Raw genomic sequence first — 59351 nt, 5'->3', positions numbered from 1 at the left:
CTCTAGCGGGCGGATATGTGACTTTGACAAGGTTAAGTGTATTGGACGAAATTTACATTTAAAATTCCGCGGAAAAAAGTTGTCGAGACGACATTCAGAACCCATACTTCTATAAGTAGTGATCTCTTGTCATTCATTTTCTTCACACCTTCCCTTCTTCATTCCTTCAAAAACCTCTCTAGTTTCATAACTTTCCTTTCAACATGTCTTCCTCCCAAGGTGATAAGAAAGATTCCGACGTCGAGATGGGTGAGGACACTTCTCCGGCTCCGATTCCAACTTCTCCGGCGGAAGTGCCGGCTTGTGTTGCCGGTCATCTTTCTTTCCGAGAGAAACTAGTTCGTCGCCAAGCCGAGAAAGAACTAGCTCAAACTGGCTCCGAGTTTCCGTCTTCCTCCGCGCAGATCGTTGCCCCGTGTGGGACCGACGTCGCGGCTCCTCTCCCGCAAGCCCTACCTGCGGGATCTTCCACGACTCCGATCCTCGTCGAGGACAAAGAGAAGGCCGCTGACTCTATGCCTCCTCCTCCAGCCAGAAAAGAAATCGTTCTGGCATTGCGTGCTCCTAGCGCTACCCTGGCTACTCAGCCTAAGAGTCGGAAGAGGAAACTTGCCAAGAGCGGTGACGGGGAAACTTCGCAGCGAGGTGGGTCGAGCCTAGCATCAGGACTTCGCGGAAAGGTTTGTTTCTTGTTTGAATTCTCGATCGTCTTTCGTGCATTCTTTTAGTCTTAAGAATTTTACCGTTTGCAGTTCATATCGTTGATTGATGGGATGATCAGCGAATGTGGTTCTGAGACCAGTCGCCTGTCCGGGGAGTTGGTGGAGCTTCAGGGCAGATGGTCCGAAACCGAGGCTATGTTGACGGCTGTCGAGGACTCTCACTCTGCGAAAGTGGCGAAGCTCGAGGTTGCGATAGGAGAGCTTGAGAGGGACCTTGGGAAGACAGCGAGTTCTTTGCTTAAGGAAAAGAAGGACAGGAAGGCCAAATCCTCGGAGGTGCGTCGACTCCAGCGTCGGATCGAGAGTGACGCGGGACTAGCGCGCCGCGGGATCCAAGAGGCTACGGATGCCCTTCGTGTGGAGTTTCAAACTCGCTTGGCGAAGATTTCTGCTTCCTTGGGTTCCCTCTAGTGTATCCGGAGCAGGGATTTCGCTTTGGCGACGATTGAAGGCGGGATGGCCGTGGTTCGGTCGTTCCAAAGTGAGACTCCCCCGACCTTGGAGGCCGAAGAGGCCCGACTGTCCGGCTGAAAGGGAGATATGGCGGCCGAGGATGGAGATTTCGATCTCATCCTGGCTGACCTGAAATCCGCTTGCTTCCTTCCGACGTGTTCAGAAGACCCAGAGGGGAAAGACCCGATGGTCGGAGAGAACGGAAGCGACGCGGCTCCAGGCTCGGACGAGGCAGCAGGCGAAGAGGGGGCGTAAGTTCTGAGGATGACTTGGGTTAGATCTCTTGCGAGAGATTTTTTTTATGTTTTCATGTTTCGGCCTTGAATGGCCTTGTTTGTATTTCGGGACTGGCCGTGTGTGGCTTTGAATCCCTGCCGCTCCGCGGCTTTCTTTTTATGGTACGATAATCGGATAACGTCTTTTTATGAATTTGTGAATAGCGGGGAAGAAGGTGATGAGTTGTCGTTTCATATCCTTCTTCGATTGTGAAATGTTTTATTCGAGATCTGTTTCGAGAGTTCTTCCGTGAGATGTGAACTCCGCGGGGGTGCTGAAGGTGTCGAACATAAACATAGAGGCATGGTTTAAGAATCTCCTATCTTTCGATATCATGCCTTTGAGATGTTAGAGACCAGTGCGCTGGGTTTAGGACAAGACCTAGGTTTACTTTCGGTTTAAGGATTGTGCGGTGACTAACCGGCTATCGTTTTTCCTGTCGCGATTTCTTCCTGATTCGTATCGATGTAAAGTCCGCGAAAAGTTCTCGGCTTATACGACTTGTTTGATACGAATCGAGCATCTCTCCGGAGACCGGAAGTGCTAGACCAAAATTTCGGATTTCTTTTATAGCGCTATTATCCTTGTGTCGGATGTAAGAGAGTCATCTCCGTGAGACGGCTATGTCTGTTTAGGACGTTTGTGAGTTCGATGTGATCAGCATCAGACTTGGTGGCGCGTGCCATTGTTTTGATTATTTTGCGCAAAATAAGTGTTAGTGTGTGCATATATATATGCCTTTTTTGTGACGGAGGTTTCGTTCGCTCGAAAGAAATAAACTTTGAGGCATCTTTTGCGAGGTCTCGCGATGCTAAAGGTTGCTTCTCCTAAGCGGCCGACTAATTTCCGAAGACCTCGTTCTGATTTTACGGGTGAGGATGTTTTGATAAGTCGAAAACACCAAAAGCGTGGTAAGAAGTTTTTCGATTTTTTGGGAGTATACGAGTATACGTACCCACTCCCCCCCTTTTTAATGAGGGGGGACAGCTGAATTTGCCTTTCGACAAACTGCCTACGTACTCCTTGCGGAGATCAAGCCGTCTCGTAGTTCAGTGATTGCGAGTTGGTTTGTTTAGTGATAGTATTTTTTGAGATGCATCGCATTCCAGGTTCTAGGGATTTTTATGCCCTGCATGTTAGCTATTTCGTAAGAACCTGGTCGGACGACTTTTTCGATTTTATAGGGACCTTCCCAGTTTGCTCCGAGTTTTCCCGCGTTTCGTTCAGCGGTGTTTTGGAAGACTTTGCGAAGGACCAGATCTCCCTGATTGAACCTACGATTATGTACGTTGGAATTATAGTATCTCGCAGCGGCGTGCTGGTAGTTTTGAATTCGGATGAGCGCTCGATCTCGGCGTTCGTTAATGAGGTCGAGATCGTCCAAGAGCATAGCATTGTTGAGTTCCTCTCGTTCAGGTAAGAACCTTCTTCGAACACCGGGAAATTCTACTTCTGCGGGAATCATGCATTCCGTGCCGTATACCAGGGCGAAGGGAGTTTCTCCCGTTGCTCACCTTGGGGTGGTACGGTGAGACCAGAGGACTCCCTCGAGTTCATCGGCCCATCTACCTTTTTTGGCCTCCAAGCGTTTCTTCAGTCCGTCGAGAATGGTCTTGTTGATTGTTTCAGCCTGTCCGTCGCACTGCGGATATCTGGGAGTTGACTTGTTGAGTCGTATCTTCCACTTTTCGCAGAATGCCTCGAATCGGGTGGAAATGAACTGAGACCCGTTATCGGTTACGATTTCGTAAGGAACTCCATGCCTACAGATGATGTTTTTCCATACGAAATTCTCGACTTGGACGTCTTTTATACTTGCGTACGAGTCCGCCTCTACCCATTTTGAGAAAAAAATCGGTAAGGACTAGAAGGAAACGCTTTTGCTTTGAATTATGCAGAGGTCCGACAATATCCATGGCCCAGCGCATAAAGGGATAAGGCGATGTGATGGAGGAAAGAACTTCGGCCGGTTGTCGGATAGTTGGCGCATGCCTTTGGCATTTTTCGCATTTCGTGCGAATTTCTCGCAATCTCCGATCATTGTTGGCCAATAGTATCCGTGGCGTTTGATTTTCACGGCTAGTGATCTTCCGCCGGAATGGTTGCCGCATGAGCCAGAATGTATTTCCTCCATTACTTTCCTCGCCTTTTCTCCTTCCAGGCACGTCAGGAGTGGTCCGGAGAATCTCCATTTGTAGATTTCGCCGTCCACTGTTACGTAGCGTGCGGCCTGTGTTCGGATCTTGCGAGCTGCCCATTTTTCGGCGGGCAGTTGCTCGTCGATAATGTAGTCTCGAATCGTCTGAAGCCATCGGGTATCACAACCGTAATCAGATTGCTCCGATGGTGGTGGTATCGTAATTTCTTCTTCCTCGTCGTCTTGACCCTCTATGAGATTGACAACGACTGGCGGTCCGATACTCGGATGTTCGATGAATTCGACCGGAATTACCCTTTTGAGTCCTGGATCGGAACTTGATGCTAAGGCCGCGAGGACGTCCGCCTGGACATTCTCGGAACGGGGGATCCGGGTAAGGGCGAAACAGTCAAAGTCTTGAGCTAGACCTTGGACCAGTTTGAGGTACGCGTCCATCCGTTTGTCTCTGGCTTCATATTCTCCGCTGAATTGACTGGCCACTAACTGGGAGTCGCAGTAAGCGTGGAGATTACGTATTTTTAAGCCGTGAGCCAAACGTAGACCTGCGATCAATGCTTCGTATTCGGCCTCGTTGTTTGAGGCATGGAATTCCAGCCTGAACGATTGTTCCAAGATCTCGCTCGTTGGAGATGTGAGACGGATCCCGATACCCGATCCTTGCTTGGATGAGGATCCGTCGACGTGGAGGAGCCAGGTGGAATTTGGTTCCTCGTTGGTTATTGCTCCCGTTGGAAGTTTGACCAAAAAGTCTGCGAGCACTTGTGATTTTGCGCTCGTCCTTGGTCGGTATTCGATGTCATACTCGCTCAACTCGACCGCCCACTTAGCCAATCGGCCTGATTGACTTGGGCTATGCAAAATTGTCCGTAAGGGAAAAGTCGTGAGGATGACAATCGTGTGGGACTGGAAATATGGTCTTAGTTTTCGGGCCGATGTTACGACCGCGCATGCCAATTTTTCCATCAACGGATACCTAGATTCGGCATCCAGCAAGGTTTTTCTTATGTAAAAAAAAGGTTTCTGCTCCCCGCGTTCTTCCCTGATCAGGACTCCGCTTACGGCTGTTGCCGATACCGCGATGTACAAGAATAAAGGCTCCCCTTCCACGGGTTTTGCGAGGACTGGAGGAGTAGCTATATAACGGTTCAGCTGTTGGAAGGCGTTTTCGCATTCTTCCATCCATTCGAATTTTTTATTTCCTCGCAGGACTTCGTAGAAGGGCAGGCACTTATCTGTTGATCGTGAAATAAATCGGTTAAGTGCTGCGATTCTGCCGGTCAGTCTTTGGACTTCCCGTTTATTCTTCGGTGAAGCCATCTCGATTAGAGCGTTGATCTGTTTTGGATTTGCTTCGATGCCGCAGTATGTGACCAAGTAGCCGAGGAATTCCCCTGATGCCACGGCGAATCTACATTTTGTCGGGTTGAGCTTCATGTTATGGGAGTTTAGTTGTGCAAAGCATTCTTCGAGATGTGACACGTGATCTCTTGCTTTGAGGGATTTGACGAGCATGTCGTCGATATAAACCTCCATCGTCTTTCCGAGTTGTTTGGAGAACATTCGGTTCACGAGTCGTTGGTAAGTCGCGCCAGCGTTTTTGAGGCCGAAGGGCATTACCTTGTAGCAATAAGTTCCGCGATCGGTAATGAACGCAGTCTTTTCACGATCGTCGGGATTCATCCTAATTTGATTATAACCTGAGAAGGCATCCATGAAGGATAAGAGTTCGTTGCCCGCTGTTGCTTCTACCAATCGATCGATATGTGGTAGAGGGAAGCTATCTTTTGGACACGCCTTGTTTAGGTCGGTAAAATCTACGCAAACTCGCCACTTCCCGTTTTTCTTTTTGACTACTACGGGGTTGGCGAGCCAGTCCGGGTATCTTACTTCCGTTATCGACCCAACTTTAAGTAATTTTTCGACCTCATCGTTTACTGCGGCAGCACGTTCGGGTCCTAGCTTCCGTCTTTTCTGTTTGACGGGTATGAATGTTGGGTCGATATTCAGCTCGTGACATGTTATGTTAATGTCGATTCCCGGCATATCTTCCGCAGCCCATGCGAAAGTATTAAGGTTCTTTTTAAGACAGGTTATGAGTTCTGTCCTTAAAGGCTCGTGGAGATTGACTCCAATCTCGACGCAGCATTCTGGGAAGGCTTCGTCGAGACAGATCGTTACCACGGGTTCACATGTTGGCTCACGTTTTTCATCTAGAACTGCGATGCTGCGAGACTGCCAGAAGAATTCCGCTGAATCCTGACTTCGCGTATCTTTGCTGGAGGTCTTTTTCTCCGCTTTCTTAGGAGTAATTTCGAGGATCGGTCTCTTTCGTTTTAGTTCCGCGGCGAAACAAACCTGTGAAACTCTTGGATTTCCCCAGATTACCTCGACTCCGTTAGGGGTCGGGAACTTGAGGCAAAGATGGTAGGTTGATGGGATTGCGCGCATGGTGTTCAGCCATGGCGTCCCCATGATAACGTTGTAAGATGCGGGGCTGTCAACGACTAGAAACTCTGTGATGTTTGTCACGGTTCCGGCTTTGACAGCGAGTCTAATCGATCCATAGGCCATGGTCGTTTCCCCCGAAACTCCTAGCAGTGGGCTTGGGCATTTTGCGATTTTGGATTGACTGATCCCCATCTTTTCAAGAGTGTCTTTGAAGATCATATCGGCCGAGCTTCCGGTATCGATTAGCACTCTAGCGACGTCGATATCTCGAATCGTCAACTCGATAACAAGGAGATCGTTTCGAGGTTTGGCTCGATCGATTGCTTCTCCCCCCCCCCCCCCCCCCCTTGAATGAGATGATGTTCGCGCACGTCGAATCTTGCATACCGTTCCTGATCGTTGAGTGGCTTTTGCGGGTTAGATTGATCCGTAAGTCCCCCTCCTTCTAGCGCCAAACTGTGGGAACCGAAATTCACACTGTCGATTTCCGTTTAAATAAGGAAACTAGGAAAACCCTAATTTCCCAGAGGACCCGGATATCTATTAATTACCACACGTCAAGCAATCAGAACACGAGAATAACAACGATAAAAATAAGAAATCGAAAAGAGAGCAAAGTAGATCTTTATTCCGAATCTGCGTATGAGCGTTACAACAAGGTATAAGCCTGGGCTCGAGAGCTGTCGGCGAGATTCCTAGTTCTAGCAACCCTAAGACGGCTAAACCTAATTGAGTCGCAGCTCGAAATAACAAAAACGGAAAATTGCCTAAATTGCTCTAACTGCTAACTTTGCTCTGAAAAAAGTTCTTTTACTGCTCCTCGCCTAGGACTCCTTATATACTAGCTCCAAGGTCGGTTTACGCTTTTACTCTTCTGCCCTTAAGCCGTCATAGCATAAAAATGGAGATATTCCATTTTTCCTGATCTTCACAATTATCTTCAAAACTTCCGTATTTATCCGCGGAAACTTGACATTTATCCTTCCTTGTGGGCCAAGCGTAAACCATGCTGTGGTTTACGGGCTTTTGGTTAGGAAAATCGTAGGATGGGCTTCGAGTCGTGTTTTAGATCCCTTTGGGCCGTTTTCCGACTCGACATGTTTACTACGAGTTTTCCGCGGTTTTTAATCCGCGAAGTTTGATCGATGAATTAGAAAGCCAGGAAACATGGACTGAGCTTACTACGGTCTTCGGGAGATAGCATTCGAAGTTTTGACGAGAATGCAAGGACTGGTGTCGTATCGATGTTATCGAGCGAGACAAGTGCTCGGTCGCTACGTAGCGACCGAGCGGGACGATCGCTCGGTCGCTACGTAGCGACCGAGCTTTGGCTCTAGCTCGGTCGCTACGTAGCGACCGAGCGGGACGATCGCTCGGTCGCTACGTAGCGACCGAGCTTTGGCTCGAGCTCGGTCGCTACGTAGCGACTGAGCGGGACGATCGCTCGGTCGCTACGTAGCGACCGAGCGGGATGATCACTCGGTCGCTACGTAGCGACCGAGCTTTTGCTCGAGCTCGGTCGCTACGTAGCGACCGAGCGGGACGATCGCTCGGTCGCTACGTAGCGACCGAGCGGGACGATCGCTCGGTCGCTACATAGCGACCGAGCTTGGCTGAGCTTGGTCACTTTGTAGCGACCGAGCGGTACGATCGCTTGGTCGCTACGTAGCGACCGAGCTTTGGCTCGAGCTCGGTCGCTACGTAGCGACCTGTTTCGAGCCTTCGTCGGACATCTCGACTCTTTCTTCCGTAAAGCTTTTTCGTAAGAAAGAGTCTATTTCGAAAAGTACTCTTTCGGAGAAAATCTTATTTTCTTCCTCGGATGTTTTGGATGTTAAATTTGTCGTAACCGTTTTTGACCCCAACAGAACATCTTCGAGAATTCCTTCGGGTACCCTAATAGATCTATCAGCTAAAACCAGGATGATCGGACTTGGCATAAACTCTCTGTATCCTAACGTCACAGCAACAGAGTAAGGCATAAGGTTCACGCTAGAACCGAGGTCACATAGTGATCTAGGGAAACGCGTGTTTTCTATCTTACAATCTAGGACGAAACTACCAGGATCAGATCTCTTCGTTGGAGTTTCTCCTTTAATCATAGCACTTACTTCTTCTGAAATCATCATCACACTGTGTTCTACGATTGGATAGTTTGGAGATGTCATATCTTTTATATACTTCTTAATTGAAGGTGCTATTTTTATAGCATCGCTAAGAGACATCTCGACAGAAATCCTATCTAAGGCTTTCTTGCAGATTGCGTTCTCTAATGATTTCTTAGTTTGCGTTTTAGGAGGAAAAGGGGGTAAACTTCTATAGACTCTTTCAATTATGGGTTCGGGTTGAGTAGACCGTCGATCGATGGGTTTCTCCGGTTGTTGATCGATGGTGGGTGTTTTGGGTCGATCGACGTCAGTTCCGTACTGTCGATCGATCTCATCATCAATCTCCGTATATTCTTCTAGTTCTAAGTCTATTGCCTTTTCCTTAGCCTTTTCAGTGGTGGTTTTCCGGTTGTCTTGAGATGGATTTGGGTCTAGTTCGTCAAGAAAAATAGGATGAGAGTTGCTTTTCCCGGTCTCATCGGCATCGTCAGGTTTTCCAACATCTGAATTATTCCTCGTGCCTGCTGCGAGGTTTTTCCCGCTGCGCAGCATTACGGCACTGACTTGACGTCTTGGGTTTAGATCAGTCCTTCCAGGAAGACATCCAGCATCTCTCTTTATTGCAGTTGCTATCTCAGCTACTTGACCTTCTAATTTTCGGATTAGTTCTCCTAAAGAATCTGCTTTTTCCATCAATTCTCCGTAAACCATATTTATCTTTCCGTAAAACTCCAATTTCGTCTTACGGTTGCCAGTAAGAGCTTGTCTGATATTGAACCTTTCTCTTCCGGTACGTGATTTTAAAGCAGTGTCATAAGCTTGGGTAAAGCTCTCGACATGAAAAATAGAGGAAGGATCAGAGCAGTTCGTTTCTTCATCCGAATAATCATTGGTGTCAGACAAAGTGTTTTCGTCGATCTGGGCTATATCAGATCGGTGTTTGTTTTGAAGAAAGGAATGAAGGGATTTAAGGGAATTCTTAATTTCTAATAAATCAGAATTGTCTTTTGGATTTGTAGTTTTTTCTATTTCTTCATCCATTTTTTCATAGGACCTTCCCGTTGTCATATTCTTGATAAGGCGTCTAGCTCCTTCGGGATTCCTAGTGATGAAATTTTCATCACTCGCTGTATCGAGTGTGGTTTTGTAGCTCAAATTAACACCTCCATAAAAGATGTTAAGAAGTTGTGGTTCTGAATAACCATGATGGGGACATTCAAATTCATAGCCTCTGAATCTTCCCCAAGCATTTTTAAATGATTCACGTGGACCTTGGCGAAATGTAGAAATTTGTTTTCTTACTTTCCAGTAGCGTTCATCAGTGAAAAATTCTCTAAGGAAAGCTCTTCTAATCTTTTCCCAACAAGTGAGTGATCCTGTTGCTAAACAGTTCAACCACCTGAGGGCTTCTCCTTCTAGGGAGAATGAGAATAGTTTGCAACGATCATATTCATCTGGTATTAATTCTTCCAAAGTCTCAATATGATCTTGTGGGTGTTCTGGGAAGGATCCACGGAATGGGTTTTGACGAACCATACGGTAGTAATCTGCGTTAAACTTATATTTCTTGGTAACGTCTCCTAGTATTTTAATAGCGGACCTATTGGAATAGGTCATACCAGGATCAAGGTAGTCTTGTATGGACAATTTTATATCTTCACCTTTAGTTAAGGTGGAATTTTCCTTAACAGGGATTTCAGTCCCCTGTTTAGTTTGGCTAGTTTCATTGCTCGTTTGACCATTTAGTTCAGTTTGGACTACTTTCTCATTAGCGGGCTTGGTAAGAGAATACTTACCTGCTTCCGGCTGGGCGGTATCGATCGATGTTGGTGACTCCGTATCGGTCGATTCCTCCGACTCATCGTCGCTCGATGGAAACGTATTTCCGTCGATCGATGGTTGGTCGCGCTCTATGTTCTCCATTCTTTGTGTCTGAATAACAGATTAAGAAAGAAAACTTTAGCAAGATTTTCGTAACAAGTCTATACTAAATTCTAAATTAAATCTAATGGTAATAAGAAAGAGTCCCCGGCAACGGCGCCAAATTTGATACCACTCAAATTACCCTAAGAGTGTTACTCTCATCAAAAGAGGTTCAGATGTAGTACTTAGGGATCGAATCCACAGAGACTCTAGGATTACTTAACAGACTTAAATAATTAGAAATGAATATAGACTAAAAGGTTTTAATAGTTTTAAAAGAAATAAATGATAAATCGAAAACAACAGTGATTCAATAGATTGAATTGAAGTGGTTTCAAGATTGGGAAAGTAGCTAGATCCAGGTAATTCTCAGGTATAAAATGTATGCACTTAGTTTAGACTAAAGGGTTCAATGGTTCTTGAACTAAACATTGATTTAACCGGATAGGTTATCTTCACTAGATCTCGGATCTCAACTGTCGTATTTTGATCTCGAGAAAGTGTTGATCGATGCGACTTTACGTACATCGACCGATACACCTTTGTAACGATCGACCGACATAACGATAGTTGCGTCGATCGACGGTTATTCTAGCGAGCTTTGCGAACGGGTTTAACTTGTTCTCTAACCTTCTCAGACCAACTGTCGTTGCGCCTGAGTCAGTTAGATCACGCAAATGGGTTCAGGTATTGAGGGGAAACGGTTAGTCGGACTCAATTAATCCTAGGATCTAAAATGAAGGTGATCAATCTCAATTTTAGCATTAATCAAAACACTTTTTTAACAGTCATATTAGCAGTACATAATTTCAACCATGGTGAGAAACCTAAATCTAACAATTGGTTTACTCAAACATATTCATGAGAGACAAAGTCATGATGGTGTGAAATAAACTCAAATGAAACATAGAACACAAATAGATAGAGTAATGGAAATAAAGGAGTTCAAGATCTTCTCTGTTTTGCAGTCTCAGATCTATCTCTCCAATCCTAAGTTCTCCTAATGGTAGCCAAAATGCTCCTTTTCCAAACTAGGTCTTTTGCAAGTGTCTGCCTAGAAATGATACAAAACCCTAGTACATATAGCCTAACAGGCGGCCAGGGACTTAAGTTGTAAATAATAGATTTTCTGGGAAATGAAATCTTTTAGTTTGCAATTTAATCTGTGTGACTGTGTATCGATGCACAAGAATGTATGTCGATCGATAATAAGTGATTAAGATCGACCGATGTTGCTCTTCAAGCGTCGATCGATTTTCCCTGCGTAAAAGCATTCCAAAATGTCCCAAAAGTATCATTTCCTTCCATCAGGTGAATAAACCTGTATTTGCTTTGAAAAGACTCTAAAACATGATTAATACATCTTAAAACCTTTATATACCATGTATAAAAGTGGGTGAAAATCATGGTATATCACAGTACAACATCTATTTGCATCATGGTTGGTGCCTCGTTCTTTGGGGAAGTGTACTCCATGGTTCCTGAATCTATTTCACATCCTCTTGGACAACACAAATGCATTAATCTTGTCATAGAGTTAATAAGAACATGCTGGTCCAAGTGAAACTTACCATAGGTTTTTGTATTTGAACGATTCATTGTTCAGTTTTTGGTTTCCACTTGTTGTGTGGCTCATGATTGAACTTGTGCCCTTGTTATTTCCTTGGGACTTTAGTAAGCATAGAACTCTCCTTGCTTTCTCCTGTACCATGAGAATACATGTTTGAACCAGTACCTAAACGTGGTGCTATACACTTACCTTGGTATGGTATTTGTATGACTGATTGTTGGTTCATTAAGCAGAATGGTTGGCATCATGTCTTGAGATATCTTCTTGTACATCACAAGGATTGCATCTGGTAGTTCCTCTCCTTTGGGTTTATGTTCCTCAAGATCTGTTACAACACCTGTTTTCTATATTTGTTCGGCAAGATTTGTCCTTAGGTGCTTGGTCACTGTCCGCTTAACATCCTTTATATATTAATTGCTAACCATTATAACATTTTTTGATAATTGAATCCCTATCGTAGAATTTTTAGAAAAATATGTTGATCCATCTAAATATATAATAATTTTTTTATTAAACTGACCATAAATTCATTATTAATGTTCTTCATTATTTTCTTAAATAAAAATTACAGAATTGCCTAATGTGGCTAAAATATATATGACAATTAATGATTTTGAATAATAACACTACAAAAAATCGCATGTATAACAATGACAGTTTTCGTGGTTATTTCGTCGTAAAATAGAGTTTACGACGATATAACTATGAAAGCCATTTCATCGTTAAACGTTTGTCGTAACGTATATTCCTCGCTAATTTGTCGTAACGTTACGTGGAAAGGTTTTGTCGTAAAGTAGTGTCAATAATTTCGTCGTAAAAGCCACGTAAGCTATTTCCTCGTAAAAGCCACGTAAACATTTTCCTCGTAAAGTACACGTAAACGGCTTCCTCACAAAGTATACATAAAACTTTTCCTCATAAAGTAGACGCTTGATTTCATCGTTCTTTACATGTAATCTTTACAACGAATCTGCGTGTCTTTCGTAGTAAATTCCTCGTTAACAATTTTTCATTTTCCTCTTTAATTAGATGTAATTTAGCTAAGAATTTGCTTTGATTCTTTATTTTTTACAAAAAAATATAATCAAATTTATTTTTAAAATTTATTTCAAAATTATTAAAAATGTAAATAATAAATGAACAAAAATATTTTATAAATATTTAAGTTTCAAATTTATAATACAATAAAAAAGAAAAAAAACTAAGGGTTGTTTTACTCCATTTCTTGGAAGAGGTCTTCACTACTCCCCTCTACTTCTTCCTCATCCTCATGGGTGTTGGGTGGCTCTGGAACGGAATTTTTTGTCCGCATCTCCGCAAACATGGTCTCCAAATGAGGATTTCCAGCCGCTAGAAGGTCTACAAAGCCCTCGACTGAACTCATACGAGCTGTGAACGCAGACCGTGTCGAGCTCAATTCGGAACGCAGCTGAGTGACTTCACCAGACCGTATCTGACCATAAGACGATGTCGCTCTTGGGACATCGTTGACAGAGCCAATCCCCAACATACGTCTCTTTTTCTTAGGGACACCTTAATTAGAAAAAAGATTAATGTTAGTGATATAAAATTATATTTAATGAATAATAATGGCTAAAAATTTAATTTTTTTTACCTCTTCGTAAATCTGATCCACTTCACGTGTGGATAATGTGATCGGTATTCCATCGGGAGACTGCTGGGTCAGCTGGGTTTGGCGGTCTTCAATCTGAGCAACCACCTCGTTGTACATTTGCTCGGACCTAGGATCCAAAAATTGCCCAGCCTTGTTCTTGTGGGTCCTCTCGTAAAGATCCTTAAGAAATAGGAGAACTCTCGTCTCTTTGGCCTAAAACACATTTAAAAAAGTTAGAATATATTTAAAAAAAATAATAATTAATTAAAATATTTACCATATCCAAACAGACACCAGCGTATGGTTTTTGACCCATAGAGTGAAGCATCGGCCCGTTTCCGTGCTCATCTTTCTTCTGACGGGAGGCTTAGCAACTGTTGGAGACTTTAAGGACGATGACAGGTTCCAATAACGGATGAGGCCATCCCACACTTCCTTGGTGAGCTCAGCGGATTTTCTCCTGCTCATAACCCTTCACGATCTAATCATTCTTCCAGTTGGATACCGTGTCCAACAATCGACCTTTCGCCTTCCTGACAAACGCTTTCTTCGCCCTCTCGTTCACCCCTATGGACCAATGATATTTTTGCTGTAACGAAAAAAATTAGATTAATAATTAGTGTAAAAATAATAAAAAAGTTGTAATAATAAAAAATAAGGTCTATATAATTAATTAATAGTAACTTACAACGAACATTTTGAACCACGTATTTCTGACGTGGTACGGCGTCAATTTCCAGTTCGGATGAGCATCGGGGAAGTAGCTTTTGATCGCCTCGGTTACGTTCCGAGCGACAGAACCGTCAAGCCCAAACATGAGAAAAACAAATTAAATTATGTAAATTATTTATTATTGTTATAAAATAATTGTACAATAAAAATGTAATGTACTAAAAGTTCTATCCGGTCGGTCGGGTCTAAGACTGGTAAACCTTCTCAGCCTGGCTGAGCGAGAAGGTCCTCGACGGTGTACATGGCATAAGGAGCACTCGGCTGCACCAGCAAATCGGGATGAATCCCTGCCGCCATCGGAGGATGTGCCTCCTCTGGAACATGATCATGATGCACGGGTGGCGCATCAAACCGAGGAATCTGTGGTGCAACTTACGGAGGAACCGGTTGTGCACCAAAAGGAGGCGACTGAGAAACTCTCTGAGATTATTGAGATTCGGGGACAGTCTTCGGAACCGAAGAACTGGGAGCTGAAGAAGATGATGCACCTGTACGACTACCAGGCTCACCAAACATCTCTCTGTAATGCGATGTAAGCTTCTTCTTTCTAACTATCTGACAAAAAAAATTAATTTTCAGTATTAACCATCTGAAAAGAAAAGATATAAATTAATTAGCATTTAACAATCATCATCCTATAATAATCAACAAATTCTATAAACATATATACAAATCATCATCCTATAATAATCAACAAAGCTAACTTGGTATGCTTGCGAAGCCAATATAAAAGGTTCGAATTTGTTGTACCTTTGTCCACCATTGACATCAACTACACCGAATTTTTTAAACCGAACACCTATGTTGATGACGAGGTCGAACCAATCACATTTGAAGAGGATAAATTTCAGCTTTAATAACCTTGGGAATTCCACTTCAATAATCTCATGTAAGATCCCGTAGAAATCTGTTTCGCCTTTGACACATATTCCATAATTACTTGTCACCCGTTATCTACCTTATTCATATGTATGAAAAGTAAAGTCTTGTGTGAAATACATCGGTGATGTGGTGACCTTTGCAACTGGACCTTGAACTAATTCGTGAAACCATGTGGGGTAATCTGGATCGTCATAATCAACCTGCAAAAATAAAGAGAACGTTGAAATTAATCATAATAACGGCAAATACAGATCATGTATGCCAACTTACAAAGTTGGGTTAATTAATACCTGATCCTTTAACCACTTAATAAATTGTTGATCTTTTTTTTTGTCTACCTCACTTGTGGATATACCTGGGATTGTTTCTTCGACTTGAGTAACAAATAGGCTGTAAAATCACATTTTCTATTGATTAATCATTTGAAAATTATATAATTTATAAATATATGTGTTTAGAAGTTTTAATATATGTTACCTTTCAAAATAACGCACCAATGGATCCTCGCAATTGAGTAGAATATAAGTGTGTGCACTATAGATCACTCGACCACCAAAACTCTTACAACTTCCCACCATTCGCCCAATCTGGCTAAAAATGTCTGGAACACCATCAACTGCATATGTTGGCGAGACACCAGCATCATCATATCTTCTTGAAGCTCTTTTCCGGATACGTACTTTGGTGTAAAGTAGTATGATGTTAAGTGAGATGTTTCTTCCGTCAAACTTCCAGCAATTATAGACCCTTCAACTTTGTCTAGGTTTTTTGCTTTTTCCTTCAAATAATTCATGGCCCGCTCATACTGATACATCCATCTGTAATGTACAGGTCCACGAAGCAATGCCTCATACAGGAGGTGAGCAGCTAGATGCTCCATGACGTCAAAAAATGCCGGAGAAAATATCTTCTCCAAGTTGCGCAATAAGATGTGAATGTTCTCATGCAAGTTGTTCTATGACATCCTCTTTAAGAGTGCATGTGTTCGGGTCCCTGAAAAATGCTCTAATGCCTTGAATATTTCAAAAACAATTAAACACATTAGTAGTCATATTATTTATTTGTGCATATTATAGAGCAATAAATAAATTAATGCATAGTGTATTACCTGCAAGTGCTTCATGTACTTTTGTTGGAAGTAGCTCCGCAAATACAAAGAGAAGTAGTCGTTGCATAAAGACATGATAATCATGATTCTTCATCCTTGAGAACTTTTGACTTTTTTCAACACATCTAGAGAGATTTGAAACATACCCATCGGGGAACTTCACTTCTGATGCCATCCAGTTGAACAACACCGACTTTTGTTCTGATGACAATCTGAATATCGGAACGGAAACTTGTCCATTTTATATGTAACTCACTTCTTGAGCAAATATCAGATAGTTCCAACCTCAATTTTTTGATGTCTTTTGTCTTCTCTGAGACATTCAATATTGTATTCACGATGTTCTCAAAAAAAATCTTCTCTATATGCATCACATTAAGGTTATGACGCAAAATAAGATCCTTCCAATATGGCAACTCCCAAAATATACTCCCTCCGTTTTTTATTATAAGTCGTTTTAGAGAAATTTTTTTGTGCCAAATTATATGTCGTTTTCGGTTTTCTATGTAAAATTTATTAATAATTAATGTTGTATGACCAATGGTAATATATCTTATATTTTTCTATTGGTTGAATTGTGGTTAGGTAAATAATTAATGATGTTTTTGTTTAGAAAATATAAGAAATTAATGGTTTTCTTAATCTACGTGCATAGTTGTAAAACGACTTATATTAAAAACGGAGGGAGTATTATTCTTGTGCCAGTTAAACTCCGTAAAAATCAGGCATATTACCGGGAACATGCCAATTACCACCACAACGTAATGTTTCTTGAGCTCCATAGTAATCAATTTGCGCTTCCATTTGCTCTCCAGTTAAATATGGAGGAGGAGTGTCTCTCACAACCCTTTTGTGCCTAAACAATGTCTTGTTTCTTTGGTACAGATGGTTGATGGGAAGAAATCGACAGAGACAATCGAAAACAACTTGTCTTCCTACCATTCTTCAATTGAAACGCATATGTCATTTCATTACAATATGGACAAGATAATCTCTGATGTGTTGTCCATCCAGACAACATCCATAAGCATGAAAGTCACTTATGGTCCACAAAAGCATCACTCGCATCGTAAAATTTGTCTTCGTTGAGCAATCATACGTCCTCACTCCTGTTGACGACAAATCTTTCAACTCTTTAATCAGTGGTTGTAGAAAACATCCATAGGCCTTTTAGATGTTTTGGACCAGGTATTAATATGGTCAAGAATAGAAACTTCTGTTGCATGCAAATCTCCGGTGGCAGGTTGTATGGCGTAAGAAAGACATGCCACAATGAATATTGTCTCCCTGACATTCCAAATGGACTATATCCATCTGTGCATAATCTAAGATACACATTTCAGCTATTGCTAGCGAAATCGGGATGTACTTTGTTAAAATATTTCCAAGCTCTTACATCTGATAGATGAGTCATCTCACCATTCGTCTGAGTATGCTCGGCATACCATCTCATCTCTCCAACAGTCTGCTCAGATTGGTACAATCTTTTCAACTTGTCTGTAATTGGTAGGTACCACATCCATTGGTACGGTACCTTATTATGTCCTCATCCTTGCTATTTGAATCGTGGCTTCTTGCAGAATCGACATTCTTCTAACTTCTCATCATCTCCCCAGTAGATCATGCAATTGTTAATGCAAACGTATATCATTTCCGAAGGCAACCCAAGACTATAAACAAGTTTTTAAATCTCATAATAAGAATCAGCAGACATATTGTCTTCTGGCAAATATTCTTTAAACAAGTATGCCATGCATCCATGCAACTTTCAGGTAGATTGTGATCAGTTTTAATATTCATCATTCTAGCAGCCAAAGGCAATTTAGAGAGATCTTCTCTACAACCACTGTAAATTGGTTGATTCGAAGCATCTAACATTTCATAAAACTTTTTTGCATCTATGTTAGGTTCTTCAACTTTATCATCAGCTACAAATGCATCAGCTACCATATCATGAACCCTATCATAATCTACAATCTACTCAACCTGATGGTAACTATGTTCATTATGCAAATGATCGATAGGTTCATCCTGAAAAATGCTATTACTACTGCTAGCTTCATTCCCATAATTATAACCTTCTCCATGTTGAAACTAGATATAGTAATATGGAGTAAAACCTCTATTTATTAAATGCTTCCATACATTTTCACGAGTTGCCAATTTTTTTATGAAATTTGAAAGTTATTGATAATCAACAATGAATAGGCATTTACAGAAATTGAAAAAAGTAGCTAGCTTCTGAACAGTAGAGAAGAAAAGAATTAAAAAAGGAAATTTTTTTCTAAGTTAGCTTTTAGGAATCTTGTCTCAGAATGTTACTTCAAACAAACACCTCATCAGTCCCTCTAGGTTATCCCCATATGAATATCTCTGAGATGTGATTATGTTCATAGTCTTATCAATCTGAGAAGGCAGCTTCTCTAAAGGTATCCAAGCTTTCCCATGCCTTCTTGCATTTCTCTCCTTCCAAACATGGTAAACTGTCATTTGAAAGACCATTCGTACAAGAACTTTATCGAACTTAGGTCGACGAACATATTGAATCTTCGCAACAGTATCCTGCCAATCTGGTGTGATGCGAGTACCAAAGAGTCTTCCCGTCACCCGTATCCAAACCGTATAGCTGTAAGGACAAGCGAAAAATAGATGGTCCCTAGTTTCATTCTTCTCCCCAGACAGCAAACACTCCTGTTGTAAACCCCAAACCCTCATACGATCTCCTGTAGACAGCCGATTCTTGATTGCAAGCCAAGTAATGAATGAAAATCTAGGAACAGCCTGTGTGAACCAAACCACAATGCTCCAATCAACTTTCTCACGCCTTTCTCTGAGTTGATCCCAAGTCCTACTAGCCGAAAAGAACCCCTTATAATCACCCTGATCATGCTTCCACAAAACAATGTATGGACCTAGGTCACTCACAGGTAAAGGTCGTTCTTGAATCTTTGCAATGAGATCCTGGAAAACACGGGTCCTTCCTCCTACCATTCTCCATTGTGAGTTTTCAGTGGCGTCACATGCCTTAGCAGTTCTCAAAATGCCTAGATAACGAGTGCCCTGCTCGCCTGCTATATCAAGAAGCTTCCCTACTTCCAACCAGTTGTCAAACCAGAAGAAAGTCGCTGACCATTATGTACCTCATGACGAATAAACTGGTACGCAACACTGCGTAATTTCAACAACTTCCTCCAAATACATTAACCCGTGGAGTTCTCTTACCGAGTTTCCAATTTTGAATTGTTGCATTTCCGACAAAGACACAACATCTTACCGCTTTCCTGGGCGAGCTGTGTCGAATCTTCTTGATGCATAAATGTCTCCATCCCTTCTAGATATTCTTTCGTCACTCTCCCATTAGCATCTCTATACGTATACATCCACTTCCCTAACTCGAAAATATTCTCATCACCCAACATTTTTTTTCTTTCACGTTTTAGTTTTTTTTTTTCTTTTTGGTGTGTTTCAAATGATACACAAAGGACATATTTATAGGAAATTTTTGAACCTGTTAGGTGAAATTTTACTAAAAATTTACAAGGAAATATAGTCAGCTAGCCGAAACAAAAAAACGTGTTTACAACTAAAAAGTTGGTGCACTCGAGATATCGATGCTAAATAGACGTAAAATATTTCGTCGTAAAGTCCTCGTTATATTTATGCCTACTTTACCACAATAAATTGCGTCATTTTTACGACAAAACTTTATTGTCGTTATTTTACGACAAAGTTACGTTGATTTATTTTTTCCTCGTAAGATACTCGTCAAGACAACGTAATTTTACGAGGACCTTTTTCGTCATTTTTTCGTCGTTAAAATTGTGTTTTCTTGTAGTGTAAGGATTTGATAAAGATTACTGTATCTTTTATCAATATTTGTTTAAGTTTAATCTATTCAAATAAATTAAAAAATCATATTAGGGAAATACCCAAGGATAGCACTAAAAAAGTTTTTGTAAAATTTATTTATATGTTTGGATTAATAAAATTTATTTATATGTTTGAACCACTTTTAATATATCGTAATAGTTACTGACTTTTTTATTATTCAATATATATTTAGTATTTCATAATATGTAAAATATATATAATGCATAAAATAATTCATGTATAATGTCCATCCCGCGCAAGGCGCATCAACCTAGTATTGAAGACTGATTTTTAGTGATATTATTATTAGAAAAACAAGATATATCATTAGTTGACAATTATAATTTTTAGGTGTTAGTTGCCCATTATAACTAATTTAAAAAAATATACAAATTGATCTTTTGGCAATATAAAAACTAATATTTACAAAAAAAATAATTGATCAAATCGATGTTAAAATGTTAAAATCTCCAGAATCTTTTTCCTTCATTTGAGTACATGGTTGTAGGTATTTTATTTAGTGAAAATTGCAATCATATCTACAGCTGCATTCACGTCTGATTTCCTCATTTGCCTTGACTGGAATGTCAGTACAATTACAACGCATCTCACCTAGAACGCTCTTACTTACGTCTGGATGTTTGGCTATGAACTCCTTCACTTCCCTTGTACAAATACTATTTCCGTTATTCCCGCATTTTCCCTTGTACCAGCGATCAGTAAAGCGGCACGCCAACTTGTTCACGGCTTCCACTTCTGTTGTTTTATATCCACAAAATAAAAATGATAAATTGAATAAATATTTGTAAAAGAATTTTATAGCGCAAATACTAGTATTACCTTCAACTTGGGCCACAATGAAAATTGCAAGAAACAATATAAAACATAAAACACATTTTTCCATGATTCAAAAACTTATTTTTGAGTTGCAAAAAGTATTGCTTATTTACTCTCCTATGAAATACATTGTATTCTTTTTCAGAAATAACTTATATAAGATTTCGTAGTTAAAAAAAACTTATATAAGAATTATACTCAACGTAAAATAAAAATAGATGTGGCTATCAAATTAGGAAAAAAAAATGACTAGTGCGAACAAGTCAATGAACAATTTTCTATTCTTTTGTGTGATGCATACTTCACGTGATTTATGCTTTGCGTGGAACTACTATATATATATATATATATATTAATATAACTAGAAAATAAAATAATATTAATATTTTAATAAATTTAATATGTTGCCAAATATATTTTAATTCCATTCAATTGAAAATCAAAAATGAATCCCGAACATGGAATTTACAGACACTTAGGATTTGGTGGAACTCCACGATGCAAAAATGATTGAAAGTATTTTTCTAAGTAAAAATCAGATGGATGATAGGAATGGATGACATTTCACTAATAATGGAAGATACACGGTACAATCAGGGTATCAAATTGAAAGGATATATCCTGATAAGGAAAAACCACCAGAATTTTATGGACACAATATGGACAAATTTAAGAAATTCTGCTGGAAAGTTAAGTGTCCTCCAAAGTTAAGGCATTTTTTATGACAGCTGCTGACAGGTTGTATAACAGTGACAAAAAAAAAACTAAAATCAAGAGGAATACAAGGAGATACAAGTTGTGCATGGTGTGGGGACCCGGAGAAATCAATAAATCATGTGTTCTTCGAATGTCCTCTGACACGTAAAGTGTGGACACTATCTAAGATTCCATTGAACCCAAACATTTTTCCTATTGGCTCTCTATTTTCTAATATGGATCATCTGTTTTGGAGAGTTAATCCAAAAATGGAGGATTATCAGTTTGCATGGATCCTATGGTACATCTGGAAGGGTCGGAATAATAAAGTTTTCAGTAATATTGATATTGATCCGAGGAAAACGCTTAACTTAGAAAAATTGGAATCAACACTTTGGGCTGAGGCACAGGTTATCAATAATACAAGGTTGGCACCGGAAGCACAGATCAGAGCTACCTCAGAGACTACTGGAAGATGGTGTTTCACTGACGGTTTTTGGAAAGATAAGGATTCTTTTTCAGGACAAGGCTGGTTCAGCACGCTACCAGGGTATGAGGGTTTGTTAGGGGCAAGTCTCTCACCTCTTCATGCGGAGATGGAGGCATTAATTTGGGCAATGGAATGCATGAAGAACTTAAGACAGTACTAGGTCACGTTTGCAAAGGATTGTTCTTAATTGGTGAAGATGGTTTCGGAACCAGAAGAATAGCCAGAATTTGAAAGCTACCTGGAGGATATTAAGTTTTTGAGAAGGAGCTTCACCAACTCAGAAATTGTTCATGTTCCTAGGACAAAAAACATAAAGGCGGATCGCTTGGCACACAGTGCTCAGACACAACCGTCTCTCGTTGTACACATGGAAGCAGAGTTACCACCTTGGTTTACAGAGTGTACATGAGTCTGTAAATATTCTTGCTGTAAAAAAAAATCAAAAATATATAAATAGTATTTGTTAGAGGGGGACACCCCTCATCAAGGTCCATCAAATACAAATCTCGGTCCAATATTAACAAACAATTCGATCCAAGAAGACTGGGACTGGTCGATTAAGTCAATGGTGAATTGGAGAGTTCTACAAGGACAAATATAATAAGAGAGGAAAGGACAAGAAAGAGGGGATCCAAAAAAATGGGCATGACCGTAAACAACGGCTAGAACTAGGATTTATCATTTCGATCACTATTCTCAAAGAAAACAGTCTAGCTCTCTTTAGTTCATCATCTCGAACATATCTTGTAACATTGATATACCATGGATTTGACCCATTTTCATCCATAGTATATAAGTGTTCTACTATCTATATATTATATATTCAATCCTATTAGGTATTTTTTCAGGTTCAGGAGTATCTTGGAGTAAAGTGATGATTATGAAGCATTTAAGAGCTTAAAAGACATTTCATCCGAGCTGACCATTAGAGGTCGATACGAAGAAGAAGCAATCGTTTGATGCACATCCAATGCCGTCGATCGATACATAAGATAAGCCTCGACGATTGAAGATTATGATCGATCGATGTACATCCTGTACCATCGATCGATGTCGAGACGCAAGATGCGCGACTTGGTTCCAGCCGACTTTAAACCCAAGGCTTCACCAAATTACAGGATTACCCCTGACGAGTTTTACCTAATAGTTATATACTTGCCTAAGTGTTAGGAGGCAAGGAGAGTTTTTAGCCACCATTGTATTCTTACTTTCAGCAAGAGAGCGAGAGAGAGTTTTAGGAGAGAAAATCATAGAGAGATTTGTGATTGGAACTCCATTGATTCATCTATTCTATTCTATGCAGTTTTTATCTATATTTTGTGTCATGAATTGCTTAGCTATGTCTGAGTAGTTTAGTTGTTAGATTCAGGGTTCAAATAGGTTAGAGGGATTAGCCCCAACTATAGATTTTCTGAGTTGTGATATTCATTGATTGATTGTTCTTAATGCTTGTTTTAGTCTTGCTAACTAGAACATGAACCTAGAAATTTGCATGTGTCAAGCATCCTTGATCATCCTGTCCTGAATCTAATATGTCATGCTAACCCTGGTAGAGAGAGCTAACTGCTGATCTAGGAGACAAGTGAGCATTATCAACCCACGGCTAGGGCTTAGCTAGAAGCTACCGATCGATATTCTCTTCTGACAATCGACCGATATTGCGAAAGGTGTATCGATCGATATCCATATAGGATCATCGATCGACACTTTCTTGTGATCAAAAGATGACAGTTGAGATCCAAGATCTAGTTAGTTAACCAGTTAAACATTGCTGTCGCTGATCATTGTGATTAAGGAGTTGAGCTCTAATATATTATGCATGCAATTGTTAAGCATCTATAAGATTATAATCTCTAACACCTGAATAGAAACCATGCATCTAATATCTTCCAATAAAGTTACACCCCCAATTATCTTGTTAGTCGAGCAATAGACTTGCTCAATTAGAATTACTATTTACTTTTAAACCATAAAACAACAAACATCTAAAATTAATAACCTGACTAGATTTAATAGGTTCCTTAGCTTCTTGTGGATCTGATCCCTAAGTACTGCAACTAAACCTCTTATTTGAAAGAGTAATTCACTCCTTAAGATAATTTGAGTGGTATCAAACATATTCCCCAAATGATCAATAAAAGGTCTTCATGAAAACTTATAATCATTCTCGAAACACTCCTAACGATCATACCGAATACAGATTAAACAGTATTTAATTGTTATATATATTTTCTACATGTATTATAAATAATAAAATCTAGTTTTAACCTTGAGTCTCGAGAACCATGCTAAGGCATGTCTACTAAGACTCTTCACAAACATCTGGAAGTATTAAGTAGTAACCCGCACTTAGCGCGGAGAGAGATTATTGTTTTTGCTATCTAGTTTTAGGTAATAGAGTAATTTGTTTTATTCTTATTATATAAAGATCTATCAAATTGTAAAACACATTATAAAGATACAACATATATAATTATGCATGCTGCATTTTAGTCTTTGGTGTCTGTTTTTCTTTGCTCCAAACAATTTTAAACTTTAACCTTTAATCGATCAACTAATATTTTTCAATTGGACCTGCAGAAAAAACAAAAAAAAACATGGGATTCTAAAACGTGTACATGATTGCTATAACAAAAAAAAAAAGTCTTTACCATCAAACACCGAGAATTGAAAGGGGCTTATGGTTTCGTCCGCAGATTTAGATCTCACTTGATCGAATTAGATCTTATTCACGATTTTAGGACCATCACCAAAATTTCTTTTTGTTTCTCTATGTTCAATATTCCTGGCTTTTTCAATGAATCTTAACATCCTACAAATAAATAAAAAGACAGTCACAACTTAAATAACTCAACCGAAAACAGTTTCTTTATATAATTTAGTAATATGAAGATTAAGGGACACTTACGTTATGTAGTCGATTAGAACCATCTCAATAGTTAGGCCACCAGCAGCAGAATACTGCTTCCACAAAACGTTTAATCTTCACCATAATCTTCTACATTGATTTGAATGGTTTCAAATCAGAGACATAAGGGCCATAATTCTTCGAAAATAGTATCAAAGTATCATTTTTTCTGATGCTGTAGAGCTGTGAATATGAAGTTTACTCATGTCATCCTTATATACAGAGGCTACAGAATATACGATATTTATTAGTAAGATATACGGAGATAATATTATTACATATTTTAAGGTAACCTTGTAAAATCGTAAGCACTTTCTAAAAAAAAAAACTTTATAGAATCGTATATCCCTTTATTGTGAGATTTAAACAATCTCCTATCAATAAGGATCAACTATATTTCTATATATGTAACAAATAATTGCTTGGTAACTACTCTAATATTTATTGCTCATAAGTTCGAGACTTATGAGACCATTTTATTAATTAATGAGATTATGCGACATGTTTTGGAAGGTTTCTTCACTAAAGTTAAGACAATTGGGAGTTCTTTATTATACCTATATTATATGTATAATGGTGAGAAATACGTTACTGTTACGTGCATGGAGTTAATCTGATACAAAAGTGTAACGTTACGTGCATGGAATTAATCTGATACAAAACCTTGGAGTAATGTTCTACACATGTTGCATCTGTTCTACTCAGCCGGAAACTAGGGACCATCTAATGCTCTCTTGTCCGTATGCTGAGGTCCTTTGGTCTGAATCTCGCCGCAGATTCAGAGACACGGTCCCAGTCTTCACCAACTGGCCCGAGCTCGTGCTGTGGACATCGTCGTCTTCTAATGCTGCGCCATCACACCTGCGTATGATGGTAGTTCAAGCATTGTTTTACAACATCTGGAAGCAAAGAAAAAACATGCTACACAATCAAGCTTTAGTCCCCCCTACAGCAACATTCCGGGAAATTGATCGACATATCATCAGTTCTATTTATGCTTTTCGAAAGCGTAAGAAGTTCACCAACTTAATGGCAAGATGGCTCATCTGACCCTTCTCTGCCCAGCAAAAATCACTTGACATGTTCATGGTGATGTCTCAAGCCGTGTTAAAGTTGCTCTGTTTTTTACCTTCTTTTTTTGCCAGAGCCTCTTTTGTATAGATTTACTACCCTTGTAGAACAATCTCTTATCATCTAATGAAATTAACAGTCTTAGCAAAAAAAAAAAAAATGTTCTACACATGCATTACCGGCACCTTGCATGGAATTAATGTGATACAAAACTTTGGAGTAATGTTCTACAAATGCATTCCAAATTTTTTAAGACATCCTATGTAGAGTGTTTGAGTATTTTGATTTGATTCTAGAGTTCCAATGTAGAGTGTTTGTTTTGAAGATTGCTGGCAGGCCTAATCTTCTACCTCGGGGAACTGAAGCTTTGTCAAAGTATCATAATGTTAGTTCTACTCTACAAATTCTGGATAATATCGCACAAGAAGTACCCAACTTTGGAACTGAGTAGGTGATTGTTGTATCCCTCTTTATCTGTTGTTCTTATGCTCCTAGTAAGTACGCTTAGTTTTTTTCTTTCTATGTCTAGGATAAAGCTCATGGTCCTTTTCATTTAAAGACTGGAGCTTGTCTTTTTGGCTTGCGTCGCAGCAGAGTTCATTTCTACCCCGATAAATAGTGCTCTATACTTATGAAAACATGTATAATAGTCGTAGCATTGCTTGGAAACAGGATGAGGGACTTGAGGTATGTAAGCGCTGCCATCTTGTGATGCTTGTATTCAGTTCTTCTCTACTACTCTTAGCTTATTCGTTTTCTGAATCAAAATTACCAAGTCCCTCTCTGCCTTTTATTTCATGCATGCTCTGGGTTTGCGGAATTCTATGGTTTGTTTCTTTATTTTTGTTACTATCTTCTTTAACTTCCATCAGACATTGATGGATTCCCTTCAGTGGATGTGCATGATTATAACCTGGCCCAGGTTGAGGTTGCAGTTCACTTTTTATCCTATTTGACTGATAGATTATGGACACAAATTTTTTCCTTGTATTAGAGCCTCTTTCTTCTTTCATAGCAATACTCTAGAAAGCCTTACTTTAGTTTGATGTCTTGTATATATCTGTTACTGATTTCTAAAATGTTGTGCAATCTCCCAATTCTTTGTCAGTATTTCATTTCTTGTGCTTTGAGTGTCCTCTGATTTCCTCGAGGGGTTGAGCAATATGTTATAAACGATTCATCAGAGTCTTCTCCCTTTCATCTCTCCCTTTATAACCCTGATCTCCAGTTTCTCCACTGAACTTATCATACGTTCCATCAACCTATCAGCCTCAATCATCTCATTTTCGCTCTTCGTCATTGCTTCTTCGTACTCGGTTAGCTTCTTATGTTCGAACTCTTCAATTCATCAGAGAATATTTTTTTTTAACAGAGAATACTTGTTGTTCACTACCTCATACTTGACAAACACCGTTCTTCCTCAGGGATAAGCTTATAGCTTGGTATCATTTGATTTAACCGCATAAACATTCTCTGTTTCTTCATCAGTCTCCTCCCCGAGTGCAAGTTTCTTCCATTATTTCCTTCCAAGTTCATCTTTATGATCACATCTGTAACGGTCCTGGCCCGATGAACCTTATCAGATACCATAACCCAAACCTTTTTGTTCAAAACTTCTTATTAAAACTCAAATTGTCTTACATAAAACCGAACTCAACTAAAAACTGAAATGTCAAATGAAAACTTAAGGAAAAAATGTTTAAAAAGAAAGGAGTCATAAATGAAAGACTCGAGAAAACACTTGCACCATACGGACATCTACTCCCGCTCCCTCTCGGCCATACCTGTAAAAAGAGGGGTGAGTATAGAATACTCAGTGAGGGCAGATTCTGGGAACCCACGATCTCAACTCAGGAAGAGCAAACAATCACAAGTCATGAGCTAATAAGATCTATTACACAGAAACCCAACTACCCGACCATGAGCTAAAGACCCTACAATGCACGTTTTTATATCCCGCCTCTCGCGGTTGGCACTTCGTTTCTTATCATCAGTGGGTAGCTCCTACTAGGCTTCTACCCCATATTCTTGTGGATTCGCCACATCTCCTATGGGTGCTTTCATATTCTTGTGGATTCGCCACAACTCCTATGGATACCTAGCGTGGAACTACTGCCACCCATACTTTCCTTAGACTCTCTATATGATCCCTTATTTCATACTTATACATACATCTTTCACTTATCATTCACATCACGTCTAAACATCTTATCATCATTTTCTTGACCACCCTAACATGCCTACGTTCTTATCACTTCAACACGTACTATCGTCTAAACAAGATCAATCACATATCACATCACACATACACACAAGATCTAGATCTGATTAACAAAGGACTAAGTCCCATTGGTTACTCCACATGAGGCAAGTTCACAACCAAGTCCTCACCTTAGGTTTTTGCAGAAGTAGATCTGGATCTAGATTTGGGAATCAGTCACTTCTCGAGATCTGGTTTAAGAGTCGGATTCACACAAGAGAGAGATGGGTTTAGGATCTGTCATTTCCAATGACTTAGAGCTAGAGATCATAGTCTTACCTTAGGGTTCAGATCTCAGTTGCTTGCACGAAACTGAATCAAGGAGGCGGCGGCTAGGGGCTCGGTTGCGGCGGCTAGGGCTTCGCGGGCGGCTGGCGGCTGGCTTCGCTGGAGACGGAGCGGCGGCGGCTAGAGGCGGCGGCGGCGGGGTTCTGCTCGGGCAGGGCTTCGCTTGCTGTCTCTCTTGTGGCTGAACCCTAGGGGAACTTCTCCTTTTATAAGCAATGGGAGGGGTTATGTCTAGGGTTTCCTCTTCTTGGGCCTCCTGCACTTGAGTTTCTTTTTGGGCCTGGCCCAGGATGTTACAACATCATTCAAATTATTATGCTTCCATCACTTTTTTATGGTCTGTCAAAGAGAAAAAAATTTAGAACTCTTTATAAAGTTCCCTGAGATACCAAAAGTTAAAGAAACAAAACATTTATAATTTAAAATATCAAAAGAAGTTTAAGAGCACATTGGTAACATATTTCTCAGACTCTTGCTCCTGAAACATATTCTCTATGGTTTTCACCATCGGCTCTAATCTTTAGGTTACCATAATTAATTGGATAAATTATAGAGCTCTCATCTACTTCCAACATGGGATCCTATCTTTAGATTACCATGATGAATAGGATGCTCTTTTAAGCTCTCATATACTTTAGCCCTAACCACAAAAACATGGTGTTCTTGGATTTCACCGTCTTCAAGTTCGGTATCAACATGGTGTTGTTGTGTCTTTGCATGATTCTTGAACAAAAGGTGAATAGAGTTTCTGAACACGCTATGTTTGATTATGTTCTTACGAAAATTTTCAATCAAGGAATTTAATGTTTCCATTCAAGGAATTTAACGTTCCCATTCCCTGTGGACTCAGTGCCTCAGTGATCTCATTACACAAGTTTTTTAGTGACTTAAGTTTACCCTCGTGCATGAAAGACATCGCTTCTATATCGCCTTCTTCCTCACTCTGTATGTTTTGTTTGTTCAAGCCTTCTTCTAGTATATACATAGCAAAAAAAGAGTCTTTATCATCGCAGTTTTTCCTAATCACTCGGTTTCACCGCATAGACATTCTCTGTTTCTTCATCAGTCTCCTACTTGCGTGCAAGTTGCTTCTATTATTTACATACACAAATCTTTATGAGCACATCAATAACTTATTTCTCAGACCACGTTTAATAACACACAAGTCGTAAATCTTCAGCTTCAACTTCTATTAATATAAAGAATGTTTTACGAACTTCTGAAGGTTTACGACTTGTAAGTCTCCATAGTATGAAGTTTTGTTTAAGGAATGTTTTTGTTTGCATTAAATTCAAATTTTTCTGTGAGAAGGTTTCTCTGCATGACACCTAAGCGTTTTGCTAAATAAAAACTTCTCATGAAGCTACGTCACACAAATTGCCAATAACCTTTTAAGGTAAGTTTTAAAAGTGTTTCTCCTTTAATATATAAGGATTAGAGCACCCACATCAAAGGTTTCTCTCATAAATTTTTGAAACATTTTAAAATTATAAAAAGAAAAGAAAATGTAAGAAAGAGAATCAAAAGATAGGAGAGAGAAGAAATTGGTCTTTCAGAAAAGATGAGGAAATGGGAAGAAACTTCCAAGACTTAGACGCATCCAATCATCGCATCCTTCCACCTTGCTACGATTGAGGGGGAGTCTAATTCAACTGATTTAAAAAAAAACACACATAATTTTATAATTAAAATAATGTTGTTGAGGGACTTTGAGTGTTTCTTTTCACTGAGGATGCTCTTAGATATCCTTCTCTTCTGCGGTAAAATATGCTCGTTTCATGGTTATGTTGAACACGGTCATATGATTGTTCGGATCTGTTTTTTCTATGAAAGTTAAGTTTGTCCAAGTGCTGAACTTGTACCTCAGTTATTTTTGTTGTGAAGAGTTTTTTTTTTTCATTGCAACAATAACATGTTCGATCTCCTATACCTAACTTTTCACGCAATGGACCTTTGGCTAGATGTCTTTTAGTGAGTCCATGATAAAATCAATTTCTCGACTCGATGCCAAATTCAGTAACCCTATTTGGTTTGTTGCGCCTCTCTGACCCAATGTATTTGATTTTGTTTCTTGAGATAGGGCTCTTGTTGCCGTGTCGGTGTCGGGATCTTGATGCATGGATTGTCCTTAAGTAGATGCTAGGGGCGCAAGTCGCTCGTTGGTTGTTTTTGTTGTTGCGTTTTGGCGATCAAGTCATTGCATAAGGTCTATGATGGTGGCTAAACTCATTGTTGGAGTTTTCGGTTGCGGCTGTTTGTCCTTCGATTTGAATTTGATCATTGGTATGTATCTCAGTAGGTCATCGAAGATCTTCTTTGGTGTTTTTTTTTTCTTAATTTCCCACCGAACGTGCCAAATTTGGAATATGAGTTATGTGTATTTAAATAAAAATACAAATCCTATAGTGAATTATTTGAAATCGTTTATTAGATTATTTGCGATTGATTACAAAAAGAAATAAGAGATGAAATTGGCTTTAAACTATAGAAGTTGTCAAGAACAATCAGGGCCGTCTAACAGCACGCGCAAGTGGAGCGGTCGAACAGGGCCCCGAAATATAAAAATAAAATGTTTAAAGATTTTTTGAAATATATAGATAAATTATGGTAAGAAACTTTAAAAATTTAGATATAATGGTAAATTTAAAACTTATAATTAAAAAAATCAGAGAAAGTTATTAAATTTTAAAATTACTTGATAAAATGTACGACTAATATTTTTTTTGAACAGGGCCTCAAATTAATTTGAGACGGCCCTGAGAACAATATAAAACTATAAATCCTACTTGATGTGCCGATCGACTTCATGTGTCTATAAATGTCTTCTTTGCCTCAAAGACTACTTATGAAGGATCGAAAATCGGATTACTTTCATTTTTCTTCTCGACTTTCCTTTTCATCTTGTCGACTCGCTTGCATCTAAAATAAAAGTTATTCTTAGGTTCACTTCTAGAGGTTCACCAATCAATATAATTTTGTTATTTCATATTCGATATCATTTGGAAAAAGAAACAAAATATTGTCAAATTATATTATGTTTTTAAAATAAAAAAGGTAAAAAATAATAATAGTTACAAAAAAAAAATTTAATAATTTTTTCAACGTTGACAACAAAACACTAAACCCTAAATCTTAAACTCTAAATCTGTAGGTAAACTCTAAACCCTTGGGTAAATCCTAAATCCTTGGATAAATATTAAATTTTTGGGTAAATTCTAAACTCTGAATCAAAACACTAAAACATTAAACCCTAAATCATAAATTCTAAATACTTGATTTTTTTTAGTGTTTAGCGTTTTTGATTTAGAGTTTAAGATTTATCCAAGGATTTAGGATTTACCAAGGAATTAAGTTTTAGTGTTTTGTTGACGACGTTAAATATATTTAGAATAAATAAATAAATTTATAACTACTACTATATTTTTTTTAAACATAATATAACTTGAAAATATTTTGTTTTTTCTTTAAAACAATCCTATTGGTTGGTGAACCCAAGAATAAATCCTAAAATAATGGATTAGATGTTCAAAAACAAAACTATGTAATCTTGTATTATTTTCTTAAGAAAAGATCCATCCGCTTCTTTACGTACAAAGCAACCATCAACCAGTAACAAGCAGTGTTTATAATAAGTTAAATCCTTTTAACTAACTATCTTTTATCTTCATTAAGAAATCACAAGGTTTGGACTGAATCTTCAACGTTTAGGAGCCATAGTGTGGGAAGAATCTACAGGTTATCTAATGGCTTTGTTGCAGGACTCGAATCTGGTGTGGCCATATGAGATGTTCGGTTGGGACTAGTTGAACCAGATGATGACTGCGTGATAGAGGTTATCACACTCGGTAGATTCTCCTGAGAAGCATGCATGTTGACTCTTATCCTGTTGTGGATGTTCACATACTCATCGGTTTCGTCAAGGATCTCTTCCTGAAAAAAATCATAGCTTATGATTCATTTTAGTTAATTCTCTAGTGCTAAAAAGAGGCTTCGAGTTAACCTGAAGAAGCTCTTCGATGACGTCCTCCATGGTGATAACGCCTACAACCTCTTCATTGGGAGGGAAATCAGGTATAGGAGAGTTCTCGATATCCAAAATGCAGAACGAGCAGCCTCTATGTCGCTTCTTAGCTGGAGCAGCCGTGAGGGTCGTCTTCCCCTGCTGCTCCTCACCGTTCTCGCTCTTGCCGGATTTTGCATCTCCGGTTTCAATTTTGAATACTATATTCGGAAAAGCATGTGTTAGCAAATGGAAAAGTCTCTAATACCTGAGAATTCATGCGGAGTCATGTCATACCTTCCTTCTCTGATACTTCAACCTGAGCTTTTGGTTTCTTGCAACTGTCCTTAAACAGCTCATCTTTAGTTTTCTTGTTTTTTCTGCGCTCAATATCATTCTCGCTCGTTTCTGGAGATCCTTTATGCTCGTCAAGATCCTTATAGACAACTGCAATGTGGCTGTGGCCTTTCTGGAACTCGTTTAGGATATCATATAACGGCATGGTTTCAGACACACTGAAAAAAAAAGTAGGTTATAGATATGAACACTGTTTAATGCTATTAAAAAAACTATGTCACGAATGTGAACGAAGCATTAGAGAGAGAGAGAGAATCAGTAAATTACCGCGGAATCTTTCTCATGATCATTTTCCTCAGAGGAACTTCTTTTCTTGCATTAACTGCCAAGAGATTTTTAACCTGCACCAGCAAAAGGGAACATCATTACCTGCTGAGGAAAAGGTCATAAGTAAGCACTATTTGTCATTGTTAAAGAGAAACCGACCGATGGAGATCTAGTAGTTACAAGATAGTCTTTCTCGAAATTCTAGAAACTCCACTATCATAACAGGTTATATTTAAGGTAGACAATAAAAAAACAAAGACTTTAAGTACCCAAAAGATAGAAAAGATATAGAGCATCTAAAACTATTAAAGATAGGTTACCAGAATGAGGCCAATTATATGCGATGGATTTCTGAAATAAACTGGAACTCTGCTATGACCAACTGACATAATTGTATTCAAAGTTTCCCTGTATTGTAGATGAAAGCAGATAATAAGCATGACGGAATATAAAAAGATGAAAAGGGCACGAAGCATAAAAACAAAGAAACCCACAGATTAAGAGTTGAATCAAGATCAAGGGAGAACGCGTTGGAAATGGGAGTCATTGCATCTTTTGCTGTCTTTTCTGTCAATTCAAGTGCACCTGTGATGATAGAAGTCTCATCGGTTGTCAGATCTCCACCTTTCCCAGCCTACCAAAAAAAAAATAAAAAAAATCAGAAAGGTTGCTGTAAGAAACAGACACAAGAGTCAGGTTTTTACTGCAACCTCATTTCCATGGAATGTCACGAATGTCTTGAGCTCAGCTCTCCGTAAAAGAACACCATGTCCCTTACCCAACATCCAATCAAGAACCTGAACCAGAATCAAGAAACACTTTGTAATTAAAAAAAAAAAAGATTTAGCCGACCAGTAAAGGAAACAAATTGGATCAAAATCTCTTACCTTACTGATAGGATAAGCAATAGGGAAGAAGAGAATGAGAAGAACACGAACTAAAGGAGCCATTATGGCTCCAACCTTGAGCCCGTACCGAGTGCAAACAGCCTGTGGCATTATCTGCAGATACATTCAACGAGAAAAAAAAATATGATGAAATTGTACAAATAAAAAAGAAAGTAAATAAAGAAAGAAACCTCTCCAAAGACAAGAATAAGAGTGACTGAGATAACAATAGCAGCCAATGGAGGCACAATTCTATCCAAGAATATTGGCAGAGCCTAGGACCAAAGAGAGACCATTATTAGTACAAGTCTTTGCATCAAAATCTTTTCTTTACAAAAGAGTTATTATTACCTCCATAGCCATAGAGTTTCCGATCAAAAGGGTACAGAGCAACAGATGCTGATTCTTCACCACTGGAAATATCTTACCTAACAACAGACAGTGAAATCAATTCCAGTCGCAGTTTCAACGAATCAAAAGCTAATTAAGAATCCTCACCGGCGTTGATTCGATCTTGAGGACGGCCGGATTTGATGAGAACTTCGAGATCGACTAATCCGAGAGACATGAGACCGAGGGTTAGACCTGCCATCAGCCCAGCGAAGGCGACGAGAGCTATGATGATCACCAGGTCCAACCAGAACGCGGCTCCGCAGCACGAAGTATCCGACGAAGCCATCTGAGTTCGGCAAGTGAGAGAGAGTGACGCTCTTCTCTTCGGGTAGCAAGTGCGCCTACAATACAATTCAAGACGCAACAAACGTTTTGTAATCAGAGGACGGACGTGCTTGTGGACCCCACTTCTATCAGAACGCATTGGTTCTCTCTTTTCCCTTTTCGGTATGTGGTATAATGTTGTTTCTATGATCCAACTGCCTACTAGTCCTGTTTAATTTATCAATTTAGGCCAGATTAAGTTTTCTTAATTCAATGGAGAATATGGTAAATACTCCTTCCATATATGACCTTTTAAAGAAAGTTTGTTTTCCAAATTAGATATTTTTTTTTTAATTTTCAATGTAAAATTTATTAACAATTTATGTTGTATAAGCAATGATATTATATAATATATATATTTTTATTGGTCAAGCTATGATTAGATGAATAATAACTGATGTTTTTCTAAAATATAAAAAAATATATTTTTTAACGATTTATGTTGTATGAGCAATGATATTGTATAACATATATATCATCATTGGTAGAATTGTGGTTAGACGAATAATAAATGATGTTTTTAAAAATATATCTATTTTTAATCCTAATACTTAATCCTAAAATGTCATCTATTTAAAATTATAGAAATTACTAGTTTTTTATACTCACTCTGTTTCAAAGTAATGCATGTTTAAAATTTTTCACATATATATTATTAAAACTATTAAATTCAGGTTATAAATGTATAAGTTTTTGTGATTATCTATTTTCCACAATTCTGATCAATTAATTTTTTTGAAGTTTACAATTAAATCTTTATTAGTTGATAAAATGCATCGAAAATACAAAAAAAAAAACAGTTTTCTAAATTAAAGCTACTTCTATATGAAATGGAGGAAGCACATTCTATCAAATAAAGCACAAATACATCATTACTTGAAAACATATAAGCTTGTATTCATAGAGATAAATTCGGTACTCTTAACATGAATATATTAACTCTTGGAACTCTGGCTTAGTGTTGGGCAAATTTATGCCTAATTTTTATCAATAAAAATATATATTGATAAAAAGGATTTGTCTGAATAAGCAATGCAACTGTGAGCGCAGCCTCAGTAGAGTTGTTGTTTTGGGCAACACCTTTGACTCTTTCTTGACACAGCGGATTATTTCCAGGGACCTCTAGAAGACCATAAAACTTCAACATATAAGGAAACATGTCCGAGATAGGAAGAAGCTCCCGTGTCAACTCAGAAGCACAGACAGCTGGATTGCAATCCAAAACATATATCTTCGCAACAGTAAAATCCACACACAAACCAATCCAGTGCTTCTTCGCAACATATAGAGGGAGGTAGAAGCGTGTAGACGCATTCCCAGAACTGCAACACTTAATCGTGCAGTCAACCAAACCTTTAGGGAACACATATGAGTCTTTCGCCTTTGATTTGTTGAACCTCTCGTAGTTCTTACACAGCATCGAGACAAACCTACTATCGAGGAACTCAGGTTTTGTGGCACCACTGCAACCAACATGGTTGTAGCATGTTGATCTCACCAGCCTCATAAGAATATCAAAAACCTGCAATATTCGTAGTTAAAATGCTTCCATAGGAAAGAAAATAGTTGGCCAGTTGCAAGTATTTATCCAAATTCCAAAGAATCGTTATATCGCACAAACCATAGTACATAATTACATAAACCACATGTTAGCTACTACTGGAAATATCAAAGAGCTTTGATCAACCGCAATGCTATCTAAAACTATAACTATTTTTGCTATATACAAACATCAAACTCAACAACCTTCCTACAACCAGTAACATTCCTTTGCCGGCAAAGGTCGACTCCTTTCAGCAATATCAGTAATGTCTTTCGTAGTCACACACAGGCCAGCGACATTTATCACACTAATCATAAGATGAAGCAAATATCAGAACAAAATCTAAACCAATACTGAGAATAAAAGTAACACATATCTATTCGACATTGCCGGCAGGTAGCAGTATTACCATGATTTCTTTAGTATGATGGACAGTTTAGCAAACTTCTCCCAAATAACCGGCAGCTCATAATAGTTGGAACCCACCATTTTGCTTTCACGTGCACGGTTGAGAATAGCTGTCGGGCACTGATAATCACTTATCATTGGAGGAGGCACAAGTCTTAGCCTCTTGCTTGTGCGACAATGCATCGGGTCATCAACTGTCTCAGCTCTATCTCCATCTCATCATCTACCACAGGAGCAGGAGGAGGTTGATCCTGAGTCAAACCCAAAGAAAACAACAGACTCCCATACAAAATATATATGAGAAAAATTAGTGAAGGATATGTTATTTAAGAAGAAAGTAAAATAATAGATTGTAAAGATGGTACAGCTGGTTTATTCTGCTCATTAGTCTTGCTATTCGCCGAAAAGGCAGTTACGCCATGGTTTCCAGCATCCATACGTGGAGAAGAAGCCAAATCCCGTCTCAGGTTATGAGATCTACCTTGGGAAAGCTGAAAAAAAATAAACTTCAATTCGATATGAATGGGAATGGTAGAATATATAGATATGAAATTATGGAAAGAATATGAAGTCAAACACGAAAAATGGGTGCTATACTATACATATTCAGAAACACAGAAATCTTTAGTTGGGATATTTTTATGGTATTTTCTTATATAATTTTTGATGATAAGTTTTGGTTTATGCGTTCGACTGGTTTGTTTTAAACCGTTGTGCAAGGTTCAGGTATAAAATTTGGTTCGATTTCAAATTAATGAGTTTGGTTCGATTTCAATTTAATGAGTCGCTTCGGTAAATCTCGATTCTCTTCAGTTCAACAAAACAAAATCAACGCCTGCTTCGCTCCCTTGTCTGTGGTAATCGAAAATGGGAACCCTAGGACGAGCAATTTACACAGTGGGAAAGTGGATCCGTGGCTCTGGCCAAGCTCTTGATCGTGTGGGTTCTCTTCTCCAAGGGAGCCACCGCTTCGAAGAACACCGTAAGCCACATTCAAACCCTAGATCCAATCCGTATCTCTGGTCTGATCGATCTTGTTTTTAAATTTTGTTTGTTATATTCCAGTATCGAGGCATCGGACGTTGATGAATGTGTTTGATAAATCTCCATTGGTGGATAAGGATGTGTTCGTGGCTCCAAGTGCCTCTGTTCTTGGTGACGTTCAAATCGGGAAAGGCTCCTCTATTTGGTATGGCTGTGTTCTTCGAGGTGACGTGAATAACATCAGTGTTGGATCCGGGACGAATATCCAAGATAATTCTCTTGTACATGTTGCAAAAACCAACCTTGGTGGGAAGGTTTCACCAACTACGATTGGGGACAACGTCACAGTAGGTAAACCTTAACAAGTGACTTATCAGCTTTACTATATCTGTTTCATGAAACAATATGTCTGCAAACATGAAACCGAGCAGGTCATAGTGCTGTCATACATGGGTGTACTGTTGAGGATGATGCATTTGTTGGTATGGGAGCTACACTACTCGATGGTGTGGTGGTTGAGACGCATGCCATGGTTGCTGCTGGTTCTATTGTCAAAGAGAACACGCGAATTCCTTCTCGAGAGGTTTATTTCTCTTCCCTTTTTCTTCTAGTTTACTTTCTACTACGTTTGCTTACGACCATAGAATCAACAAGTAGCCAGAACCAAAAATAAAAGCCTAGGTTTTGTTGTCTAGAACCCAGAAGCTGTCCAAAGCTTAAAAGTTTCCAAACCTCTAGCTACATTCGTTCCTAAGCTAGTTAAAGTAGACCTCTAGCTAAGGCTTGACCAGCTTCAGTTCGACTCCCTGTGTCTTTGCTAAACATTTCGGTTGATGCATTGTTACTTACTGAAATGCTATGCCTACTAGTCGTATACTCGTATTTCATTTTTCTAAATCTGAAACTAAGGTGGTTCTGGTGGTTTCAATCTGTTCGATTAAGAATTAAATTGATTCCTTGTACTGCTAGGAACTACTTTATTCAACATTCAACTTGAGAATATATAATTTGAAGGAGACGTATGTACAAGTTATCAATTCATGTGGCAGGTTTGGGGAGGGAATCCAGCAAAGTTTATGAGGAAGTTAACAGATGAAGAGATAGCATATATCTCAAAGTCAGCAGAGAACTACATCAATCTTGCACATATTCATGCCGCAGAGAATTCAAAGTCATTTGATGAGATCGAGGTTGAGAGAGCGCTTAGGAAGAAATATGCACGCAAGGATGAGGATTATGATTCAATGCTTGGGATTGTCCGTGAAACTCCAGCCGAGTTGATTCTTCCCGACAATGTCTTACCAGAAAAAACCACCACCAGGGTTCCAACTACTCACTACTGATACGCTCGTCTCAGGTTGTGTTTTTTCTTGTGTTAAATCCTTTCAAGACAGGATTGGTTCTCTGCAGAGTCAAGAGAGATAATATCTTTTGGTTTTGCCTTTTATCCCGAGCAAGCATGGGAATAGCCTTGCCCAATAATGCCGAAAGAACATGTACTGTTGCATTATGGTTTATGAAGTCAGTTCTTCGAGTAACAATTGCAAAAAGAGAAACAAGATGCATTCATCCTTTTTCTCTTCTTCTGTCTGATATATTCCTCCTTTTAATGTACGGGGTATTCTTATACTCATTACAAACTTGAAAGGGGCGTGGAGTGGATCAGGCGCAGTTGAATAGGACTACAATTTTCCCTCAAGTATTCGCCGAGTCTTAAAAAACAATCTAGTTAACTAACTGAAAATTGTAATCTCAAAAGCAAACTGCAAATGAAAAATCAAGATTTTACACTAGTTAAAAAGTGTAAAAAGACGGTCTGACTTTTGGAGTCAACATGGGAATTTGACATGTGAAAGTTATAAATTAGTTCTGGAGCGGATACAAGTCTGGAGCGGACATCCAGAAAATTTGCAGTATCCATAATCCGTTATGTCCCAAAGAATATTGGAAAAATGGGAAAAAATAGACGGGAAGACGTGCTATTTCCCCATGAGAAGTATCGTATCCTTCTATATGTCTCCCAAACTATTCCCTCGTCCTAGATGTCTCCGAGATAAAACTTCGAAACCTATTTTCTCATGAAACTATAACATACCACTTATATCTCCCCAAAATAAAAGTTCAAAATCCATAACCCCATAACATTAAATCACTCGGTTTAAACCTATAAACTTCAACCGTTTTGGTTAATTAAACCAGTCCAGACCAATTAACGACCCGATTAAGATCCGACTATGAAAATCAAACCATAGAGAAAAGGCTATCAATCGACAAACTCATAAACCCTTTCACAGCTACCCAATTTCAATCGCAAAATCAAAATTAAAAACCCTAGAACTATAGATCGTAGAGAGAAAACACCAGAGAGAAGAGAGATGGCTTCAGTTGATGATGTCGATGGAGGAGAAACCTTTGATGAAGAAGCAGAAGAGAGAGATGAGGGTGAAATCGAGCAACTGCTCAACGAGTTGTCGACGAGCCTTCCATTCGCCATGATCAGATTCCTGAGAGTGATGACGAGGAAGAGAAAGGCTGCAAGAAGAAACCACCAGAGATAACTCACATCAAACGCGGTGATGGAAGCTTGTACCAAAAGCAGACATTCGTAAACGGGGTTGGTTTCAAAGATTGTGTTCTAGACTATGCTCTTAAGACAGGCTACAATATCCAGCAATACAGGTATGATAAAGAAAAAATTGGCTTCAAGTGTGTGGGTTCTAATGAGGGAGGAAGCTGTGAATGGAAAATATATGCTTCAGTTCTGCCAAGTGATAATGTGTGGAAAGTGAGAGTGTTTGTTGAGAATCATTCGTGTGTGCCTAATGGAGAGTGTTCGATGCTGAAGGTTCCTCAAATAGCTAGATTGTTTATTGACAAAATCAGAGAAGAACCGGATTATTACATGCCAATGAAGATTGAAGCACTGGTTCTTGAGAAATGGGGGATCACGGTTTCAAGGGCTCAATGTCAAGCTGCTAGAACTAAGGCGCTGAAGTGGATTGAGTTTGAGTATGATCATCAGTTCGCTCGTCTTCGAGATTATGCAGCTGAGATACTTGAATCAAACAAAGACTCTACTGTGGTGATTGAGACTTTGAAAAATACCGAGGGAAAAGATGAGTTCAACAGGTTCTACGTTTGTTTTGACAACATAAGAAGGACATGGAAGGAGACATGCAGACCTTTGCTTGGAATTGATGGATGCTTCGTTAAACACAAGATCAAAGGACAAGTGTTGGTGGCATTAGGAAGAGACACAGATAATGCCATATATCCAGTGGCATGGGGTGTAGTTCAAGTTGAAAATACGGATAATTGGTTATGGTTTGTGAGAATGGTAAAGGAAGACGTAGGCCTTGATGATGGTGATGGGTTTGTTATCGTCTCTGATCGCCAAAAGGTTAGCGTGTTATGAATTTTTTTTTTGAATAAAAGTTTAACTAATTGAATTAATTTATATGAATTTAACCTGCTTATTTTTTGGCTTTTTGGTACAGGGTTTGATAGCTGCAGTTAAGGAGGAATTGCCTAAGGTAGAGCATAGGAAGTGTGTGAGACATATCTATGCGAATCTGAAGAAAAAACATGGAAGTAAAAGCGACATGAAGTCTTATTTATGGAGCTTAGCATGGAGTTACAACGAAGCAGAATATAAGGAGAGGCTGGATAGGATTTTCAATTACGATGTTGGTGTATATGATGATGTTATGAAGACAAATCCGAAGTCTTGGTGTAGAGCATACCACAGGTTGGGGCCGTATTGTGAGGATGTGGAAAACAATTCCACAGAGTCTTTCAATAACACCATTGGAAAGGCAAGGGAACTGCCATTTGTCCCTATGTTAGAGACAATAAGAAGACTTGCCATGGTTCGGATTGCAAAACGATCAGCAATCTCTCATGTTCACAAAGGTATAAAATTTTTTGATTGGTTTTTTCAAGGATTTCACTCTCTGCTGTCTCTCATGTGATTATTTTTTTAGGGATTTGTACACCATATGCGACTGAGTTTATCAAAGAAGAGAAGAAGAAAGCTACTGCGTGCATAGTTACAAGAAGCACCAACGGAATGTATGAAGCAAAGTTGGGGGATGTACTTACCGTGTCAGCTTGGAAAGATGGACTTGCACGTGTATGAAGTTTGAGATATGTGGTATTCCCTGTGAGCATGCCTATGCAGTCATTCTTCATAAGAAGCTTAAGGTAGAGGACTTCGTTTGTAAGTGGTTCAGAACTGCTATGTGGAGAAAAAACTATGTAGATGGGCTTATTCCGGTGAGAGGTGCTCGCTTTTGGCCTGAAACAGGTGCTCCGGACGTCATTATTCAACCTGATCCAGACCAACCGGGGAGGAAGAAGATGACTAAGGCTGACAAGAAAAGAAAAAAACCTGCTAATGAGTCTCCAACCAAGAAGCAACCAAAACATAAGAAGAGGATTATGCACTGTGGAAGATGTGGCCAACCTGATCACAACTCAAGGTTTCATAACAAAAAACAGGTTTGTTCTATTTCTGATTCACCATTAGCAAGCTCAAACACAGATTTATTAATTTCTGGTTTGTTTCTTTTCCATTGTTGGTAGGCTTCTAGAGATGGTCCCTCTCATGTTGCTTCTCAAGCTGATTCTCAAACTCCTTCTCAAGCTCCTTCTCAAGATATGTGTTGATGGTGGTGGACTCGACTTTTCTTGTTTTTGTCTCACCTTTTGTGGTTTTTGGAGTCTCGGATGTTGTGGTTTTTAGTGTCTCAAGTTCTTTTAAAACTATCTTTTGTTCAAACCGATGATATGTAACCTTTGAATGTGGCTTTTTTCCCTATGATCTTTCTTATGTTTATGTCGGCATTATTGTTTTTAATCATTCTTGTTATCTCTTTTCATTGCATATATGACCACAAAGCTCTTAAACAAGTCATCATTTTTAAAGATCATCACTAAAACAGAGATTCAAGTTCTTACAACAACAAGCATAGATTCAAGTTCTTACAACACCAAACATAGATTTAAGTTCTTACAACAACATACAGACATATTCTTCACCATGCTTCACCATTACTTGAAGTAGAGAATGGCCATCGACACAACAGAAACCGCAGATATAATGCTTAAGACAACCATCATGTTCTTCATCTTTCTTTTCTCTTCGGCCAACACTTCCTCAACTTGATCAAGTACTTCCTTGTCAAGGACCAATCTCTCTCTTGCAATCTCTTTCATCTCTTTCTCAATACTTGTACTTTTGCATTCAAGTGATTCTAACTCCTCCAATATTGCCTCATCTATCCATTTAAATCTATGCTCATCATTCTCCAGCTACAAAAATCATTACACATAGGGACATTTGAATCTATGCTCATCATTCTCCAATATTGCCTCATCTATCATTACTCAATCATCATTCTCTAGCTAAAACGATATTGAGAGTCGAAAACTAAATTACCTTCTTTCTTGCAGCATACACACATCGAAAGTATCTCCTATAAGGATTGAGAGTCGATTTTGACATCAACGGAACGACGGATTCACCACACCAACAATTCTTCGGAACACCTACAAATCGTCTACCTCGTCGACGCTCATTTGATGATCCAGAGGAAGCTCCAGACACGACATTTGAAGACTCAGACATCACTCCTTACTCGTACTGTAGAAATTCGGGGGAGAAAAGTTGATTACGATGTTTTAGGGTTTGGGTTCATAGGAGAAATCGATTTCTGGTTTTAAAGAGGGCGGGTCAATGGGTCGGGTCAATCTGGGTAAATATTTGGTTTCGAACCGGTTTTGGTTCAATTTCTGAGTTTTTTGGGTTTGGTTTTGCGATCAGACCGAAAATTGTATAAACCAACAGCGAATTGGGTTTCATGGAGACATCTAGGACGAGGGAATAGTTTGGGAAACATATAGAAGGATACGATACTTCTCATGGGGAAATAGCACGTCTTCCCAAAATAGACCGTAATGAGAATATTGTCATTTTATACTTTTGCATTAATTAGTTATTTTTGGACACAATTGTCCACATAATAACGAAAATAATTATTAGAAATGATATTAAATAAAAAATATGGAAAACAATGCCATCATAAAATTATTTTACATCATGAGATTATTTTACATCTTTTGATATACCAAAATTGATTTCAAAAAATAATTTGAAATATGTTAATCTAAAATTGTTTGAATGTATATTATAACTCTTTTTACAAGGATAAAAATAGACGTTCTCTATAATCTTATACATTTTATAAATTTAAAATTCATATTCTAAAGTCTTCTCTATGATCTATCCAATTGTAGAATATGCATGTCTCGGTTCTAACCTAAGGTCTTTGTTATTAATAAAATACAATATATATTGTTGGTGTTTTATTTTATTGTAGAAAGATATAGAAAAGTTAACTTATGTTCTATCTTTAATTATTACTAGAGATTGATCCGTTCACCCGCGCGTATATTGATCATTTTTATATATTGATATTGGTTTTTTTCATAATTAGTGTTATACAAAGCGCGGGATGAAGCACTTTATAAAAATATCTATTACATAAATATATAGATGGGCGTTCGGATACCCATTCAGGTTCGATTCCTATTTATTCGGGTTTCAGAATTTGGAGTCAAAAATTTCAGCCCTATTCAGTATTTTTAAATTTCGATTCGGGTTTGATTTGGATATGAAGGTTTGGATAACCCATTAAAATTATTTTAAAATTTTTAAAATTCCTTATATATTTTAAATTTGTCAAAGTCTATAAACAAAATAATATACTACATATATATTTGAATAATATACGTCATCCCCCTATATATTAAAAGAGAAGTCACTTTAGCGAGGTTTGGTGACGTGTCGCTCATACGTGAAGTTTCAAATTTTTTTTTATAATTTGATTGGTCGATTGTTTTTAATTTTTATTTATTTAAATTAGATCTAAAAATTTAAGGTAAGTCTAAAAACATTTAACATCACTTGCTATATAATCTAAAGAATATTACAAATAACAATTTATGGCAACTAATTCTCGAAATTATAAAAAGATTAATAATGTTATATTTATTACTTTTAATATTTATAAAATATAAATTATAATGAACGAATTTTTATATAAGATAATTATAATACTTTTATACTCTACTTGATGAATTGTATTCGAATATAATTATATAATAATTATTTTAACTATTACAAAAACCAAACATGTTTATTAATATGATTTTAAATTATTTATCGTTGTTTACAGAATAAGTTTATCAGAATTTTAAAATTATTTATATAGTGTTATAAATTATTTATAAAAATATAAATCCTACTGTATATTGATTGAGAAGTCACATAAATGATTTTTTATTACGTGTTGATCATAAACGAACTCTTCAAATTTTTATAATTTGATTGACTGATGATTTTTAATTTTATTTATTATAATTATATCTAAAATGAAAAGATAATTCAATTACCACTTTCTAAATAATCTACAAATATTTGAAATAATTATTTATGGTATCTAATTGTTGAAACTATGAAAGAGTAATAATGCGATCAATTTTCTATATATATTTATAAATTATATAAAATAATAAAAAAGTGTTTGTTTGAATTAATATAATGATTTTATATTCGTATAGAAAGAATCATATTTGTGTATAAAGTATCATAATAACTATTAATGTCTAATAATTCAATGCATGCTTTATAAATCATTTATAAAATTAGAAATACATTTATAAAAATCAGACGTTGTAAATTATTATAAGAGGTTCTAAATCATTTATAGAAGCTTATACATTAATTTATAAAATGTATTTTGAAAATTTATCCTCCTATTACAATATTTTGAATTTTTTTCATTTTTAAAGGTAAAATTCTTCAACTATGTTTACTTAGTGTAGAAACCCCTAAACTAAAGATTTACTGGTATTAATAGTAATTATGACCTGTTAGAGTTTAATTCATTAAATAAAGTTAGTTTAAGGAGTTTTTCGTTAAATACTTAGTTTGAGGGTTTTACCCAAAACAAACTTAGTTGAGGGGTTTTAACGTTAAAATTCCTTATTCTTTCCTTATTACCTATTATTTAAATTCTTATAGTGGGATTTGTTTTATCAAAAAACCAGTTGCAATCAACTGACGAGATATCTTCTTTCCTAATATCATACATTTAATATTTAAATATATATATATATATATATATATATATATATATATATATAACAAGATTTGAGTTACCAAAACTATGTATATATTATAACCAGAATATCTTTAAAAATTTATTAGAAGATATTTTATCTTATAGCTGAATTAAAATTTATTAGAGGATATTCTATCTCATAACTCCTCTTGAAAACTAGGTCATTTAGAAACTTAAACTAATTTTCTATATAAATATCATGCCACCCCCATTAGTTTCACGCATCTATCTTTTAAGTTTTCATATGTTTTTGATCGTTCTAATTTAAATTCTACTTTTATGATCTTGCGCAGGTGTATGATAATCAATAAGTAACTCATAGACGGAAACACCATTACTGGTAATTTTATGGGGGATTCTTCTTCTCCATTTATTTTTGTTCTCTTCCTCTCCATGTTGTATCTCTATCTACATTTTTGCATCAGTAGTGATTCAACTAACAAAAAGAGACGATTCTGTTTATCGAGAAACTGATCATCCCTTTCAAAAAAGGTAATTCTTTTTTTATAAAGTTAAATCACTTATCAAGAATATAATATAATATGTGTATGCTAATCAAATGCAATTTATTTATTATGTGATCCTCTTCGGTACGTTTGAGAACCAAAGGTAATCTCAAAGCGTTTTAAAAACTTTGAAACTCATTGGTGTTGTCCTATCAGTTATATAATTTGTTATATTTTGGAGATTGTTTACATCTTTAAATATTTTTGTTAGAATTACCTCTTTTCTCACTCAATGCTTAGAGAAGGAAACCGTACATCATCTATGATGTTACAATGAAACCAATGATAATAAATCTCAGGTAATTCAAATCTCTCTTTTATATTTCATGGCTGATTTTTTTATTAGGGTTATGCGTGAAATATTTGTTTTTTTCTCAATTATATTTTTTTGATGTTTTAAGGTTAATGTTAAATGTGATCGTTTTCTAAACGTTCTAATGTATTATTTGTTCATATGAACATAATATAAATATCAATATGTAACATCAAATCTTTCATATTAACCATATAAATGTAACATAAGTATTATATAGTTGTAAATATGTAATTATCAATTTAATATTAATGTTAATGCTCGCACATGCGTGCTGGCGGTTCACCTAGTAATACCTAAACTTAATATATAAATTTGTCGGTTTGAATCTTTGGATAGAAAATCAATAGATATTTTAAATATCTTTGATGTTTTGAGTATATTTTGGCTATTCTAGATATTTACTTTTGACTATTTTTATATATTTTCAAGTATTTTGGACAGTTTAAAAATATATCTTATATATATATATATATATATATCTATTTCGGATACCCGAAATACTTCAGTTTGGATCGGGTTCGGTTCTTTAAATACCAAAATTCTGAACCCATTAAGAAATTTAATAAATTTAAGTTGGGTTGGGTACTATTTTTTTGGATCGGATTCTGTTTGGTTTTTCGGATTCGGTTTATTTTTTTTGCTCAGCCCTACAGACATATATGCGTTTACATATAAAATGCATTTATTTTATACCAAGTATATATATATATATATATATATGACACCGTAAAAAGAATTTGTAAAAAAAGTTTAAGGCACGTAATTTATTTTAAATTATATACCTAAATTTTGTGTACAATCGGATATAAAAATTAAAATTTGGTATTATATCTAATATTAAATATATTCCAATATTTGAGAAAGCTAAATATTGGTATTTCCAATTTTAAAAAGTATCATTAAGTTTGATGAACTTAATTGTAGACACTTCAATTAACCATTACACATATAAGGGAAATAGAAAATTTAATACCATTTTATCAAGTAAGAATAATATCTATGGATGATAAATGAAGATTGTAATAAAAAGATACCTTATGTATTGACCAAAAAAATGGGAGTTTTTCAAAACCAACCTTTTTTTCCAAGTCAAACCTAAAACCAACCCCTTTTTTGTCATTGCTATTCATTATTAAATTTTCCATACTATCCATATGTTTTTGAATTATTCACAAAATTGTCATTTTTATTTATTTTTTTTATTAATTTCAAAATTAACAAAAAACCAAATACACCCTAACCATTTCTTCTTATTTACAAAAATGTCATCATTATCAATTTTTCTAACCACCATGAACCATCATTTTTGAGCTCTAAGAGCAACATTATTGGGGGTTTCTTGCTCCTAGGTTTTTAAAATACATGTATGTGTATGTATATATTATATATGCGTATGTAATTGTGGGGTTCTAACCTTTATGGGTAACCCAACAAAAAAGCTTAGAACTCCGCAATTACATATGCATATATAATATATACATACACATACATGTATTTTAAGAATCTAGGAGCAAGAAACCCCCAATAATGTTGCTCTAAAGCTCTAGAATTCAATTTTCAACCACTTTTTTTTTCATTCGAAACAAAAAAAACTTCATTTCCTCTCATCTCCTCTACATTTCTGTCTAAAAAACTCTCATAACTTTCATTTTCATAATCACAAACTTCATATTTTCGAGTTTCTTCATTAGTGAATCGTCAAAGATGCTTCTTTTTTCTCATATTTAGAGTTTGGACGGTTGAAACAGTTGGAAATTAACTTTACACATGAACAAGGTAACTATTTACATGGTTTTCGTTCTTTTTCAGATCTGTGTCGCGACAGTAGACTGTTTTGTATGTCTACGTCTACGTGTAGACTTACGATGCGGTCTACTTGTCAACGCACAGGTTAGTTTTGTAATTGACCCAACAAATTTTTTTCCTAACGTAAACTTCCCCAGCAGTCTCCGTCTTTACCTTTGACAACAAAAATTTTTTTTTTGATAGACTTACCAGGACGTCTATCTAAAAGAGGTTAGTTTTTCATTTGACTGAACTTTTGACTTTTCAAAGTAGACTTCACCGGAAGTGTACAAACTGTAGACTGCCAACGTAGTCTATAAAAGGTCATTTTTGTATTTGACCAAAATTTTGACTTCGTTGAATAGTTAGTTTTGTGTTTGACCAGAAAGTTAAAAAAAGCAATAAAAAATTTATTAAATTGTATACTTAATATGCAGTCTTCTTATCTTAGAAAAAGTGTAGACTGCGTCTAAAGTCTACTTTTTTATTTTGGTCAAATGCAAAACTAACCCGTCGGATTTTAGAGTAGACTTCACACGAAGTCTACACAACCGTAGACGTTCATTTCAATCTACTCATTGGAAGTCAAACTTGGTCAATTGCAAAACTAACCTCTTTCAAAAAAATTCAAACATGTAGACTGCATATGAAGTATAGTTCTGAAAGTCAAATCTTGGATGACTTCTGGTCAATTGCAAAAGCTAACATTTTTAAAGTGTAGACTGAAATGAAAGTCTACATGTATAAAATCACAACTTTTTTTCAAATATAGAAAGCAACCCGTAAAATTTGCAATTGCAAAAACCAATCCAAAGAATAGACCTATTTGACAGTCTACATTGGTAAACTGAAAAGAACGTCTACATCTTCGTAGACTGAATATTTAAGTCTACATAGAAAAATCTATAAAAATGTGAATTTGTGTATTATTCATTAAGTTTTTTCTAGTTTTTTTGTTTGACAGTGTGTGTTAGTTAATCCTAATGGGTTTGAGTGCTTTTGTAAAGAAAATTTGTTATAATTATGAAGGTATAATTCATTTGATTTGACTATGTTGTTAGCTAATAATTGTAGACGTATTTGTAAGTCTTCGTTTATAGTTTTATGAAACATGAAATATTTCTTCGCTGATTATGTAAACCTGTATTATTTTTTGCAAGAAATGGCTCAGATACCTGTTGGATACAGAGAATAGGTGGTGAAAGGCTCTTTGTTGGAGTTTGTGGTCAATAATCGGAAAGGAGGGAGAATGTGTCTTGTGCCGTATGGTTGTACACAAGGTGAACTTCTTGAAATGGCACTTGGAGATTATGGTTTGGAAAAGAAAATCGAGAAGGTGGTGCTAACTTATTCCTTACCAGACGTCATTTTACAGAAAATGGCTCCGGATACTCCTCCTATGCAAGTCACGAATGATAGAAAAGTGCAGAACTTGATCGAGTTAGCTAAGACACACTTTGTACGCCTTTGTGTATCAAGCCAGAGCCAAGTAGAAGCTGGAGTTGATGATGATACGGATGTGTCTGATGGTGATGATAGTATTTTTGCTGATGAATATACTGGTCAAGATACTGATGAAGAGTGGGATGAAGATAGTAACGCTGCTGATGATGTTCAAGCAGCTGCTGATGATGTTCAAGCAACTGCTGATGTTGTTGATGTTGACGATGGTGTAAACTACAATGATTACGGGAAAGTGAAAGATGAGGATTCTGACGAGGATGCAAATGAAACGCTTTATGATGGTCATAAAGCACAATGCTCTGGTGGTGAAGGAAGATCGTTGTCCTTAAAGGACAATATATATGTCGGTCAGAGTTTTGCTAGTAAGGCTGAGCTTGTTCCAAAGCTGAAGTCGGTGGCTGTGGAATATAAATTTACATTCACAGCATATAAGACAACTAAGACTCTCTATGTGGCTAAGTGTCGTGTTCAAAGATGTGGTTGGAAGCTTAGAGCGAGTGTGAAGCATGGGCCGAAGACATTTTGGGTAACAAAATATTTGAAAACTCAAACATGTTCAGTGACGGATCGAATGGCTCAACGGAAACATTATACTCCGAAATATGTTGCAAGACTATTTATATATCGGGTTGGAATTATAGATGGGCTTACTCTGAAGCATATCAAAGACGCAATGAGGAATATGTTTAGGATGAAGCTAGATTACAACACTTCGTACAGAGCTTTGTTATCTGCGCAAGAGTTGGTGAGAAGAACAATAGAAGATGGATATGAGAATCTGCATTCTTATTTGCGTCAGATCGAGATATCGAATCCGGGTACTGTCACATGTCTTGATAAAGATGGTGAAAACAGATTTAAGTATCTATTCCTATCTTTTGGAGCTTCGATAGCTGGTTTTACCTATCTTAGGAGGGTTATTGTGGTGGATGGGACTCATCTACGTGGGAAGTATGAAGGAGTTATGCTAGTTGCGGCTGCCCAAGACGGTAATTTTCAGATTTTTCCATTGGCTTTTGCGATTGTGGATGCGGAGAATGATGAGTCGTGGGAATGGTTTTTTACCCAATTGCGGAGATGTGTTTCTGATCAGTATGCTTTTGTGATAGTTTCTGATAGGCACGGTTCCTTTAAGAAGGTGTGTGAGAAGGTTTTCCCTTGGGAAAGACGAGGAATTTGCTATTATCATCTACAACAGAACATAGTCCAAAAGTTCAAGGGAAATCAGATGTTGTACTTGGTCAAAGGCGATGCTTATGCACATACACTTTTCGATTTTAACCGATACATGGATGAGATACGGAGTATAAATCCCAACCTTGAAACATATTTGGAGAATTCTGACGTCTCGTTATGGTCACAAGTTTAATTTCAAGGTGACATATACAACATAAAGACTAGCAAGATCGCAAAATCTATCAACTCCGCACTTAAGCCAGCCAAAGGATTCCCAGTCTCATTCCTTTTAGAATTTATACGCGAGAAGCTAGGAAGGTGGTTCTTTAAAAAGAGAGAAGATGCTTTGAGTCTCACTTCACATCATAATCGGGGAGTTGAAAACTTGTTGGCTATTCGTGAAGAGTATGCAGATATGATGAATGTGGAGCGTATTGATGGTTGGCAATTTGTTGTGAGAGGAGGACATCGAGATTGTGTTTATGACTTGGAACTTCGAAGGTGTCAATGTAGTGTGTTTGATATTGAGAAGATACCTTGTTCACATACCATTGCAGCTGCAAAGGATGCAAATATTCATGTCTCTACGCTTGGATGCCCATCCTATTCAAAGAATTATCTTTATGCAGCATACCCGGCAAATATATATCCCAAAAGTGACGTTTTGGAGTCTCTCAACACTGATGACACATCACCTGCCAATGAAGAAAGAGCTTCCAACACTGATGACACATCACCTGCCAATGACGAATGAGCTTCTAACGCACGTAATTGTCTTCCTCCAGATGTCAAGCGTGGTCCGGGTAGGCAAAAGAAGTCGAGGTGGCAGTCTTGGCTAGAAATTTCCAGGATGAGGGAAAACCAACCGCGAAATTTGCACAAGGATTATAGTTTCTCCCAGTGCAAACAATCGGGTCACACTCGTCCTAACTGTCTAGGTCAAACATGTGTTGTCAGTCTTATTGCTTTAGATGTTGTCTTATGTCTTATGTGTGAAACTTATTAGTTGTATTGTTACTTTGGATGTTGTCTTATTTCTTTGGATGTTGTCTTATTGTCCTGGATGTTGTTTTATGTCTTATGTCTTTTGTGTGGAACTTATCAGTTGTATTATTGCTTTGGATGTTGTCTTATGCTTTGGATGATGTCTTATGTCTTATTTCTTATGTCTTAATGTGTTAGTCTTCTGTTACATAATGAAGACTTCTTTTGTAGTCTTCTTTTGCAGAACGCAGACTTCTTTTATAGTCTTTTTCTAAAGAAGACTAATACGTAAGTCTCTTAGTTGTCTCAAAGTTGTATGTTTGGTCGAATATGAGCTAAAAAGAATAATATACTGATAAAAAGATGATGTCTAAATAGTAATCGAGTAGAAAACTTTTGTAAAAGTCTTATGTAAAAGAGGACTAATACTTAAGTCTGCTGCAAGCAAATTACATAAGTTTGTTACAACCAAAAGCGTGCTACATCAGCCTGTTACTCACAGCACAATACAATAGTCCAGTACAAAAGCCTACTACATCAACCTACATATATCCGATGAGGAAAGTCACCAAAAAACTTCATACTTTCTCTCACTTCTACCCAAAGAAGTGGATTAACCTTAGTCATAGACACTGAGATGCTTGTAAACATCTTTCTCTGTGTCGTTTATGCTGGTCTCATCAAATATCTCACTCGCCATCTGAGACCTGATTGTCTTGATCTTCTTATCACACAGCTCATGAGGTGGAAATGGCATGCCAAGTGCATAACATTCTATATACTTCAAGCAATAACTCCACAGTCACCACTTTGTTTGTTTTGTGGCACCCCAGATTCACGCTCATGTGTGAATCAACCGTGTACAACTCCTTCTCCCCACCGATAGATAACATATGCAGCATGTACAGTAGCATGCGTGCAATAGGCTTTACGGTCTTAGCAATTTCTGCATCCTCAGTGTAAGCAACATCACTATCCCAGATCACTATGTGTCTCCTCGGGATTGATATCCAGCACGTTCTTGACAAATAATAGCACATATATATCATCAATCTCCAGCGCCCATGTCTTATTTGATCTGTTATATGCTGTTTCCTCGCCTGTGTAGTAGTCTAAGGCGTCATGAGGGAGTAGTTTACCTAAGCAGTCAGGATTGGCAGGAGACGCCAGAAACTATGAGTACTTTGCTGTCCACATTTGAGTAAATACAGCATCTAACATGCAAATTCTGTCGGACCTAAACCATTCCGGGTGCTTTGTGTATCGGAAAGAGATTAATTCCAGCGTCCATGTGCTGTATTTACAACATTAGAGACTCCTACATCAGAGAAATCTACATGCGAAAGAAGTCTACATGAGAGAGAAGTCTACATACCGTGTCAATCAACCATTTTGTAGGAGTTAGTAGTATGTAGAACCAATGACTTGAAGAACCAGGCACCTTCTGTCGCCATTTTCTGTCAATAATCAAATTAAATAAATAAAAAACTACCAAGTCCTTTATATAAAGAGAAATTATATGGTGTTAGATGACTTACGGGTCAAGTTTCACCCAATCAAGAAGAGCAGAGAGCTTTTGGCGATCAACACTAGCAAATGGGTTATATCCCTGGCCTCGCTTCGGCTCGTTAAGTATGATAACTTTTGCCGTGATGTTTCCATCAAAAGGAGAGTGCTGAGTAGCAGCAAGCCTACGTTGCCTCTCACTCTTAGCACGGGCCACGATGCAAGCAGCTCTCAGTTTACCAACTTGTTTCAGTTTTTTCACAGAACCATAACCAATGCGTGACTATTCTTTATCTACTACAACAACACTTATGCCTCCATTCTCATTTTCACTCTCACTCTGCATTTTTTATCAGCAGATAGAACACATTAATAACAACCACTAATAACAAAATGCATCCTTTTACAATCTTATACAAACCAAAAGAGAACAGTCAAAATGCACACGTTTTTCAAACCAAACAAGCTAATATTCCAAGGTTCCAAAACAACATGAAAAAAGTTCCACCGTTCCAAATGCAAATGCAAACAAGTTATTTCTTTTTCACTTATTTTTTGCCCCTTTTCGGATTGATTGGTTTGGGAGATGTTTTGGTACTAACCACAGTGGCTTGGGTGTCTCAAGCTTTGGCTCTTGTTGTCATTCTATTGGGTTTGGGAGCTGTTTCCGCAGCTTTGCTTTCCTCAGATTTGCTTTCCTCAACTTTGCTTTCGCCGGCTCTGCTTTCTTCAGCTCTGTCCTTCTTAGCTTTGTCTCCATCAGATTTGTTTGCCTCAGGTACATCAGTAGATGAACCAGCTTTGGTCTGGTCTTCCTTCCAACCTTCACGCACAATCTTCTCAACAGCTCCCATCTTCGCAGTAAGGCCCTCAATCATGCGGGATTTGTGTCTTCAGAGTATTCTCGCATCTGCTCAGCCCCTCAACCATATTAGAAGTCAGGCCAGTTAGCCAACAAACTATTTCTGCTTTCATGGTCTCCGTATCCACGCCAGGGGACTCACGAGCCTTCTTGCGTGATTCTGCCTCAGACTGTGTGAGAAGAGGACACTGTCTTCTTGCTTTGCACCATCTGACCAGCTTCTGTCTTCATCGGAAGGATCTCCACCTTCACATTTGTCCACAATTTTGTTCCGAAACACAAAATCCACACACAAATTTATATTTTCAAGCGAATCCTAATTTTAAGACATAAAAAATATACGCAAAAGGAACAACCCACACCTAAATGGATAGCCAATGTTCATGCCTAACTGATTTTATAATATAATAAAAATGATTATTTCTATGTGTTTGGCTAAATTTATTGAAATAGAAAGAGTTTTTTATTTAGTAAAATAATTATATGGATTGAAAAATTAAGTGACAAAAAATGTAATACATTTTTATTATTTTAATTTAAGTTATTATTTTATTCATAACAACATGTTTTTGAATTATGTTTTTGGCTACGTAATTTTTCACCAGTTAAAACTAAAATTTAAAAACAAATTAGTAAAAAAAACCTAAACCGAACGTTTAACCATAGGCAAAACCCATTATTTTACATTTTTATTTTATAATTGGCACAAAGTTAATTTTTAAAACTAATAAATAAAAATATGCACTATTATTATTTTGATAATATAATTAATGATGTTATGTATTGCTAAGGTAATATAATTAATGAACTTCTTAAACTGAATGAAATATGAAAAGACAATTAATGTAATTATATTAATAAAATTACTAAAATGACAATTTTTTGATCAAACCATTCATTCATTCAAATAAAAACAGAGTCTACTCCATAAAGGAGAAGTTTACAGATGGAAGCAAAGCTGATTTTGCCACTAAATCAGCAACATAGTTTTCTAAGCAAGGGAAAATTTAAAAGAGATAGATACCAAAGGTTTAGCTAGAGCATAAATGTCATAGAGAACACTTTGGAGCTTAATGTCAATCTTCTTCGCGTTGAGGAGATCAACAAGAACTTTCACATCCGACAGAACGACGACTGGACGTTGGTTCCAGGATAGAGAGATAGCTGCCCAAGTGATGGTGAATGGATAAGTTTTCACTGCTTAATTGTCCTTGTCGATCTCGGGTGCATCACTGGTAGTCTGGTGAAACTGGGATTTCACTATTTTTACTTCTGCGGCTATCTTCGTGATGTAATCACGGAGGTCTCAAATTTCATCGAGATCGTCGCCAGCAGTTTTTCGCGTTTGTCAGCGTTTGCTGCGAGTGATTCGAGCATGTTCCTCGACGAGCTTCTATTTGTTCAACCCAGAAGACGTTTTATTCTTCCTCGGATGAACGAAGAATCCATCCGATTCGTGCAGCTCCAGGTCCTTCTTGGATGCACGTCTGCGTACTCGTCCGAATGATCGGACTGATCGCTGGGATCCAAGTTGACTCGTTCGATTTCATTTTCGTCGGCATCCTGCTCGTGAGGCGGAAGATTTTCTGAGTCTTTCCGTGTTGCGACAGAGGTTATCTGGTTGGAATTTTGTCATGACATATTTCCCTGTTTGTCCACCGAAGTTGCGAAATCGAGTCTTCTTCTGTGGACTCTGGTGGATCCATGTGGAAGGACGACCCTGGTTCTCGCTGTCAGGGTTTCGACATGTTTAGAGAGAGTGCTGATGACCTTATCCTCTTCTTCTGACTTTTTCGAAAAAGTCGTGAACATCTTCTTAAACTCGTCGAGCACCGCGGTGTTGGTATCAGTGTTGACCATGGAGACGTTCGCTGCCGGAGTTTGATTAACGTTGTTGCTGGTAGTGGTGTCGTTGCAAGTTTGTTGATTGTTTTGATCGTCTGAAGACATACTGACCAAGTGTTTTACGGCTGTGAGTTAGATTGATCTGTACCCCCCTCCCCCCTCCTTTTAGCGCCAAACTGTGGGAACCAAAATTTACACCGTTGATTTCCGTTAAATTAGGAAAGCTAAAAGAACCTAACTTTCCTAGAGGTCCAGATTTCTGCTAAGCCAAACGTCAAGTAATCAGACAACGTAAACCGACGAAATCATAAAGTAATATTCCGAATCTGCATGTGAGTGTGTACAAGAAGGTAAGAACCTTGGCCACAAGAGCTGTTGGCGAGTTTTCTAGTTCTATCAACCTAAGACTGCAAAAACCTAATTGAGTCGCAGATGAAGAGTTGCCTATTGCTCTAAATGCTAAATTTGTTGTGTCTCATAGTTCTCTTTTGTGCTCTCACCTTGGCATCCTTTATTTATTCCTCCTAGGTCGGTTTGGGCTTTCCTTTTATACCCCCGGGTTGAGTTTATCTCCTTGCAAAAATATTCTATTTTTCTCGATCTTCACAATTATCCCTTCAAATTTGACATTTATCTTCGAACTTGACATTGTCTTCTTTGGTGAATAAGAGGTAGACCATCATAGTATCCTTGGGCTCAATTTCGTCCAAAATCGTAAGTGGGCTTTTTAGCCGCATCTTAGACCTTTTCGGACCGTGTTTCGACTTAACATTTTTACGATTTTTTTGAAAGATCACCTTTGGTATGACGTCGGTTCTTTTAAGAATAAGTAAAATTAATCGTATAGTCGAGAAATTAAGGTGTTAAGTTAACCGTCGACGTTTTACACGATCGATTTGAACTCATACGAGAAAACAAGTAACAGTGTAGCCGAGGCTCGAAGAAGAAAGTTATGAAACGAGACGAGAGTGCATGATGTTGACAATGTGCGGCCGTGCTCGCCATATGGCGAGCGGGACGATGCTGTCCTGGTCACTGTATGTCAAATTGGTTAAGGCCGAGGGTAAATTTTGGCTATCTTCAGGTGATTCGGATTGTTGGGATATGATTATCGGCGTTTTTCCCGTTTCATTGTTTGTCTCCCGGAAGCCACTTGCCAATATATTGGACTATATATCCCGACAACTTCTCATATAACTCTTTTTAAACTTGTACAAGGCTTTTAGTGTTGATTTTCTACTTCTCTTTTTAGAAAATATATTTTTCGGGAATTTTCAGACGTTGATTTCGTAGTGACCGATTTTAAGCCCAACAAGGAGTTGATTTACCATGAAGTTTACCACTTTTAGACCATCATATATGACCTTTTTAGAGTAAATTATATGTGTTTGGACTTTGTCTTAATTTTCAGGTCCAAGTATGCTTTAGAAAACTTTGATGATTATGGAGCTATTTGAGGTGTTGAACTGCACAGATATGTCATAAGTTTAGCTATGTATGGAGAGCTTACCACTGTGCGATTGAGCCCATATGCTGACGCAAAGTATATCTTTGAGTTAGCTGTCGAATTCTACCGGTTTGAGGTCAATCATAATCCTATAACATAAGTTATTCATGTTTTACTGAAGAGTGGTACTTCTGGCTCGCTAGAAGAAGCTGTGGAAGATATGAAGGAGTGTCTATCGACGACAAGCCTTTGGTGTCAATCGACACTGATGCGAGAAGACGAGTCGAACCTATTTCGTGACCGACTTGGGCTTAGATGTCACCAGATATTACCAGAATGCCTCTGGACGACCTAAAACTCTATTTATGTGTTTTTTTTTTACTTTCTATTGTTCTTAGTTTTATATATGTTAGGAGGGAGAGGAACCCATTTAGAGTCCACTTGGAACTCCAACTGGTTTTGGTTTTATATTTTATATTTTATATCTATTCTTTCTATAATTTTTTGTGCAACTATCCTGTCTGAGTAGATCCACCTGCTAGATCTAGGTTTTCTAGTGTTTCTAATGAACTTCTAAAATATAGAATTGCTAGGATGATTTATTGTATCCTTCACAAGATTTTTTTCATTGCTTGTTTCTAGAGTAATTAACTAGAAACCTGATCATAGGATAGTTAGGCGCACGCGACATCATCGTCAATTACCTGAATTGAATCATGATGTGCTAGGTTGTGAGATGCATGTGAAAGCTGGTTTAGTTAACCTAGTGAACAAATCGAATTGGTTCTTAACGCTTGTCTAGAATAATTATCGATCGATACTCACTCTATAGTATCGATCGACACTCATTCATAAGTTCACATGCAAGAGCTGGAATCACATGATTTCAGGCATCTGATTAGTAAGCGCATGCGAGAGTTGGTTTACTTGCTTATATGAATTTGAGATCTAGGATTAAACCCTTAGCATCTATAGATTGTAGTTCTAATAACCTGAATGAAACCCAAAGTCTAGCAACCCTCATTCCATCACAAACAAACTCCTAAATTTACTTTACTGCTATTTACTGCTTTATATTATTTAACCTAGCTTGATCTGAAACTCAAATCTATCGTGTGAAAGATAGAGTCTCTGTGGATTCGATCCTCAAGTACTACATCGAACCTCTTATTTGGGAGAGTAGCTTGAAGGTTAATTTTAACATATCAACCACTTATCCAATCGATATGTATTCCCATTTTGTTATTCTGGTGGTTTTTATAAGGAATTAATATGTTATGTATTATTAACATAATTTTATATTTTAATAATTATCGACTTTTGTGGACTTGTTTGGAATGGTTGGTAAATTTGGATCAGTCTGTCGATAATCCTTATGAGGAGATTTTTGGTGTACCTCTAACTAAAATTAATTTTAAGCTGATGGATGATAGCTAATTATTATTCTTAATTTAAGTAACTCATAAACATCAAATAAACATCTTTTTAAAATTAATATTCATCTTATATGTATGTTATTAACAATACTACACAGTGGCTGTGAGTTGTAATTCGAAGCTTCAAGACAGCTTGCCTGCTAATTGGATATGAAAAGTTGATGGTTGTAAATACCGCAAACCTTTCTTAGCTTTGCAGTTGTGGCGAGTAAATTACACTGAGCAAGGTGAAATTTTAAATCATTTAAATATTATTGTCA

At 37.6% G+C, this 59351-nt stretch overlaps 4 protein-coding genes and 1 long non-coding RNA gene across 6 annotated transcripts; 2 read left to right on the top strand and 3 right to left on the bottom strand.

The window, feature by feature from the left end:
- Positions 1 to 19447: 19447 nt before the first annotated feature.
- LOC108871927 lies at positions 19448 to 28519 on the bottom strand. 2 transcript variants are annotated; one of them, XR_004458345.1, is made up of 4 exons: positions 28407 to 28519; positions 28259 to 28318; positions 20706 to 27651; positions 19448 to 20621 (listed from the first exon to the last, which is right to left on the bottom strand). It is a non-coding gene; the product is annotated as an uncharacterized LOC108871927 (long non-coding RNA). The 2 variants fall into 2 exon arrangements; XR_001958565.2 differs by having other exon boundaries at positions 20706 to 28318.
- A 3420-nt stretch (positions 28520 to 31939) lies between these two features.
- On the bottom strand, positions 31940 to 34758 carry LOC103868718 (DUF21 domain-containing protein At1g47330). The gene is made up of 11 exons (XM_009146793.3): positions 34425 to 34758; positions 34278 to 34354; positions 34118 to 34201; positions 33927 to 34040; positions 33750 to 33836; positions 33534 to 33673; positions 33360 to 33447; positions 33040 to 33113; positions 32713 to 32930; positions 32416 to 32636; positions 31940 to 32345 (listed from the first exon to the last, which is right to left on the bottom strand). The coding sequence occupies exons 1-11, from the start codon at positions 34741 to 34743 to the stop codon at positions 32145 to 32147; spliced, it is 1623 nt and encodes a 540-aa protein (XP_009145041.2). The 5' UTR covers positions 34744 to 34758; the 3' UTR covers positions 31940 to 32144.
- A 2562-nt stretch (positions 34759 to 37320) lies between these two features.
- LOC103868716 (gamma carbonic anhydrase 2, mitochondrial) lies at positions 37321 to 39157 on the top strand. The gene is made up of 4 exons (XM_009146791.3): positions 37321 to 37576; positions 37660 to 37929; positions 38010 to 38161; positions 38628 to 39157. The coding sequence occupies exons 1-4, from the start codon at positions 37462 to 37464 to the stop codon at positions 38919 to 38921; spliced, it is 831 nt and encodes a 276-aa protein (XP_009145039.1). The 5' UTR covers positions 37321 to 37461; the 3' UTR covers positions 38922 to 39157.
- An 812-nt stretch (positions 39158 to 39969) lies between these two features.
- LOC103868715 lies at positions 39970 to 42246 on the top strand. The gene is made up of 6 exons (XM_033292637.1): positions 39970 to 40020; positions 40079 to 40978; positions 41076 to 41490; positions 41562 to 41708; positions 41759 to 42078; positions 42163 to 42246. Exons 1-6 carry the CDS (start codon positions 39970 to 39972, stop codon positions 42244 to 42246), a joined length of 1917 nt encoding a protein of 638 aa, XP_033148528.1.
- A 384-nt stretch (positions 42247 to 42630) lies between these two features.
- On the bottom strand, positions 42631 to 43207 carry LOC103868714 (uncharacterized protein At4g04775-like). Its single transcript, XM_009146789.3, has 2 exons — positions 43019 to 43207; positions 42631 to 42891 (listed from the first exon to the last, which is right to left on the bottom strand). Exons 1-2 carry the CDS (start codon positions 43205 to 43207, stop codon positions 42631 to 42633), a joined length of 450 nt encoding a protein of 149 aa, XP_009145037.2.
- Between the last annotated feature and the right edge of the window lie 16144 nt (positions 43208 to 59351).

Source organism: Brassica rapa, chromosome A05 (assembly GCF_000309985.2).
Source record: "Brassica rapa cultivar Chiifu-401-42 chromosome A05, CAAS_Brap_v3.01, whole genome shotgun sequence".
Lineage (NCBI taxonomy): Eukaryota > Viridiplantae > Streptophyta > Magnoliopsida > Brassicales > Brassicaceae > Brassica > Brassica rapa.
Note: the sequence above shows the minus strand (reverse complement) of the source record. Positions and strands in the feature narration are given on the sequence as shown.

Bases quoted from the DNA above. Each gene is read 5' to 3' on its own strand.
- LOC103868715 (XM_033292637.1), top strand. From the start codon at position 39,970: ATGTCGATGGAGGAGAAACCTTTGATGAAGAAGCAGAAGAGAGAGATG. The intron at 40,979-41,075 runs GTTAGCGTGTTA...TTTTTGGTACAG, and splicing joins TCGTCTCTGATCGCCAAAAG to GGTTTGATAGCTGCAGTTAA. The intron at 41,491-41,561 runs GTATAAAATTTT...TTATTTTTTTAG, and splicing joins AATCTCTCATGTTCACAAAG to GGATTTGTACACCATATGCG.
- LOC103868714 (XM_009146789.3), bottom strand. From the start codon at position 43,207: ATGTCTGAGTCTTCAAATGTCGTGTCTGGAGCTTCCTCTGGATCATCA. The intron at 42,892-43,018 runs GTAATTTAGTTT...TGATTTTTGTAG, and splicing joins TGTATGCTGCAAGAAAGAAG to CTGGAGAATGATGAGCATAG.
- LOC103868716 (XM_009146791.3), top strand. From the start codon at position 37,462: ATGGGAACCCTAGGACGAGCAATTTACACAGTGGGAAAGTGGATCCGT. The intron at 37,930-38,009 runs GTAAACCTTAAC...GAAACCGAGCAG, and splicing joins TGGGGACAACGTCACAGTAG to GTCATAGTGCTGTCATACAT. The intron at 38,162-38,627 runs GTTTATTTCTCT...TTCATGTGGCAG, and splicing joins CGCGAATTCCTTCTCGAGAG to GTTTGGGGAGGGAATCCAGC.
- LOC103868718 (XM_009146793.3), bottom strand. From the start codon at position 34,743: ATGCGTTCTGATAGAAGTGGGGTCCACAAGCACGTCCGTCCTCTGATT. The intron at 34,355-34,424 runs GTGAGGATTCTT...GTCTGTTGTTAG, and splicing joins TCAAGATCGAATCAACGCCG to GTAAGATATTTCCAGTGGTG. The intron at 33,837-33,926 runs GTAAGAGATTTT...ATTCTGGTTCAG, and splicing joins TTGCTTATCCTATCAGTAAG to GTTCTTGATTGGATGTTGGG.